This window comes from Pygocentrus nattereri, chromosome 2 (assembly GCF_015220715.1).
Source record: "Pygocentrus nattereri isolate fPygNat1 chromosome 2, fPygNat1.pri, whole genome shotgun sequence".
NCBI lineage: Eukaryota > Metazoa > Chordata > Actinopteri > Characiformes > Serrasalmidae > Pygocentrus > Pygocentrus nattereri.
Genome location: NC_051212.1, coordinates 26,151,683 through 26,223,771, shown reverse-complemented (window position 1 = coordinate 26,223,771; position 72,089 = coordinate 26,151,683). Strand labels below are relative to the sequence as shown.

The following is a 72,089-nucleotide window of genomic DNA, read 5'->3' as shown; positions in this document are numbered from 1 at the left end:
TTCAGAATTACTGTTTATGCTTCATGTCTGCTTCTCCCTGCACTACAACAGAAAGCTTCTTGTTGACTAATAAGAGAAAATATTTACATCAGCCACTTTAATTTCTTGGAGCAGTGTTCAACAGATTAACACAGGGAATAATTCATGTAAGGTCATAGTTCGTATTTTCTTTGCAAACACTCAGTTTTGAAAGTTTTTGTCTGAGTGATGTCCACACACACACATTTTCTAAGCTGCTTCTCCTTCTGGGTCTTGGGGTGGGGGGGTGCTGGAGCCTCTGAGTGATGTCCATTTTTTTAAAAAAGAAAGTATGGGTACGAATAAATGAGGCTGTATATCAACACTGTCTTATTTTGACGATTATACACAGTTCCTGGAATGACAGATAAAAGGCTCAGTATATTAAATGTCTGTACCAGATATGCAGCACTACAGATCTTGTGGGTTATGTTGTGATTGCACCAGAATTGATAAATTTTCCAGGTTGTTCACTTTGAAGTTTAATTTGAAGTAAAGTGTAAAATCAACCAAATGTTTTTAAGGTTAACATTTGCACAACTTGGAGCTTTGTGAGTTGCTTTTACCTTTTTCAGTTTTATGAAACTGCTGCTCTTTTCCAATAAATAAGATTTGATACCATTGACTTTATGTAATTTGGATGTTTTTGCAGTTGTAATATTAGTGCCACCTGAATTTAGAATATTTTGGGTATAAAACCAGTACGATGTGCATATTTTGATGAGTTTTTATAATAATTGCAATAAACTTACAAAAGCAAGTTAGATCAGTTGTGCAAACCTTCTACACCCGCTTCGAAACCTCCAGCACTAGCACCGGGAGGTTCACACACACACAGCCCACACAACCCCTGTCCCCCCCTCTGTCAGTATCAACAGGCCAGGTCTGCAGAGCTCTGAGAAAGATCAACCCCAGAGAACCAGGACCAGACAAGATTCCTGGGCGGGCCCTCAGAGCATGTGCGAACGAGCTGGCTAATGTACTGACCTCCATTTTCAATCTCTCTCTCAGCCAGAGCATTGTTCCCACCTGCTACAAAAGGACAGTCATTGTCCCCATTCCTAAGAAGAGCCCCCCCCCACCAGCCTGAATGACTACAGACCAGTAGCACTCACTCCAATCATTATGAAGTGCTTTGAGAGAGTGGTGCTGGCCCACATACAAGACAGTATACCAGACACGCTGGACCCCCTGCAGTACGCCTACCGTCACAACAGATCCACCTCGGACGCAGTCGCTGCTGCCCTTCGCTACTCCCTCTCCCACCTGGAAAACAAAGACTCCTACATCAGGATGCTCTTGTTGACTACAGCTCAGCGTTCAATACGGTCATCCCACACAAACTCACCCACAAACTCTCCACACTCGGCCTGCACCCCACCCTCTGTGACTGGCTTTTGGACTTCCTGACTGGAAGGCCCCAGTCTGTCAGGATCAGCAACAGGACTTCAGCCAGCATCACCACCTACATCGGCACTCCACAGGGCTGCGTCCTCAGCCCTATTCTCTACACCCTGTTCACCCATGACTGTGTCGCCTCCCACAAGGACAACATCATCCTGAAGTTTGCTGACGACACAGCAGTGATAGCTTTAAATACCTGGGTGTCCACACCAGTGAAGACCTCACATGGTCACTGAACACCAAGCAGCTAGTCAGAAAGGCTCAACAGCGGCTGTACTTCCTGAGGAGGCTGAGGAGGTTTGGGATGTCTCCGGTGATCCTCAGCAACTTCTACAACTGCGTCATTGAGAGCCTTCTGACCAGCTGCATCACCATGTGGTACGGCAGCTTGACCGTGATGGATCGTAAATGCCTACAGAGAGTGGTGAAGACTGCAGAGAAGATCACCAATTCTCCACTGCACTCTCTGCAGAACATTTACAACCATAGAGTCCAAAGGAAAGCTGCCTCCATCATCAAAGACCCCACCCACCCCCAGCATGGTCTGTTCAAACCTCTGCCCTCAGGCCGGAGGTATAGGAGCATGATGTGCAAGACCTCCAGACTAAAGAACTCCTTCTTCCCCACCGCAATCAGAGTTCTGAATCAGAAATAACTATTCACACTTCGGTCTGCCAGACTTAGGTACAGACGTGTGATGTGTATCCCACTGGTAAAGAACTCTTTCCTCAGGAATAACCTGCAACTACTGTCACTTTAACTGTAGCACATGTTTACAATTGCACTATTGCACTTTACTACTCATTTCTGCTGCAGATAATCACGTTCACGGCAAGGCACAGCACTATCCATCCATACCACTGCAATTTATACATTGCGTTATTTCTTGATTAATATATATGGTTGTATATATACTCTTTTGTATTTTTAATGTTATATCTGGCATTCTTAGCGAGGAGCAAAGTAAGCTTTTCATTGTATATAAGGAAACCTGCTTCCTCCGTACATATGACAATAAACACTTTGAACTTGACCTTGAATAGTTACTATGACTTAAAAAGTTAAGTTACAGGTCCAGTACATATTGAGTGTCAATTACTTAGGGTTTGTCTGTTGAACTTAAAGACATGCGTTTGTTCAACTCAATACAGTTTTACAAATTACAAAAAAAACTGAGTTTCGAAACTTAATTCAACGAATTACCTCAAATAATTTGAGTAAACTTAACTTGTTAGGGTTTACAGTGCAGGAGCTTTGTCCAAGTCAAAGGCCTGCGGCAGCAACTCTGACACTGCAGAGCTGGTGAGCGAGAACGTCTCCCCCTCTGGGACACCGACGATCCTGATGTTCTGGCGGCGAGACCTGGAATCCAGCTCATCACATTTAGCATCCAGTGCTAACACATCCCCTGAGTACGTGGTCAACGAGTGCTCCATATCCGACACCGTGGATTTCAGAGTTGAGACCTCAGTTTTTAGAGCAGTGAAATCGCGAATAATTTCAACCTTCATGTCGTGGAGCTCGGACTTTATCACTGCCCTCAGGTCTTCGGCCACAGCCTGCGCGATCTCAGATCTCAGCGTGGAGGTGTCCAGCGTCTCAACCGGAGTGAGGTACTTAGCCGTAGGGCGAGTAACGGCTCTCGACGGCGAGGCTGTGTGTTGGAGAGCTGGCCGTATAAGCAGCTGAGAGGGACCGGGATCTTTGGTAGCTTTAGCGGCTTTTGGAGGCATAATGTCCACCAAACAAGTCCACAAAGTTCAGAAAGACATTAAGTGCAGTGACAAACCAACCAAGAAGTGCAAACGAGCCTCAAAACATTAAAATAAAACTCCGATCGGCGGAGAGCTGCAAAAACACGGCTACACCATGCTGCGTCACACCGGAAGTCTCAGACTCAATGTTACATTAAGGATCTGTTTATTATTTTATATATATTTATATTTATTTATATATATTAGTCTTTTGCTAAGATTTTATATTACATCACTGTTGGTCACTGGAGTTGAGGTGGCCGTTTACCATAGATTGAGCGGATCCAGCGGCTGATACTGTCTGGGAAATCATTCATTTACAGTAAAAACCTGATGCTGCTCGACTGTTTTCATGTAACCATGGTGACGAAATGTGGGCGGGGCGTTCGGGCAGCGGTGACGTCACAGTCGCGGAGGCTATAAAAGGCGAGTGCTGTTTGAAAATCCTTGTTGCGTTTGCGTCGCAGATCCCAAAGCAGGAACGGTAAGTCGGAGCCGGAGTGTTCTGAGTGTATGTATGTATAAACATGTATACATCCGGGTCTGTGTCTCTCTCAAATAAAAAATGTATACATCCGGGTCTGTATCTCTCTCAAATAAAAAAAATGTATACATCCGTCTCTCTCTCTCTCTCATAAAAAATGCATACATCCGTGTCTGTGTCTCTCTCTCCCTCTCACATAAAAAAATGCATGCATCCGTGTAGGGCTGCACGATTTGGGCAAAATATCTTATTGCGATTGTTCCACAGAATATTGCGATTTAAATGGTGATTATTTTTAATCCATTAAATCCTAAACCTGTATTAGTGTTTCAAATATCAAATATAATTATAAACTTCTACATAAAAAAATATTCCCAGGGTTGTCAGATTAAATGCAGTTGTGTGTTTTATTTTTAAAACTCAACACCTTTAAAGAACAACAAAATATACAGAAATTCACATAAAGGTTTAACTGCAACATCAGTAACTGACTAGTCAGCAGTGGACAGTCATGCATTAGTAGAAAAGCTGAAATAAGCAAAATATCACAGCTATATGTTAAACTCTGAGCATTTTTACAAAATAAACTTGGCAGTAAATCACATTAAGGGCAAAAGTAGCATCATCAAATGTTTGCATGTACAGACAGAAACCAGTGATCACAGGTTTCTTCCCAAAAAGATGAGCATGTCCACCTTTTGTGGCTTAAGCCATGAACGCTGACATTTCACAATGTTGCCTCCTGCACTAAAGAGCCTTTCTGAGGGTGAACTTGTTGCTGGTGCACAAAGATATTTGCGGGCCTGCCTGCTCAATTTTGGAAAGTTTTGGTCCACTGGTTTATGTCGGCTGCCTTTATCATGTTAGACGTGTTATCTGTGGTTATGCACACTTGCCCCTCGTCATTTAAACCCCAGTTGGCCAACGCGTCTTTTAATCCATTCGCGATGTTCTCTCCCGTATGGTCAAGAGAAAAGTATGAAGTATGTAGAGAACATATCCTTCACATCTTTAATTCAAAATGTTAATTTATGAAGTGAACAGTGAGGCTTTGGTAAGGTTCAGCGGTTCGACATATCTGTCGTTGTTGCGTGATACGCCACACTTCTCAGCTCCGTTTCAACTTTGTTCCTACATGTAGTGTACAGTTCTGGAATGGCGACTTGGCTGAAGTATGTGCGGGATGGAAGCTGGTATCTTTTGTCAAGAGTCAAGAGAAAGTTTTGAAAGCTATTTTTGGACACCAAATCGGTACCATGTCTTTAGCCATGTACTTTGCGATAGCATCGGTTATCTTTTTTTCATATGGCGCAATGCGGTCGAAGGCCTGTGTAACAGAAGTTTGCCTGGCCGTGGGTACCAGATAAATGTGCCTGAGGTAGGGATTCATCACTGGACCTTTTTAACACGCACTCATCGTACAGCTGTCCATGATGTTTCTTCAGGTGTTGATAGAGGTTAGTGGTGTCATCTCGTGAGGTTAGCACCGATGCTCCACACGTCTTGCACAGTACCTGTTTTTGGCCAATGTCAGTTTTCCTGAAACCAAAATGCTCCCACACACACGATGTGCCATTTTTCTTTGGTACCAACTCGTCCACTGGACTTTGGGCCTCGCACGGTTGCTCAGATGAAAGGTTAATCTTTCGATTTCTGCCTTAGGGATGTGCATGACTAGTGGCTTCTGATTGGTCAACAGCAGGCCGTTCACGCGTTTTTTTTTTGTTGTTGGGTAGACTTTTTCCCTGGTCCTACTTACAGGCTATTGGCTCATTCAAATCGCAGCTCTTGCGATTGGAAAATCGCGTCCATTCAAATTGCGATTTCAATTAAAAAACGATTAATCGTTCAGCCCTACATCCGTGTCTCTCTTACATAAATTCATACATCCGTGTGTGTCCACACACACCTGAAAAAAATAAAGGGAACACTTAAACAACACAATATAACTCCATGTAAATCAAACTGTCCACTTAGGAAGCAACACTGATTGACAATCAATTTCACAGCTGTTGTGCAAATGGAATAGACAACAGGTGGAAATTATTGGCAATTAGCAAGACGCACTCAATAAAGGAGTGGTTCTGCATGTGGGGGCCACAGACCACTTCAGTACCTTTCTGCTTTCTGGCTGATGTTTTGGTCACTTTTGAATGTTGGTGGTTCTTTCACACTCGTGGTAGCATGAGACGGACTCTACAACCCACACAAGTGGCTCAGGTAGTGCAGCTCATCCAGGATGGAACATCAATGCGAGCTGTGGCAAGAAGGTTTGCTGTGTCTGTCAGCGTAGTGTCCAGAGGCTGGAGGCGCTACCAGGAGACATGGAGGAGGCTGTAGGAGGGCAACAACCCAACAGCAGGACCGCTACCTCTGCCTTTGTGCAAGGAGGAACAGGAGGGAGCCCTGCCAGAGCCCTGCAAAATGACCTCCAGCAGGCCACAAATGTGCATGTGCTAGAAACCGACTCCATGAGGTTGGTATGAGGCCCGACGTCCACAGATGGGGTTTGTGCACACAGCCCAACACCGTGCAGGACGCTTGGCATTTGCCAGAGAACACCAGGATTGGCAAATTGCCACTGGCGCCCTGTGCTCTTCACAGATGAAAGCAGGTTCACACTGAGCACATGTGACAGACGTGACTGAGTCTGGAGACGCCGTGGAGAGCGATCTGCTGCATGCAACATTCTTCAGCATGACCGGTTTGGCAGTGGGTCAGTAATGGTGTGGGGTGGCATTTCTTTGGAGGGCCACACAGCCCTCCATGTGCTCGCCAGAGGTAGCCTGACTGCCATTAGGTACCGAGATGAGATCCTCAGACCCCTTGTGAGACCATATGCTGGTGCGGTTGGCCCTGGATTCCTCCTAACGCAGGACAATGCTAGACCTCATGGGGCTGGAGTATGTCAGCAGTTCCTGCAAGATGAAGGCATTGATTATATTATAATAATAATAATAATAATAATAATACTACACACACACACACACACACACACAATATATATGCATGCATGCATTCATATACATATGTATGCATATATAAGTACATACATACACGTATATCCACACATACCAGCCCCCCTTCCAAGCCATTTATTATTGAACAGAGACCCCAAAGTACCACCACTGAATATAGATTATTTGGGTGGTGGCCCTTGGTCCTTGGACATGGTACTGACATTGTAGTGTGCATGCTGCTTTTTTTGTCTATTACAGTCTATTTAGTCTATTAGAGTGAAAGCACAGACTGTACATACCCCTGAGGATGACTGAAAATGGACGAGCCCAGCAAATATGCCTTTTGTAAAAGGTCAGCATTTCTCTCTCTCTCTCTCTTGCGGATCTCTTGTGAAATCAGCTTCAAGTCTGGTTCAAGTTTCCAATCTACAAAAAATGCAAACTTGAAGTGAGAAAAGAAATATGTGCAATCAGCAAAACTCTGGTTACTTCCAATATGTGAGTCCTAACCATGACTATCCAGACTGCCCCTGCCTCTGGCCTCTAAGACCAATCCACGGCGCTCTGAATTGTCGCTGCCACCATCTTCCAGGGCTGCACAATGTCTTCCTGGACTTCGTCTTCCACTGATGTCCAAAGACGAAACATGACTGTGCCTGCCTCGGTCATCTGAGGGTAGCCCTTGGCTATCTAATCTGCGTCTCACTTCCAACGGCTGTTGCTCCTGGTTAGTTTTTCTGTCTGCTGCTACTATATTCTTCAGATCTGAAATAGAAGTTTAATTTTTATGCAGGACCGTGTTTGTCAGACAGGAGGCCGGAGTCAAAAAGTGTCTTTTTTCAGAACTTCATAAAGTTATGAAAAATTGTTACTCTTCAAAAAACCTCTTATGAATTCTTATTTTATTTTCTTAACCATTTTCTTAAGAGATTCTAAGAAGAAATTGTATACTTGAAATCATTATAATCTTAAATGTTTTTTCAACCTTCTAACAGACCCATACTTTCTTAGGCTGTAAGAACTGACGAAGTCAGAGTCTAAATTTACAGACATAGTTTCTGCTCCTCTTGCCCATCCTCATCTGTCACCACTCAATTATCATAATTTCCAATGAGGCTTTTTCCCTGTTTTTTTCCACCATCACCTAGTTCTTGTTTACTAAATTTTTAAATGCCTGGTTTGATGATTTTCCTCTCTGTTGCTCCTCTGAGTGGATTAACTAAACAGAAATTAAGTTAATACACATTCAAAAATCTCTCATGCGTTGTTTATGATGTGTATAATAAACAATGAAGATTTTCTTAGGAAAACAAACACTTAGAAGTTCATAAGAGGGACTTTCATTCCCCAACATCTTCCTACTTTTTTCTTTTTTCGTTTTTGAAATAGATGCCAAGTAAAAGTTGACAGATTTATGATGCGTTCTTAACCCACAGAATTGTTTGCACTTTTGTACGAGTGTGTATTCTGTTCTTCCCTAAAAAGAAATCCCAAATAAGAAAACATTGGTGAATAGCAGAATCTTTGTCAAAGCTGCATAAGTGGATTTTAAGAAGAAATTTCTGCTAAAGAACAGTTGATGAATGAGGCCTTAAATGCAACTGTTAAATAAAAATAATAATCTCAAGTATTCTCTTAAGATAATCTTCATTATTTTCTCAATAAAAGAAAAATCTTCATTGTTTTCTTACGTGGGCTACATTGCATTTTACCATGTAAGGGGAGCAAAATGTAGGAAAAACATCAAACCAATAGTTGATGAATTTTTTTTTTTAGCAAACTACAACTAAAGGTAATGGTGGAAGAAACAGGATGGGCAGGAGTAGCAGAGGCAATGTCTGTGATAAATGTAGGCACTAACCTGAGGCTGTCATAATATTTAGAAAACATTCAAGAACATTTTCTAGAATACCACTTGCTCTTAGAATGACACTTAAGAAAATAGTTAAGAAAAGAAAATTCTTAAAAAGGTATGTCATTTTTTTTTTCTTAAGACACTTTGATAAATTTGGCCTCTGGACAAAAAGATACACACCTGGAGAACAAGAACACGTATATCAGAATGCTTTTCATTGACTACAGCTCAGCATTTAACATGGTCATCCTAAACCAACTTTTCTGAAAAGCTCCTCACCCTGTACCTGGGTGCTGAACTTCTAACAGGAAGACCCTAGTCAGTCAGAGCCAGCAGCCGCACATCCAGCACAAGAACAGTGAGCACAGGGGTCCCCCAGGTCTGTGTACCGAGCCCCATTCTGTACACACTTCACTTATGACTGTGTGGCTTAAGCTGCACACACCCATGTACATTGGTGAGACTGAGGTGCAGAGGGTGAAAACCTTCAAATTCCTCTGCATGCACATCAGTGAGGATCTCACCTGGTCTCGCAACACACACATCAGGAAGTCCCAGCAGCGACTGTACTTTCTGAGAAGACTGAGGAAATTTGGCACGCCAGCCAAAATTCTCAGCACCTTCTGCAGGAGTACGATCGCGAGGAGTGTTCTTACCAACTCCATCACGGTCTGGTATGGAAACTCTACTGCTCAGGACAGAAAGGCTCTGCACTTACATTACATTACATTTAGCAGACGCTTTTATCCAAAGCGACTTACAAATAATGTGGTACATAGAACAAACATAGTCAGGCCTTAAAGGAGGCCAAGGGGTAATAGTGGGGTAGAGACGGGAAGGAGGGCAAGAAGGAGATGAGGTTGGTAGTGGCTAGATTTGCAAGAGGCGATTAGAGCAAGTGCTCCCTGAAGAGCTCTGTCTTCAGGAGTTTCTTAAAAATAGCGAGGGACGCCCCTGCTCTGACAGCGGAAGGTAGCTTGTTCCACCATTGGGGAATCAAGTATGAGAACAGTCTCGATTGCTTTGTGTGAATGTTTGGCAAAGCTAAGCGACGTTCATTGGAGGATCGCAGCGGCCGGGCGGTGCTGTAAGCCTTTAGGAGCGAGTGCAGGTAGGAAGGAGCCTGCTCTGTTAACACCTTGTAGGCAATTGTAAGAGTTTTAAATTTGATACGAGCAGCAACCGGTAACCAGTGGAGCTCAATGAGCAGTGGGGTGACATGCGCCCGTTTTGGTTGGTTAAAGACCAGACGCGCTGCAGCATTCTGAACCATCTTCAGTGGTTTTACAACACAGGCCGGGAGGCCCATCAGTATGGCATTGCAGTAGTCGAGGCGTGAGATGACCACTGCTTGTACCAAGAGTTGGGTGGCTTGTTGTGTTAGAAACGGCCGTATCTGTCTGATGTTGTACAGCGCAAAGCGGCAGGACCGAGCCACCGAGGCAACATACACCCCCCCCCCTCCCATCCTGAACTGGTTTAACTTTGGCCAACCTTGCACTCAATAACTGCACCTTACCTATACTACTACTGCTGCTGCTCTTAGAACAATACTGTTTACATCTATACCTTACACAGAACATTACTGTTCACATCGGTTACTTGATGCACTTTATGAACAACTGCTCTACATATTTGCACATGCAACTAATTTTATTTCAACTTTGCACATACTGCACATTTTTACTATTGTTTTTATTAAACCTACTTATGCAAACTAGTTACAGGGTTTTTGCTCAATTCCCACACAACTAGTGTCAAAACACACTCAGAAAAGCCTGAACCTCAATAACTATCAAAAATCTTCACTTGTATAAACAATATGGCTGCCATATGCCAATGAACACATCTGAAATAATTCATAAGTTCAAAAATTCCATAACTCAATGCTTCATCAAAATTTGAAACTTAATAGGCTACCTCTGAATGTACTCCTCAATATGAATATCAATTGTGGGGCACTGTAACTTAAATACCGCAATCTGTAAATCCAATCAGGCTGAAATTTCTGCAACTAGTAACTACTTGACAAAGTAGATATCAAGTCACAATAATACAATCCTTTCATAATTATTCTTTTACAACTACTCTTTGGATTTTCATCTCAACTGGTCTAGAAATACTCAGGCCTCTCTAGGTAAATCATTTTGGGGAAAAAAATGCCTTCATTACTTAACATGGTGTTGCTCCATCAAATAATCACTGTAGCCATGACATTGCTAGCTTAAATTGCTTCAAATTTATCAGTCCTTGGTTCAATCATCTCAAAACTTCATAGGCTTGTCAAATAAATACATTCTGGTGGTGTCTGTCAAGTTTCTTCAGGTGGGGTGGCTTTAGCACAAAATCACAATATTATTACAAAGTCCACAGATAAACAATCAATACCATCAGATTCAGGCTACCTTGTCACCCACTTTCACTTGGCTGCTCTATGCCAAACGGGCCCCCCTATGGGTGGCACTGGGCCTCATTATGGCATACATACTAAAGAGGTTAAATATGGAGAACCAAACCACTTCGCAAACACAACCATGAGAAAATTTGCCATTAAATTTTGTAGTTTTGACATCTATGTCGATGTATTCCTACATCTTCTACAAACCTTTGACCAGCACAAATGAATGTAAACGTATTTAAATTGCACTGCCCACTGTTTGACAACACATGGCCTTTTGATAAGCTGACTTCCTTTCAGTTTCATTTTCCCTGCCTATAAATAAGGCCCAAACAGCGATTGTCCTTCTTAGGCCCAATTGGTTTAAACTGCAAAAGGGCTCATACTCCTCATACATACTTTAATCCACTTATTGCTGCTCACCGCTGTATTTCTTGTTATGATGATATTTCCCTACAATAACCTGGCCAAACCAAACTGTAGGTCATGAAACATGAAACTTCGTCAACAGATGGTACTCTTTCCCACTACTCATGTGCTGAAATAAGCCCAGTTGGCATAAAAGGGATGCAGTTGCACAGCACGTTCGACCTTTTAACTTCGAAAGTAAAATTTTTAGACACCGATCCCTTCAGTCAAAACAAAATAATCTGTAATTTGGGACTTTTTCCTGCGCTCAGTTAGATTATTCACAAAACTGAAAATGTGCAAAACATTTTTGCAAACTAGTCAGAGTTTTCGCTCAATTCTCACACCACTGGTGTCAAAAAACTCACAAGAGCCTGAACCTCAATAATAAGCAAATCATCTTGATTCACAAAATGGTTGCCATATGCCACTTAACACATTTGAAATTATGAATTAATTCCGAATGACACTGACAAATGAAGGCCTTTTGAGAAGCTCTTAATTACTTGCATTTTCTTCTTCTCTCTATAGGTTAGTCCCAAACTAAATCAGGCCTTGTTAGGCCTAGCTGGCTAAAACCGTATCACTGCCGTTTGCAGCTATATCGTTCTCTTCGGTTTCATATTAGGGCATCTGAATGAGCACTAAACTCAGGACAGCCAAATGATCTGAAATAAATAAAGCCAAAATTACAACAACTGCTGCTATCACTCCTTGTGCATTTAAGAAATTGACAAAGAAAAAACCTCCAGCCACATAAAACTCCAGAGATGCTCACCCGTTACTTTTGGTCCATGTCCATGAAATTCTCGAGCTGAGAGAGACCACACAAGTTGTGAGAAAACAAATTAAAAGCCTACATATTTTTCTTACACATCAAAAGATGCAATATTGTCATAAATCAAAAAGAAAACAAAACTTGCATAAAAACAAAAACCCACGAACAAAAGCCCAGAGGTTTTCTGCATGCATATTGTGTCAGATTGTGTACCAAACTACTCATCAAGATGAAGTCTCAAAAGGTACATGGGGAAAAAATAAAGACGATTTCAAAATTTGCTTTATAATAAAGACCTGGACATTATTACACTAAACAGCCCTTTTTTTAAACAACTAAAAATCCTCACACTGATACTAGCACATCGTTGCATGTCTTTTCTTTGACCAGTGAAATCAGGGGAGAGCGCGAACGCAGTCCCCCACTACCAGAAATTATGCAGTCGAGATTCCCACATTTGGGGAATTCGCAGGGGTCAGCACAACCGGAGTGCAATGGCTGAGCCTCACCCTGGGTGAACCACCTTCTTGATCATGGTATCTCCCCTGCCAGGTAAGTATGAGTTGTACACGCACTGCAGAGCATCACCACCACTGGCTGTACTATTCACAGTGACGGTGGACACTTCATTCACTACATAAACAAAACAAGGAAAACTATAAATGACAAAAAAAAAAAAAAAAAACACCAAAGCACACATACTGCATAGTGCATAAATGTACATACAAAAGTATATGTAGATGTTTTTCTTGTGAATAAGACCCAGAACACCACTTCCCATGATGCACTGCTTCTCAGATTGTCCTCTCAACTCTTTGGTCTTGTGGTTCTCTTTGGTTTGGCATCTAAATAAAATTAAAAAAAAAAAAAAAAAAAAAAAAAATCACTGCCAACCAAACTGAATAAATAGTCAGAAATTACAACCTCTGCTTTCACTGTTCTCACACACCAAAGAAAAAACAAAGAAAATGTCTCCTCCCACAACTACACACATCACACACTAGGGGCGCTCTCACCTTACTCTTTGTTAATTTGCATTAGTCACAGACAAAGAAACGAGCTGCAACAAAGCCAAAAAAAAAAAAAAACTTTTCTTACATATCAGAGTATTACACAGTCATAAAAATAACCAGAGACTTCAAAAAATTTAATACAAAAAGATATAAGCTCTCTACATATGCATTTCACAGCTCTTTTTTTGCCAGATTGTGGACAAAACTATTTATCAATATAAAAGTCGTGTCCCCCCGAAAAACTTGGTAGATAAAATAAACGGAGAAAGCCATGAACATGATCCCATAACCCATACAGTTATACTAAATAACTGTAACAAAAGAGCACATGCCATTCTAATAATTCCTCCACCACCATATAAACAGAGTCTTCTTTGACCAGTGAAATCAGGGGAGAGCGCGAACGCAGTCCCCCACTACCAGAAATTATGCAGTCGAGATTCCCACATTTGGGGAATTCGCAGGGGTCAGCACAACCGGAGTGCAATGGCTGAGCCTCACCCTGGGTGAACCACCTTCTTGATCATGGTATCTCCCCTGCCAGGTAAGTATGAGTTGTACACGCACTGGTGAGCATCACCACCACTGGCTGTACTATTCACAGTGACGGTGGACAATTCAGTCATTACACAACCAAATGATGAAACCAAGAAAAAACAACAAAAACAAAAAAAGCCACATACTGCATGGTGCTTTATCCATGGATATCACACGCACAACAGAACATTGGGCTGTTTCACTTGTGAATAAAAGTCAGAACACCACTTCCCATGATGCACTGCTTCTGAACATATCAACGTTCTACTCAAGTGTTTGTTTCCTTTGCTTTTATATATTATGGCATTTAAATGAGCTCTAAACTCATGGAAGCCAGCTGATCTGGGAAAAAAGGGAGAAATAACGGCTGCTTTTCATCTTATGCACCACAGAAATCGACAGACAGAAAATGTCTCCACCCACTACTACAGACATCAGACACTAGGGGCGCTCTCCCCTTACTCTGTATTCATTAAATCCACAAGAGTCAACACAGACAAAGCAATACGCTGACGCAAAGCAAAACAGGGGGAAAAAAAAGCCTTCATTCATTTTCTTACACATCAAAAGATTCAAGTGTCATAAAAAGGGACCAGCCACAAGCTTTCCATATGACCGAGCTTTTCTGTCAAATTGTGGACCAAAACATTATTTCTCATCATAAAACACTAAAAACCAGTAAAAAAATAAAAATAAACAAAAAATACAGAAGACCTCGAACACAATTCCACAGTTCACTTAATGGTAGAGACTTCCCTATGAATCTTATTTTCACTAAACATTCATCATCACAAACATGCAAAAACATCACCACATGAGCAAAGTCTTCTTTTAAACAGTGAAGTCTGGGGGATTCCAGGGGTCAGCATGACCATAAGAGCAATGGCTGAGCCTGCGTGAACCACCTTCTTCTTAATCACAGCATCTCCTCTGCCAGGTATGCGAGTTCTACGCACCCTGGGGAGTGAAATCACTACTGGCTAAACTATTCACTACGATGGAGCGCGGTCAATTAATTTCAAATTAGACCAAAAACTTGTGTAAACACTATTTCAAGTTACTAGCTGCATGTTTATATCATATTGCTGCATGTTCGCAGATAACTACCGTGTGTATATAATTTATGTATGTGTATATAATTTATATAACTAACATTTAATTATAAATATACAAATATGTAAAATATTTTATAGATGTTTTATATACACAAGAACAAACACATAGACTTGTTTCTTTTTGTTATTAAATATTGTTCTTTTTATGGACACAGTTCTCTTTTAAAGTATCTACATTCACAACAGTCAAAACACACACAGGAACATGTCTGACTTTTCCTAGCACTACTCCTACGATATTAAGGCAGGGTTTTTTACCATTTCTTGTTCTTTTAGTTTTTCTTGTTCTTTGGACCATGAAAACCACACAAAGGAAAAAGCCTGGACAAATTCTGATTCCAATGTTCTTACAGAAGCATTTACACACAATGAGATCAACAAAACAGCCAAGTAAACAAAAAAGCAAAGCAACTGCATAGAGAGAACTACTTCAGCCCCTCACTGCCACATAGTCAACTCTTACCGTCTATATCATTATATCAAATAGCCCTACCTCGGCATGCAGCTTAGACGTGATATTTGCGAAAAAACATGAAACATCAGGAACGATTTTGTGTATTAACGTACACACATAACACGTTTAAAAGCGCTTGACATTAATACCGAGTCTTATTTTCACCAACAGAGGGGGGTGCACCGTTCCCGGAGGTACTGCAATACCGGGTCGATGCGTGGAGTGGACGGAGCAAGCCCCTATTCCATCTCCCTGCTCCAAAAATCAATTTAATATATGGTCCCCGGGTAGGGGACGTATCAGATATTAAACTGATAAGAACAGATTTTTTTTTTTTTTTTTTTTTTTTTTTTTTTTTTTTTATCGTCTGGATCAGAAAAAGGATTTACAATTTTGCTGTGACGCATACCTTTTCATCATCTCCAGGTTTAAAACAATTTTATTTTAATTTAAAAACAAACATTTTTAAAAGAAAAAACATTTAAAACCATTTAAACCACGCAAATTTTGAATAAAATAAAATAAAATAGTCTAAAAATCACTCCTCACAGCACGGAACAAAAGTCAAGTCAAGCCGCTTGTTTCAAACTCAGAGAGGCAGAAAAGGCACTTTAAACGTGTATCTACGTCAACACCTTGATGACAGCGCGTATGTTAATCAGCTCACCAGCTGGCCAATCAGAAACGAGGAAACCCAGTTTTGCGCTCACAGAGCTTAAAGCTCGGTTTTTATAAAGTCACGTTTACACAAGAAAAACTTTCAGTCCACAGAGTCAACATATATCTGACTAAATAAGCTGAAGGGCGATTTTTAATGGTCCGTTTTGTGCAAGTGGTCCAATCAGAATCGTCGAAGCACATTTAAGCTTGTTTAAATGTAAGTTTAGAAATAAGATATCGCAAACTTGGGACAAAACAAACGAGAATGCGTACTTCTCGCTAATAAAGGCACGTGCCTTAAAGGAGCCGTTTTAAAGGACGACAAACGTTGGCTCTGATAGCACCGCTTGCCTGTCAGTGGCCAAATGCGGTATTGCAGGCGAAATGTCGCCATGGAGCCTCTCAGAAATGGGAAGGCCAAGCTGTCGATTTGCAGATCTCATCATTGCTTCGGTAACACCATTTAAACCATACACCACTGCACACGCACCATTTAACAGTTTCATTTTCAGTTGAACGAAGAATATTCACATGGAAACCAGGGTTTATGATCACAAAATATTACAGCGTTATCTGGCCGTTTTAAAGCGTTCAACGTTCCTCGACTCAAACACGCAACGGCCGACGTTAAACTGCCGAATCCCGCTCGTTCATTTTGAACGGCAACATTTGCTGTTAGCCAGATTTTTTAACGCCATTTGCTCAGCATGTATCGTTTTACAACATCATGCGTAAAATATTAAGAACACTTCGTTAGCTTGACATTAATACAGCAACAGGTGTACATGTCTTACCTGAACGAGGTGCAGAAGCCTCTTCCTCCCAGTTTAGCCAAGTTAACTTCTCCTCGCTAGCTAGGTTAGCGAGCTAATTGGCTAGCATAATCAACGCAGGCCGACCAAGTCCCGACAGGAAAAAAACATAAAAACAGAGCTCCCGAGGGCAAATTATCTGTGGGAAGCGGTTAAACCACCGAAGCTGCAACGGGGAAAGTCGTGGCTTAAAGTCTAACAGAATGTATTTTATCGATGTATTCTTGCTTCGTTTAACCACTTCGAGTGGGCCTGATAGCGGCGCCGCTAAAGTAGTTAGCTTAGCCTAGAGCAGCTCGTTAGCTACGCTGATTACTTTAGCGCTGACGCCGCGTTATTAGCGCTGGGCGTTTAAAATTTGTACAACATTGTTTTACACGCATTAATAAAAGATATTATTACTTACTTGTGCCAATATTAACATTTCAGGAAATCATCATCTTTAGAAGACGGAGAAGACGCGTCTCTCTCCTCGCCCGAACAAACTCAAAGTCAACTCCCCCAACACCGCCCCTCAGCTCATCAGCTCACACCCTGTCCAGTCATGATAAAACAACAGTCAAAAGTAAGTGACATGGACCTGATTGTCATTAGGAAACGAATCATTTTGGGTTGTCTTTTTATTAGTGCAACTATTCTTTTTTTTTTTTTTACAGGCACATGGATATTACAGCCAGCTGTTTTGGATCTCTGCTCTCCAGGGTTGTATATCTCCAGGACTGGGTCCTGCAATAAACCAAACAGTGCCTGTATGTACTATGTGTGTAAACTTTAGTAGTTTTAATTAAATCATAGCTTCATTAATAGCTTTTTTGATTGTCTGAAAATGATTCACAGTTGGCTAGTGTCCTGACTGGACTCGACTCTAATATGACAAACATGATATAAATCAATTGGTGCTCTCTAAGATTAAGTCTTTATATTACTACAGTCTATTTTTATAGAGCAAGGCCTATTGATTCAGTCTTCCTCAAGGAAACCTTGTTCTTACGCACCTTAGAGCAGGGGTCACCAACATGGTCTGTCAATTTGTCGTTCCTTTTGGTTTATGTGTGTATAAAAACATGACATGTCAAAATGAAAGAAGCACAGAGCAAGAACACCAATCAGGGCCCAGCACACACTTTGTATTGAGTTTGTTTTGACCTGATGGTCATACCGACCCAGTGCAAGCACACGGTTCAACGTCAGCGCAGCAGCGTAAAATTTTGGGAGAGTCTATTCAACATAAATGATGGAACTAACCTAAATTTGTGTAAATAGACCACAATATAGAAATATATACATATATGAGTGACACTGGAGTATTTTCGCCTAAAATAAGTTAATGAAGCAAGAGTCTTGTTACAAAAACAGTAATAGGACATTAGAGTCATAATTAATCTTTTAGTAGTTTTACTTTCGATACTTAAGTACATCTGAAGGCAAATACTGTTGTACTTTTACTCAAGTGGAAGTCTAGAGGGAGGAACTTCTACTTTTACTGGAATAATATTTTACCTTGGGTATCTCTGCTTTAATTCAAGTACCTGGTTTGCGTACTTCGTTCACTACTGTCAATAATAACGTATAATTAAAGGTAAATTGTTATTTCAAAAGTGTGTATCAAACTGGTAGCCCTTCGCATTAATCGGTACCCAAGAAGTAGCTCTCAGTTTCAAAAAGGTTGGTGACCCCTGCCTTAGAGCGATCAGCTCTATATCACTTAGCATTAACCTCAACTGAATCCCTCCCATTACAGACACCCACGCTGTCTTGTGTTAAAAACCATAAATGGCACTGATAGTAGAGCAGTAAATATGAACAGGTTTCAAAGGGCATCCAGCAGTTTCAGTCAGATCCCCTTAATGTGCCTGTCAATAGCTGGCACAGTAACAGCAGCACAATCGGTCTTAGAAACTCTGCTTGATTTTATTTGGGCACAGCATCAAGTTTAGCTGTGAGTTTTGTTCTACAGCCGTTTTTGGTCTTGATGTATACACTGTAAACACTAACAAGTTAAGTTTACTCAAATTATCAGGATAATGTTCCACAAAATGGTATTTTGGCTGCAAGTGAAACTTGGGGAAAGTAGCTTGCAGCACCTCTCTGTGCTCTAACAATTTACTTTCCAAGAAATTAACTGATATCCTCATTGTGTCTTGGTGCTACAGACAATTCCACAATATCTTTGCGAAGCATTAAAATTTCCCAGGCATTGTCTCCTTCTGGGATACTGTGACCAATGAGATGTGGTAGTAGCCTAAGTAGTGTCCAATTTCCATGGCCATTTCCACCAATTGTCCTTTTGCTAGAAAAGTTTTGACAATTTGCTGAGGTTGGTCAGTTTTGTCAGTGAATGAATATGCAAATGACTTTATTGTCTGGTTAAGGAAATCTAAAGTGAAATACTTCTTGGCAATGAAGTCAGAAATGCACAGACAAAGCTCAGTGGGAACAATCCCTTCCAAAAGATCATGTAATATGTCAGGAGGATAGCCAGTGACACAGTGAAAATGTTCCAAATTTTCTGTCAGTGGGCGTCCACCTTTCCACCCATAGTGTGGACTCAAAGCACGGTCTAGCCTCACCTCCTGTTCATGTTTATTGTGATTTTCTATAGTGCGAGGTTCAAAGTCTCTGGTACTCACCTCTCTGTTCTGGGCTTCACTTCTTGTTGCCATACAGAACCTACAGACTCGCTGTACTGTGAAGCTCTCTTGAAATCCTGCAGTTTATCAGCTGAAACATACAAAACTGTGCCCCTGACACTTTTCCCCAAAGGCTCAACATATACACCATGCTGCTCTAATGAAACAAGGTCTTTGATAAGTGCTTGCAAAACTTGTGCATAGCCGTGTTCTTTCATGCTAACTGTATTGCACTGGAGAGCGAGCTGGATTGTATGAAGTGTGGACCTGTACTTTGATGGTACATTTGAAGGTTTGCAATCACCCAGTACACTGCACACATTTTGTGCTTTTTCTTTGAAGTTCCTAGGGGGTTTGAAACTTCAAAAATCATCAATGTAAAGACCAAGAGCAACTCTTAATTCGTCAGTTTTGAAAAAGTCATTTCCCTTGAAATTAGAACCATCCTTGTAAGATTGGCATTCATATTGGGAATTAGTCTGAGTTGATAGGACATTGTCCAGAATATCATGCTTGTTTAACAGCTTCTGCAGCACTGACTGGACTGGTACAAACACAACAGATTTCTTGCCCTTATCAACCATATATTCCACTGGCATTACTAACAGAAACTCTCTCAACACATATAATGCTCGTCTTTTTGAGGTAGATAAAGGACCATTTGTGCCACAGAATTTCAAAAGGACATTGCTTTCCGATACTGTGTTTACCACAGCTTTATGACTGAATCATTTATACCGTCACAGTATCTTGTAAGAATACCCTTAACGGAGTCATGTACTAAGGGCTGTGACAACTGATGTATTTAGGGAAGCTGTGCCCTCTCGAAACATGCGAGTAGAGAGTGTGTTGGTCTGTTTTTTTCGCCGTGAAAGCGCTACTTTCACGCACTCCCCGTGCGCGCCGCGGCGATGCAGCATGGCCGCTTTGTTTACACCTGAGATCAGCTGATCGCGCTGCAGCCGGTCGGCATGGCGACCAGGACAAAGAACATCCCCGAAGAGCTTTGGAGACGGACGCACAGGGGTTGCAGAGGGGGAATTAACCAGCGCACGGGGAAAGCGAGGGAGAGACGGCGGAGGCTTATGGAGAAGAAGGGATATAAGCCGCGTCTCCCCTCCGTCATCATGGGCAACATGAGGTCGCTGGCGAATAAGATGGACGAGCTGACAGCACTAGCCAGGAGTCAGAGGGAGTACCGGGAGTGTAGTTTAATGTGCTTTTCGGAGACATGGCTACACCAGGACATCCCGGATGACCATGTTTCCATCGATGGCTTCCAGACTGTTCGGGCTGACCGGGGCTGCACCGAGAGCGGTAAGCGCAAAGGAGGTGGTGTCGCTGTGCTAGTTAATAACCGCTGGTGTAACCCTGGTCACATTACCATCAAGGAACGTACCTGTTGCCCGGATATTGAGCTGTTGGCTGTCGGACTCAGGCCATATTATTTACCACGCGAGTATTCGCATGCCATCATTGTGACTGTCTACATTCCCCCCTCTGCCAACCCGACGTCGGCAAGTGACGTCATTTATTCAACAACAGCACGTCTCCAGACGCAACACCCCGAGTGCCTTCATCGCCATATCGGGTGACTTTAACCATGTCACTATGGCCAAGGCACTACCACACTTCACGCAGTATGTGGACTGTCCCACCAGAGAGGAAAGAACACTGGACCTGCTGTATGCTAATGTTAAGGTCGCATACAGCTGCTCCCCCCTTCCCCCGCTGGGTGGGTCAGACCACAACTTGGTTCACCTCAGCTCCTGTTATGTGCCGCTGGTGAAGAGTCAGCCTGTGACCAAGCGGATAGTGAGTAGATGGTCTGTGGAGACTTACGAGGCACTGCAGGATTGCTTCGAGGCTACTGATTGGTCTGCACTCTGTGAGCCGCACGGAGAGGACATCGACGGGCTCACAGAGTGCATCACAGACAACATTAACTTCTGTGTGGACTCCACTGTCCCAACCAGGACTGTTAAATGTTACCCAAACAACAAGCCGTGGGTAACGAAGGACATTAAGGCTCTCCTCAACAGGAAGAAGAGGGCCTTCAGAGCTGGAGATAGGGAGGAGGTGAGAACGATCCAGAGGGAACTGAGGACAGCTATCAAGGAGGCAAAGAACAAGTACAGGAGGAAGCTGGAGTGGAAACTCCAGCAGAACAACATGAGGGAGGTCTGGAATGGGATGAGGACCATCACCAGCTTCAGGTCCAACAACAACAGAGGAGTAGAGGTCAGTGTGGACAGGGCCAATATGCTAAATCTGTTCTTTAACAGATTTGACACGGCAGGCTCTGTCCCCCCCCAGCCTGACTCCTCTGCTGCCAGTCCTCAGCAGACCATACCACTCATCCCCCCTCCCCCTCCTGATAGCCTGCCCCCCTCGTGTGATAGCCCATCTCACACCTCCATCCCTCCTCCACCCACCTCCTCTACAGTGTGTCTCACTGCTGACCAGGTGAGAAGACAACTGAAGAGACTCCACACAAACAAGGCTGCAGGCCCTGATGGGGTTCCACCCAGGGTGCTTAAAGTCTCCAGAGGGTCCCCATGATGTGGAAGACATCTTGCATTGTTCCTGTCCCAAAGACGCCACGACCCAGTGACGCCAAGGACTACAGGCCAGTGGCACTGACGTCTCATGTCATGAAGACCATGGAGAGGCTCGTCTTGGATCAGCTCCGACCCATAGTCCAGCCTTTTCTAGATCCCCTCCAGTTTGCCTATCAGCCCCGCCTGGGAGTTGAAGACGCCATCATCTACCTACTCAACAGAGTTTATGCTCACCTGGATAAGCCAGCCAGCTCTGTGAGGGTCATGTTTTTTGACTTCTCCAGCGCATTTAACACCGTCTGGCCCGCTCTTCTGGGCGATAAGCTCACAGTGATGCAGGTAGATGCCCCCCTTGTGTCCTGGATTGTTGACTATCTGACCGGCAGACCACAGTATGTACGCCTGCAGCACTGTGTGTCAGACAGAGTGGTCAGCAACACTGGAGTTCCACAAGGTACTGTCCTCTCTCCCTTCCTCTTCACCCTCTACACCACGGACTTCAGCTACTGCACAGAGACTTGCCACCTTCAGAAGTTTTCTGATGACTCTGCAATAGTTGGATGTATCAGCAAGGGAGTGGAGGATGAGTACAGGGCAACGGTGAAGGACTTTGTCGCATGGTGCGAGCGGAACCACCTGCAGCTCAATATGACAAAGACAAAGGAACTGGTGGTGGACCTGAGGAGGGACAAGGCACTGGTGACCCCTGTGTCCATCAGCGGGGTCAGTGTGGACACTGTGGAGGATTACAAATATCTGGGTGTGTATATTGACAATAAACTGGACTGGGCTAAGAACACTGACGCCCTCTACAGGAAGGGCCAAAGCCGTCTCTATTTCTGAGGCGCCTGAGGTCCTTCAACATCTGCCGGACTATGCTCAGGATCTTCTATGAGTCTGTGGTGGCGAGTGCTATCCTCTATGCTGTTGCATGCTGGGGAAGCAGGCTGAGGGTGGCAGATGCCAACAGACTCAACAAATTGATCCGCAAGGCCGGTGATGTTGTGGGTGTGGAGCTGGACTCGCTGACGGCAGTGTCGGAGAGGAGGACGCTGTCTAAGCTGCGGGCCATTATGAACAATGGCTCCCACCCACTCTACGATACGGTGATGAGATACAAGAGCTCATTCAGCTCAAGACTCATCATACCAAAATGCACCACAGAGCGCCACAGGAAGTCATTCTTACCAGTGGCCATCAAACTCCATAACTCCTCCCTCAGTGTGTGATTCAAAAAACTGTTCATATGTGCAATAACAACAATTGTGTGTGTAGAGTACTTAAATCTGGTGCACATACATACGGTAAATTCTATATATTGTTTTAAATTATACATACTGTAAATTCTATATATTGTTTTAAATTATACATACTGTAAATTCTATATATTGTTTTAAATTATTAGTAAAGTGTTTATTTTTACATAAATGGCTGCAACTGTAACAACTGCAATTTCCCCCTGGGATCAATAAAGGAATCTGAATCTGAATCTGAATTTGATTAAGCTGTTGAATTATTTCCTGCACAGCTTTCTCTGGTACATGAAGAATCGTTTGCATTTTAAAAAAGAGATGCTAAATTATGCTCCGACTGACTTGTTAGATCCTGGAGGTCTGTGACTGTGGATTCTTCAGTGTCCTCTAGCTCAAGGGTGTCTACATCTGTCATGCTCTCTTGTGCAATATCACATACACGATTGCGACAAATTTCCCAAATTATTTCTGACTTAAACATTTTCCAAGTGTGTGTGTCCTGTGTTGTTTAATTTGATGAGCATTGAATGTTGAGTACACACTAGTTTGGAAGCTGCAGTCTGCATAAGGGCACTGTACTCTTTGATTAACTCTTAGATGAAAAATGCGAAGGTGAGAAAAAAAATCTGCCCCACTACAAGGTTCAGTAAATTCACACAGCTGACAGCTGAAAGTTAACTTGACATTTCAGTTTGTCCATAATGAGTATTGAGTGGACTCTTGATAAATGAGCCCTAAGTGCATTCACAGATTTAAATGTGCACAAACATTTATCATGCAGACATGGAAAGGGGACAGTTCTTGTGTAGCCTCCATGTTTTAAGCGATAATGCCTTAGTAGTTGTGCTCTTTCTTCAGTGTTGAATGGGCAGTATTTACATTTCCACAACATGCTTTCTCAGGATAGACAAACACGAATTAGCTAATTGTTTAAACTGCCTTGCTATAAATCCATGTGGGAGCCCCGTAATATTATAAAGCAAACTACACAAGAATAGTTGAAAAAAATGGTTGAAGGCACCCGAATAAAACTGCTGCACCAATTAAGGTGGAACTTATCTGCAAAATGTAACTGCAACACCGGTTAAGATGGAACGGGTCGTCGAGTTTTGCATAACGTTTTGTTGGTCGTTAAAACTGGATTAAAATGACTGGACCAACGCATTTCTACAGTCAATGTCTAACAGTCATGCTAAATAAACACAACGCTCACTTTTCTTTGTGCGTTCTTGGCTGCGCGCCTAAACTCGGGAGCGAGGCAACGAATGAATCAGTTGGATGAATCGATTGAATTAGATGGAACAGAGCACACAGTTTATGAAACGGACAAACACGAACAAACCGACTCCGAAAAATGAACTAAACTCCTCAAGTAATCGCGAGCGCTACAGGTTTAATGAACTACATGTAAAATGATATGTTACTAAAACACAACCATTCAAGCTAACGAGACAGCTGGCTAAATATCGGCCTGTTAAAACAAGTTAACAGCTAACCGAGCCAGCAAAAAAGCAATACGTAAAAGAAACGAGGTTGAGAAACCTTAACCATTTCAGTCAAACCTCAGCAACATACAGAAAACCAGCTAACGCTCGCTATTTGAACAGTTAATCCAGCTCCGAGCTACATTCTCTGCCTAGCTATCTGTTTAAACTGTATGCGAACACCTTCCCGATCAGTTTTGGATATGATCTCACCAAATGAACTGAAATACAACTTTAAATGGCAATACTTCCTACAAATGTGAAAGGAAGTGAGGAAAATTCTACACCTCCATCAGCCGACACGTCTTCACATCTCCAACACGAACAGTCTTCTTGGAATCAATCCCAGCTCTTTGGAAATGTTCTAGAACTGTGTGTTCACGTGACAGGCAGGAAAGCTCAAACCTGGATTTCTGAGTTAGTTTCTCTTAAAACACCAAGTACACATGATCAATCAAAGAGAGAGTACAAACTACTGATCAAGATTAAGTGATGTCTACTACATGTAAGCAATGAAGTAATTTCAACTTAATTTTTTAAACGCATACAATGTTTTCCACCTCATATCCACCTCATATAAATTTGTGAGGATGGTGTGACAGCATATATTTCATCCAACTGGGCATTACAGTGTGTCAGCTCAGATAGCTTACTGTTTAAGTTTATTCATATATGCAGTATATGAAATGATTTCACCTCTTATACATGCTTTTATGCTTTCCCAGAGTATAGAGGTAGAGATGTTTGGAGTTTTATTCATCCACGCATTCAGGTTAGGTGGTGGCTTATCAGTCTTAAATCATTTGTGTTTTAGCCATAATGTGAGAGACTGGATATGAGGTGGAATTAGTAGTTGGGATATTATCTGGCACTATGTATATTAGGAGAGACTTAGTTTAGCTGACCTGTAGACTCAATGTTTTTTTGTTTTTTTTTATTGAGGGAATAAGTCAAGATATCAGAAAAACTAAGATACAGGACAAATCCAATGAAGGAAAAGAAAAGGCCTGAACAGTATCTGGTATTTGGTCACAGCAATACAAACACAAATAAATGAATGAATTAAAGGACCAATTTGGATTATAATGTTATCATTTTTCCTGACTCTTCCCCTTCTTTTGCCTTTTTCTCTTCCCCCCTCCCACACAACCTTCCACTCCCTCTCTACCCTCCCTCCATTAAGTTTTCCCTTTCACCTTACCCTTACCCCTAGTGGCACCCAACCAATAACCACAATCGCCAAAGTAAATTTAACATTATTAAACAAACAACCCAAATAACCCAACTGATAATTGGGATAAAGAGGATAAAAAATCTAAATAAAAATACATGAATAAATAAGTACAAAAAAATTACATAATAAAAGATACATTAATAATTAAATAAGAAAAAAAAGGGGGAGGGGGTCAGTCATCTGGCATTATGTGTGAGAGAGAGAGAGAGACGCAGACACAGACACGGATGTATGAATTTTTTATTTGTGTGTGTGAGAGAGAGAGAGAGAGAGAGAGAGAGAGAGAGAGAGAGAGAGAGAGAGAGACACAGACACGGATGTATGAATTTTTTATTTGTGTGTGAGAGAGAGAGAGAGAGAGAGAGAGAGAGAGAGAGAGAGAGACACAGACAGGGATGTATGCATTTTTTATGTGAGAGAGTGAGAGAGAGAGAGAGAGAGAGAGAGACAGACAGGGATGTATGCATTTTTTATGTGAGAGAGAGAGAGAGAGAGAGAGAGAGAGACACAGACACGGATGTATGAATTTTTTATTTGTGTGTGTGAGAGAGAGAGAGAGAGAGAGAGAGAGGAGAGAGAGAGAGAGAGAGAGAGACAGAGACAGAGAGAGACACACATGAATGTATGCATTTTTTTTGTGAGAGAGAGAGAGGGAGAGAGAGAGAGAGAGAGAGACAGACACGGATGTATGCATTTTTCATGGGAGAGAGAGAGAGAGAGAGAGAGAGAGAGAGACAGACACGGATGTATGCATTTTTCATTGGAGAGAGAGAGAGAGAGAGAGACACAGACACGGATGTATGCATTTTTTATTTGTGTGTGAGAGAGAGAGAGAGAGAGAGAGAGAGAGACCCAGATGTATACATTTTTTATTTGAGAGAGAGAGAGAGAGAGAGAGAGAGAGAGAGAGACACAGACACGGATGTATGCATTTTTTATTTGTGAGAGAGAGAGAGAGAGTGAGAGAGAGAGAGAGAGAGAGAGACACGGATGTATGCATTTTTTATTTGAGAGAGAGAGAGAGAGAGAGAGAGAGACACAGACACGGATGTATGCATTTTTTATGGGAGAGAGAGAGAGAGAGAGAGAGAGAGAGAGAGAGAGAGACCCGGATGTACACATTTTTTATTTGAGAGAGAGAGGGAGGGAGAGAGAGACAGACACTGATGTAAGCATTTTTCATGGGAGAGAGAGAGAGAGAGAGAGAGAGAGAGAGAGACAGAGACAGAGAGAGACACACATGAATGTATGCATTTTTTATGTGAGAGAGAGAGAGGGAGAGAGAGAGAGAGAGAGAGACAGACACGGATGTATGCATTTTTCATGGGAGAGAGAGAGAGAGAGAGAGAGAGAGAGACAGACACGGATGTATGCATTTTTCATTGGAGAGAGAGAGAGAGAGAGAGACACAGACACGGATGTATGCATTTTTTATTTGTGTGTAAGACAGAGAGAGAGAGAGAGAGAGAGAGAGAAACCCGGATGTATACATTTTTTATGGAAGAGAGAGAGAGAGAGAAATAGACCCGGATGTATGCATTTTTTATTTGTGTGTGAGAGAGAGAGAGAGAGAGAGAGAGAGAGAGAGAGAGAGAGAGAGAGAGAGAGAGAGAGAGAGACCCGGATGTATACATTTTTTATTTGAGAGAGAGAGAGAGAGAGAGAGAGAGACACAGACACGGATGTATGCATTTTTTATTTGTGAGAGAGAGAGAGAGTGAGAGAGAGAGAGAGAGAGAGAGACACGGATGTATGCATTTTTTATTTGAGAGAGAGAGAGAGAGAGAGAGAGACACAGACACGGATGTATGCATTTTTTATTTGTGAGAGAGAGAGAGAGTGAGAGAGAGAGAGAGAGAGACACGGATGTATGCATTTTTTATTTGAGAGAGAGAGAGAGAGAGAGAGAGAGAGAGAGAGACACAGACACGGATGTATGCATTTTTTATGGGAGAGAGAGAGAGAGAGAGAGAGAGCGACCCGGATGTACACATTTTTTATTTGAGAGAGAGAGGGAGGGAGAGAGAGACAGACACTGATGTAAGCATTTTTCATGGGAGAGAGAGAGAGAGAGAGAGACGGATGTATATTTTTTTTATTTGAGGGAGACACACAGACACGGATGTATATATTTTTTATTTGTGTGTGAGAGAGAGAGAGAGAGAGAGAGAGAGAGCGAGACAGACACGGATGAATGCATTTTTTATGGGAGAGAGAGAGAGAGAGAGAGAGAGACACAGACACGGATGTATATATTTTTATTTGAGAGAGACACACAGACAGGGATGTATACATATATATACCTACATACACTCAGAACACTCCGGCTCCGACTTACCGTTCCTGCTTTGGGATCTGCGACGCAAACGCAACAAGGATTTTCAAGCAGCACTCGCCTTTTATAGCCTCCGCGACTGTGATGTCACCGCTGCCCGAACGCCCCGCCCACATTTTGTCACCATGGTTACATGTAAACAGTCGAGCAGCATCAGGTTTTTACTGTAAATGAATGATTTCCCAGACAGTATCAGCCGCTGGATCCGCTCAATCTATGGTAAACGGCCATCTCAACTCCAGTGACCAACAGTGATGTAATATATAATCTTAGCTAAAGACTAAATATATATATTTATATATATATAGAGTCTGAGACTTCCGGTGTGGCGCAGCATGGTGTAGCCGTGTTTTTGCAGCTCTCCGCCGATCGGAGTTTTATTTTAATGTTTTGAGGCTCGTTTTCACTTCTTGGTTGGTTTGTCACTGCACTTAATTTCTTTGTGAACTTTGTGGACTTGTTTGGTGGACATTATGCCTCCAAAAGCCGCTAAAGCTACCAAAGATCCCGGTCCCTCTCAGCTGCTTATACGGCCAGCTCTCCAACACACAGCCTCGCCGTCGAGAGCCGTTACTCACCCTACGGCTAAGTACCTCACTCCGGTTGAGACGCTGGTGTGATGAGCTGGAGTCCAGGTCTCGCCGCCAGAACATCAGGATCGTCGGTGTCCCAGAGGGGGAGACGATCTCGCTCACCAGCTCTGCAGTATCAGAGTTGCTGCGGCAGGCCTTTGACTTGGACAAAGCTCCTGCACTGTAAACCCTAACAAGTTAAGTTTACTCAAATTATTTGAGGTAATTCGTTGAATTAAGTTTCGAAACTCAGTTTTTTTTGTAATTTGTAAAACTATTGAGTTGAACAAACGCATGTCTTTAAATTCAACAGACAAACCCTAAGTAATTGACACTCAATATGTACTGGACCTGTAACTTAACTTTTTAAGTCATAGTAACTATTGCACAACTGATCTAACTTGCTTGTGTAAGTTTATTGCAATTATTATAAAAACTCATCAAAATATGCACATAGTACTGGTTTTATACCCAAATATTCTAAATTCAGGTGGCACTAATATTACAACTGCAAAAACATCCAAATTACTTAAAGTCAATGGTATCAAATCTTATTTATTGGAAAAGAGCAACAGTTTCATAAAACTGAAAAAGGTAAAAGCAACTCACAAAGCTCCAAGTTGTGCAAATGTTAACCTTAAAAACATTTGGTTGATTTTACACTTTACTTCAAATTAAACTTCAAAGTGAACAACCTGGAAAATTAATCAATTCTGGTGCAATCACAACATAACCCACAAGATCTGTAGTGCTGCATATCTGGTACAGACATTTAATATACTGAGCCTTTTATCTGTCATTCCAGGAACTGTGTATAATCATCAAAATAAGACAGTGTTGATATACAGCCTCATTTATTCGTACCCGTACTTTCTTTTTAAAAAAAATGGACATCACTCAGAGGCTCCAGCACCCCTCATTTTTGGAGCATTTCTATTGGTCTGTTCATCCTAAATTATTTATGTAGTATAAAGACCAATTGCTTTGTGATACAAAAAATACAAAAGACAAAATTAAAACATGTTTTTCATTGTACAGCAGTGCTAAATTAGAACATATTTACTATTTTTCATAGATCAAAGATCAGTTGTTTCCTAACACTCAATCAAAAAAAAAAAAACAGATTATCATTGATGATCAGTTTGCTGACCCAAAAACTAGCAACTGGTAACTAATCAACTGTTTTACAGAAGAAGCTGGTTTAACAGGGACTGCAATTTTGGTTTTAGTTTATTTTGGCCTAAATTGAGTATTACCCGCTGGATGAACTCAAATGTGTAGCTCATACACTTTGGGTAGTCAAGGTGTAATGCATAAGTGAGCCCAAAGAATAGGCACATAGCTTGTGGGAGGTCGTGAAGATTGTCCATGACAACTTTACCCTCCAGGATGATTCCCACGGACAATGAATTCAAGCACAGGGAGTTTGGTGGGTGCCCTCCTTCATCACGTAGCAATACTGCTGAACGTCTGCTCTTCATCAGCATCCTAAACAAAAATATGTCATAACAGTCATTCAAACACAATGCATTAAGTTACAATCCCAAATGTGAAAAAGCTGGAGCAGTATGGAAAATGCAAATAAAAAAGAAAGCTTTCTAAAACTTACTTAGACTTCTATTATTGCAAACAGAATAAAATGTTATGGCTTCTCTGGCCAACATAATATACATCCATTTCTGACATTCAGGCCTGTGGCATATGAAAGTTGACATAGGGCCACTTAGGGCTAGTAAAAAGGTACAAATATAATAATGAGGTGATTTGAAAGAGGTGACCAATCATGATTTGGGACACATGCGACATCCAGGAAAGGTCTAGTCCTTCACAAAGCAAAGATAGGCCGATAATTGCCAGTTTTCTAAAAAGTACATGAGAAAATGTTTAAAAACAATATTCCTCAAAGAAAGCTAGGAGGGGACTTTGGTAATTTCACCCTCTATGGTACATAACATAATTAAAAGATTGCAAATGATGATTACAATCACCTTTTCAGATCAAAAGTTTATTTCACCTCACTACTAGCCCTAAATTGCCCCCATGCCAACTTCTTTGAAATGTATTACAGTCTTAAATGGCAGGAAAGGAAAGTTGACTAGAGAAAAAACTTGACATATCTACTGTCTGCAATAAAATACAAGTCAAAGTAAATTTCACAAATCACTGCTTTCTTTTCTATTTGTAGTTGTATTACAAATCATTTTATTGCTATTAATCCCATACAACATGCCAATTAAAATGACTATAAATGTCATCAATCTTGTGGAAAGGTTTTCCCTGAGGCCCAAATGAACCTTTATATCACAAAGATCAAATGATTTTACAAAAAAACTAAATAAAATGACTGTCAAATTGTAGTAATCACACATGAAAGCTAGAATGAAACAAAAGCAAAGATTTTACACTGTCATTTAAACCATTAACATTCCAGGCTTATTACATGCAAAGGCTTACTATTTACTAACTACAGGGACTTCAGTTCAAGCTAATAGAGCTTTTCTTAGGTTACTGAAGTGTGTAGTAACACTTGGCTAGTCCCACACTGCACAGAAGTACACTAGACACACAAGCATATGAATCATGTGTTAAAAACAGAGCTCCAATGTCAGAAGTGCACACATTAGTGTAGTACGTAAAGTACACTGATGTGTAGTTTGAGACACAGATTAGATGAGTAAACCAGAAGTGCGTGAAGGGAACTACTGTACCATTCAAGTTAGAACAGAAAATTTAAATACAGAGCGGGCGAATAAGAAATCAACTTCAATTTCACATCAATAAAAGTTTTTAATATCTAACAGCTTTGGCGATGTGGGTAGCCATTTTATCCAATTTTTCTAACATCTCAACTTTTTCAAACACAGTTTATGAAACGGACAAACACGAACAAACCGACTCCGAAAAATGAACTAAACTCCTCAAGTAATCGCCGAGCGCTACAGATTTAATTAACTACTGTGCTCTAATTTATCGTCTCTTTTTTTAAAAATGCAAACGATTCTTCATGTAAATCTGTGAATGCACTAAGGGCTCATTTATCAAGAGTCCACTCAAATACTCATTATGGACAAACTGAAAATGTCAAGTTAACTTTCAGCTGTCAGCTGTGTGAATTTACTGAACCTTGTAGTGGGGCAGATTTTTTTTCTCACCTTCGCATTTTTCATCTAAGAGTTAATCAAAGAGTACAGTGCCCTTATGCAGACTGCAGCTTCCAAACTAGTGTGTACTCAACATTCAATGCTCATCAAAGTAAACAACACAGGACACACACACTTGGAAAAAGTTTAAGTCAGAAATAATTTTGGAAATTTGTCACAATCGTGTGTGTGATATTGCACAAGAGAGCATGACAGATGTAGACACCCTTGAGCTAGAGGACACTGAAGAATCCACAGTCACAGACCTCCAGGATCTAACAAGTCAGTCGGAGCATAATTTAGCATCTCTTTTTTTAAAAATGCAAACAATTCTTCATGTACCAGAGAAAGCTGTGCAGGAAATAATTCAACAGCTTAATCAAATACATCAGTTGTCACAGCCCTTAGTACATGACTCCGTTAAGGGTATTCTTACAAGATACTGTGACGGTATAAATGATTCAGTCATAAAAGCTGTGGTAAACACAGTATCGGAAAGCAATGTCCTTTTGAAATTCTGTGGCACAAATGGTCCTTTATCTACCTCAAAAAGACGAGCATTATATGTGTTGAGAGAGTTTCTGTTAGTAATGCCAGTGGAATATATGGTTGATAAGGGCAAGAAATCTGTTGTGTTTGTACCAGTCCAGTCAGTGCTGCAGAAGCTGTTAAACAAGCATGATATTCTGGACAATGTCCTATCAACTCAGACTAATTCCCAATATGAATGCCAATCTTACAAGGATGGTTCTAATTTCAAGGGAAATTACTTTTTCAAAACTGACGAATTAAGAGTTGCTCTTGGTCTTTACATTGATGATTTTGAAGTTTCAAACCCCCTAGGAACTTCAAAGAAAAAGCACAAAATGTGTGCAGTGTACTGGGTGATTGCAAACCTTCCATCAAAGTACAGGTCCACACTTCATACAATCCAGCTCGCTCTCCTGTGCAATACAGTTAGCATGAAAGAACACGGCTATGCAAAAGTTTTGCAACCACTTATCAAAGACCTTGTTTCATTAGAGCAGCATGGTGTATATGTTGAGCCTTTGGGGAAAAGTGTCAGGGGCACAGTTTTGTATGTTTCAGCTGATAAACTGCAGGATTTCAAGAGAGCTTCACAGTACAGCGAGTCTGTAGGTTCTGTATGGCAACAAGAAGTGAAGCCCAGAACAGAGAGGTGAGTACCAGAGACTTTGAACCTCGCACTATAGAAAATCACAATAAACATGAACAGGAGGTGAGGCTAGACCGTGCTTTGAGTCCACACTATGGGGTGAAAGGTGGACGCCCACTGACAGAAAATTTGGAACATTTTCACTGAGTCACTGGCTATCCTCCTGACATATTACATGATCTTTTGGAAGGGATTGTTCCCACTGAGCTTTGTCTGTGCATTTCTGACTTCATTGCCAAGAAGTATTTCACTTTAGATTTCCTTAACCAGACAATAAAGTCATTTGCATATTCATTCACTGACAAAACTGACCAACCTCAGCAAATTGTCAAAAACCTTTCTAGCAAAAGGACAATTGGTGGAAATGGCCATGAAAATTGGACACCACTTAGGCTACTACCACATCTCATTGGTCACAGTATCCCAGAAGGAGACAATGCCTGGGAAATTTTAATGCTTCTCAAAGATATTGTGGAATTGTCTGTAGCACAAAGACACACTGAGGATATCAGTTAATTTCTTGGAAAGTAAATTGTCAGAGCACAGAGAGGTGCTGCAAGCTACTTTCTCCAATTTTCACTTGCAGCCAAAACACCATTTTGTGGAACATTATCCTGAGTTGATTAGTGTTTGGTCCTCTTTCAGATGTTTGGACAATGCGTTTTGAGGGTCAGCATAAGGTATTCAAAAAGATCATTTGTGACTCTCAAAATTATAGAAATGTTGCTCTTACGCTGGCCATCAAACACCAAAAAATGCTGGCATTCCATTTGGATTCCAGCTCATTTTTGTGTTGAGATGGACAAGGTTAGATCTGCGTTGGTCTCCTCGTACCCTGAGAATATACAGAATATATTTGATGAGAGCTCCACAGACACATTCAGTTCTTGTTGCAAATTCTGTCTTTATTGATGGAATTAAATACAGTGCAGATATGATACTCTGCTGGTTCATGTTCAGGTCTCCCTGAATTCAAACAGGTAATGCAGGTTGTTGCCATCAACACAGAGATCCTTTTTGTATGCAAGGTAATGACAGCATGGTACAGTGAACATTTCAGATCGTATGAACTACTATTAATTTTCTGTTATTGTTTCTAGATGGCTACGAACTCAAAGATGCTCATGAGAGTCATTGTTTCAGAAGCTGACATAAGGAGAGTTGTTCTGCCTGCAAAACCAGCATCAGTTGAAGATTTAATATGTCAAGTTCAAGAAACTTTGGGATTTAACTTTAATTTCACAGTACAATGTGAGGATCCAGATTTCAATAACTCTTTGTGCAACTTAACTGACATGTCAGAACTTCCTGAACAACCTACACTGAAACTTCCCCTACACTACTGATGATACCTGTAGATGCACTCAGTGAGCAATTGAGTGATACACCCAGCAAGGCTGACACTGAGATACTTTCTAATTCTTCATCTCTCGAAAGAGTAGGACAATGGCCAGAAGATTTTGACATCCCCCTTTTTAGTGTTGATGTAGAATATAGGCGTCGACAAGGAAATCTGGCTCACCTCAAAGATGGAGCTCTTCTGAAAATCACTAAAGAGCTGAAACACGAAATCCTGGAGAGACTAGCAGAAAGAATGTACACATTCAGAGCATATCCAGATAATGCAGAATATGATGAGGTTGCTGCTGCACTTGTAAAGAAACACCCAGGTCTCTCAGAGAGAGGTTCACGAAATGGTTGGAGTGGGTGGAAAAACAGCCTCAAATTTAAGATTAATTTAAGAAACTACAGAACCAAACGGGGGAAATCGGGAAGCCATGATGTTGCAGTCAATGGTGGAAAATGTGGAATGAATTTGCCTGATGGAGAACCGCCAAGAAAGAATATAAAAAAGGCAAAAAAATGCGAGATAAAGAAGTGCAGAAAAGAGCTCCAAGTTTGATTACCATAAAGCAAAACATGGATCTCTCCTTTGCCCTTCAACGAAAAGAAGTGGTGGAGAAAAAACCTGCAATCTGCTAACTGGTGGAACGATGGCCTGTTCTTTTCCTAGAAAATCAGGTATGCTTTGGTGACTGAATGTTATCTGAAAGGTAAAGATGTCTTTTGGACACATTTTTTTTTTTTTCCTCTTCTCTCTGTAAGGTTTACATGGAATGCATTTACATGGAATTCACTAGAATTGTTGGGATTGATTTAAAGCAGTACTTTTATGAAGGCTTTGATCAACACAACTCTCGACTCGTTGAGGTTTTCAGAACCAAGAGGGGACTTACTGGACAGATTCTGTCAAAGTTTTTACAGAAAGCCAAGGTTTGTGTATATATTATTCGCACTTGGATATTGTTTTCTATTCTATAGTTTGTTATACACTTATTAGCCACTATTAAGAACACACAGCTTACAGTTACTGTCTGCATTATTAGGTACTCTCATGCACAATATGTCAACCATTGTTTTCACTGTTGACCACCAGTCAAGTCTCTTACCACATCATGCATAACACTGATATCCAAAGTGATTTCCAGGAGAAGGCAAAAAATGTCTTCAATTTGAATGAAATTTAATGCAAAAAATTATTCCAAGTACTGTTAGAGCATTTCTAGTAGTCTGTTTATTCTAAACTATTTACACAGTGAAATGACCATCTGCTTTGTTCAAATTGTGCAACAATAAAAATGTAAATGGAGCTACATGATTTTCTTTGGACAGCATCGATAGGCTCCATTCAAAAATAGCAAACCAGTATGATCCTGCAATCAGAAACTGCAAAATGTGTACCAAAACTGATTTTGCAAGTGGGATATATACTGATGTCCATCATTGTTTTATTTTCCCTCAAGACCTCAGAGCCAACAGTCCTACGAACCCTAGCATTAAGAGGACTCCCCGTCATCCTTGGGGATAATCCACAAGATTTCTTCAAGACATGCTTTGTAAGTTGAGCTTCATATTTTTGTTTATGTCGCTGAAAGATTCTGTGAAAGTTTAAGCAATAGTACATGAGAAGAAGTGCTATAAGGTTGATTTTTTTGTTTGTTTGTTTACTAACTTTCCACGAGGTAAAAGATTTCCATTCTGTCAGGCATCCTGCTGCTAACCCACACTATTCTATCAACAGAGTGTCCTTAAGTGATATTAATGCTTATATGCTTATAATAATTAAGGATCAGTTTCTAATGTCACAACTGATAAGAGTTACGAGCAATGGACAGAACATTTGGGTATGTTGTAGATTATTAGTCCCATACAAACTGTCTTGTGAAACATGCCATCAGTCCTGTGGAAAAGTGTCTCCCCAAAAGACTCAGATTAAGCTTGATATCTGTCAAGTTTGAAAAAGTTGAGATTTTAGAAAAATTGGATAAAATGGCTACCCACATCGCCAAAGCTGTTAGATATTAAAAACTTTTATTGATGTGAAATTGAAGTTGATTTCTTATTCGCCCGCTCTGTATTTAAATTTTCTGTTCTAACTTGAATGGTACAGTAGTTCCCTTCACGCACTTCTGGTTTACTCATCTAATCTGTGTCTCAAACTACACATTAGTGTACTTTACGTACTACACTAATGTGTGCACTTCTGACATTGGAGCTCTGTTTTTAACACATGATTCATATGCTTGTGTGTCTAGTGTACTTCTGTGCAGTGTGGGACTAGCCAAGTGTTACTACACACTTCAGTAACCTAAGAAAAGCTCTATTAGCTTGAACTGAAGTCCCTGTAGTTAGTAAATAGTAAGCCTTTGCATGTAATAAGCCTGGAATGTTAATGGTTTAAATGACAGTGTAAAATCTTTGCTTTTGTTTCATTCTAGCTTTCATGTGTGATTACTACAATTTGACAGTCATTTTATTTAGTTTTTTTTGTAAAATCATTTGATCTTTGTGATATAAAGGTTCATTTGGGCCTCAGGGAAAACCTTTCCACAAGATTGATGACATTTATAGTCATTTTAATTGGCATGTTGTGTGGGATTAATAGCAATAAAATGATTTGTAATACAACTACAAATAGAAAAGAAAGCAGTGATTTGTGAAATTTACTTTGACTTGTATTTTATTGCAGACAGTAGATATGTCAAGTTTTTTCTCTAGTCAACTTTCCTTTCCTGCCATTTAAGACTGTAATACATTTCAAAGAAGTTGGCATGGGGGCAATTTAGGGCTAGTAGTGAGGTGAAATAAACTTTTGATCTGAAAAGGTGATTGTAATCATCATTTGCAATCTTTTAATTATGTTATGTACCATAGAGGGTGAAATTACCAAAGTCCCCTCCTAGCTTTCTTTGAGGAATATTGTTTTTAAACATTTTCTCATGTACTTTTTAGAAAACTGGCAATTATCGGCCTATCTTTGCTTTGTGAAGGACTAGACCTTTCCTGGATGTCGCATGTGTCCCAAATCATGATTGGTCACCTCTTTCAAATCACCTCATTATTATATTTGTACCTTTTTACTAGCCCCAAGTGGCCCTGTGTCAACTTTTATATGCTGCAGGCCTGAATGTCAGAAATGGATGTATATTATGTTGGCCAGAGAAGCCATAACATTTTATTCTGTTTGCAATAATAGAAGTCTAAGTAAGTTTTAGAAAGCTTTCTTTTTTATTTGCATTTTCCATACTGCTCCAGCTTTTTCACATTTGGGATTGTAACTTAATGCATTGTGTTTGAATGACTGTTATGACATATTTTTGTTTAGGATGCTGATGAAGAGCAGACGTTCAGCAGTATTGCTACGTGATGAAGGAGGGCACCCACCAAACTCCCTGTGCTTGAATTCATTGTCCGTGGGAATCATCCTGGAGGGTAAAGTTGTCATGGACAATCTTCACGACCTCCCACAAGCTATGTGCCTATTCTTTGGGCTCACTTATGCATTACACCTTGACTACCCAAAGTGTATGAGCTACACATTTGAGTTCATCCAGCGGGTAATACTCAATTTAGGCCAAAATAAACTAAAACCAAAATTGCAGTCCCTGTTAAACCAGCTTCTTCTGTAAAACAGTTGATTAGTTACCAGTTGCTAGTTTTTGGGTCAGCAAACTGATCATCAATGATAATCTGTTTTTTTTTTTGATTGAGTGTTAGGAAACAACAAAATGAAACAATGAAAAATAGTAAATATGTTCTAATTTAGCACTGCTGTACAATGAAAAACATGTTTTAATTTTTGTCTTTTGTATTTTTTGTATCACAAAGCAATTGGTCTTTATACTACATAAATAATTTAGGATGAACAGACCAATAGAAATGCTCCAAAAATATTTGGAGTAAAACATTTTTTCTTTACATTCAAATTTAATATCTTGGAACTTTTGAGATACATGTTTTCATTGGGCAGTGCCAATTTATATGGTCAATTTCTTTCTTGAATATTTATGTTCAGTTAATTTTCAGAATTACTGTTTATGCTTCATGTCTGCTTCTCCCTGCACTACAACAGAAAGCTTCTTGTTGACTAATAAGAGAAAATATTTACATCAGCCACTTTAATTTCTTGGAGCAGTGTTCAACAGATTAACACAGGGAATAATTCATGTAAGGTCATAGTTCGTATTTTCTTTGCAAACACTCAGTTTTGAAAGTTTTTGTCTGAGTGATGTCCACACACACACATTTTCTAAGCTGCTTCTCCTTCTGGGTCTTGGGGTGGGGGGGTGCTGGAGCCTCTGAGTGATGTCCATTTTTTTAAAAAAGAAAGTATGGGTACGAATAAATGAGGCTGTATATCAACACTGTCTTATTTTGACGATTATACACAGTTCCTGGAATGACAGATAAAAGGCTCAGTATATTAAATGTCTGTACCAGATATGCAGCACTACAGATCTTGTGGGTTATGTTGTGATTGCACCAGAATTGATAAATTTTCCAGGTTGTTCACTTGAAGTTTAATTTGAAGTAAAGTGTAAAATCAACCAAATGTTTTTAAGGTTAACATTTGCACAACTTGGAGCTTTGTGAGTTGCTTTTACCTTTTTCAGTTTTATGAAACTGCTGCTCTTTTCCAATAAATAAGATTTGATACCATTGACTTTATGTAATTTGGATGTTTTTGCAGTTGTAATATTAGTGCCACCTGAATTTAGAATATTTTGGGTATAAAACCAGTACGATGTGCATATTTTGATGAGTTTTTATAATAATTGCAATAAACTTACAAAAGCAAGTTAGATCAGTTGTGCAAACCTTCTACACCCGCTTCGAAACCTCCAGCACTAGCACCGGGAGGTTCACACACACACAGCCCACACAACCCCTGTCCCCCCCTCTGTCAGTATCAACAGGCCAGGTCTGCAGAGCTCTGAGAAAGATCAACCCCAGAGAACCAGGACCAGACAAGATTCCTGGGCGGGCCCTCAGAGCATGTGCGAACGAGCTGGCTAATGTACTGACCTCCATTTTCAATCTCTCTCTCAGCCAGAGCATTGTTCCACCTGCTACAAAAGGACAGTCATTGTCCCCATTCCTAAGAAGAGCCCCCCCCACCAGCCTGAATGACTACAGACCAGTAGCACTCACTCCAATCATTATGAAGTGCTTTGAGAGAGTGGTGCTGGCCCACATACAAGACAGTATACCAGACACGCTGGACCCCCTGCAGTACGCCTACCGTCACAACAGATCCACCTCGGACGCAGTCGCTGCTGCCCTTCGCTACTCCCTCTCCCACCTGGAAAACAAAGACTCCTACATCAGGATGCTCTTTGTTGACTACAGCTCAGCGTTCAATACGGTCATCCCACACAAACTCACCCACAAACTCTCCACACTCGGCCTGCACCCCACCCTCTGTGACTGGCTTTTGGACTTCCTGACTGGAAGGCCCCAGTCTGTCAGGATCAGCAACAGGACTTCAGCCAGCATCACCACCTACATCGGCACTCCACAGGGCTGCGTCCTCAGCCCTATTCTCTACACCCTGTTCACCCATGACTGTGTCGCCTCCCACAAGGACAACATCATCCTGAAGTTTGCTGACGACACAGCAGTGATAGCTTTAAATACCTGGGTGTCCACACCAGTGAAGACCTCACATGGTCACTGAACACCAAGCAGCTAGTCAGAAAGGCTCAACAGCGGCTGTACTTCCTGAGGAGGCTGAGGAGGTTTGGGATGTCTCCGGTGATCCTCAGCAACTTCTACAACTGCGTCATTGAGAGCCTTCTGACCAGCTGCATCACCATGTGGTACGGCAGCTTGACCGTGATGGATCGTAAATGCCTACAGAGAGTGGTGAAGACTGCAGAGAAGATCACCAATTCTCCACTGCACTCTCTGCAGAACATTTACAACCATAGAGTCCAAAGGAAAGCTGCCTCCATCATCAAAGACCCCACCCACCCCCAGCATGGTCTGTTCAAACCTCTGCCCTCAGGCCGGAGGTATAGGAGCATGATGTGCAAGACCTCCAGACTAAAGAACTCCTTCTTCCCCACCGCAATCAGAGTTCTGAATCAGAAATAACTATTCACACTTCGGTCTGCCAGACTTAGGTACAGACGTGTGATGTGTATCCCACTGGTAAAGAACTCTTTCCTCAGGAATAACCTGCAACTACTGTCACTTTAACTGTAGCACATGTTTACAATTGCACTATTGCACTTTACTACTCATTTCTGCTGCAGATAATCACGTTCACGGCAAGGCACAGCACTATCCATCCATACCACTGCAATTTATACATTGCGTTATTTCTTGATTAATATATATGGTTGTATATATACTCTTTGTATTTTTAATGTTATATCTGGCATTCTTAGCGAGGAGCAAAGTAAGCTTTTCATTGTATATAAGGAAACCTGCTTCCTCCGTACATATGACAATAAACACTTTGAACTTGACCTTGAATAGTTACTATGACTTAAAAAGTTAAGTTACAGGTCCAGTACATATTGAGTGTCAATTACTTAGGGTTGTCTGTTGAACTTAAAGACATGCGTTTGTTCAACTCAATACAGTTTTACAAATTACAAAAAAAACTGAGTTTCGAAACTTAATTCAACGAATTACCTCAAATAATTTGAGTAAACTTAACTTGTTAGGGTTTACAGTGCAGGAGCTTTGTCCAAGTCAAAGGCCTGCGGCAGCAACTCTGACACTGCAGAGCTGGTGAGCGAGAACGTCTCCCCCTCTGGGACACCGACGATCCTGATGTTCTGGCGGCGAGACCTGGAATCCAGCTCATCACATTTAGCATCCAGTGCTAACACATCCCCTGAGTACGTGGTCAACGAGTGCTCCATATCCGACACCGTGGATTTCAGAGTTGAGACCTCAGTTTTTAGAGCAGTGAAATCGCGAATAATTTCAACCTTCATGTCGTGGAGCTCGGACTTTATCACTGCCCTCAGGTCTTCGGCCACAGCCTGCGCGATCTCAGATCTCAGCGTGGAGGTGTCCAGCGTCTCAACCGGAGTGAGGTACTTAGCCGTAGGGCGAGTAACGGCTCTCGACGGCGAGGCTGTGTGTTGGAGAGCTGGCCGTATAAGCAGCTGAGAGGGACCGGGATCTTTGGTAGCTTTAGCGGCTTTTGGAGGCATAATGTCCACCAAACAAGTCCACAAAGTTCAGAAAGACATTAAGTGCAGTGACAAACCAACCAAGAAGTGCAAACGAGCCTCAAAACATTAAAATAAAACTCCGATCGGCGGAGAGCTGCAAAAACACGGCTACACCATGCTGCGTCACACCGGAAGTCTCAGACTCAATGTTACATTAAGGATCTGTTTATTATTTTATATATATTTATATTTATTTATATATATTAGTCTTTTGCTAAGATTTTATATTACATCACTGTTGGTCACTGGAGTTGAGGTGGCCGTTTACCATAGATTGAGCGGATCCAGCGGCTGATACTGTCTGGGAAATCATTCATTTACAGTAAAAACCTGATGCTGCTCGACTGTTTTCATGTAACCATGGTGACGAAATGTGGGCGGGGCGTTCGGGCAGCGGTGACGTCACAGTCGCGGAGGCTATAAAAGGCGAGTGCTGTTTGAAAATCCTTGTTGCGTTTGCGTCGCAGATCCCAAAGCAGGAACGGTAAGTCGGAGCCGGAGTGTTCTGAGTGTATGTAGGTATATATATGTATACATCCCTGTCTGTGTGTCTCTCTCAAATAAAAAATATATACATCCGGGTCTGTGTCTCTCTCAAATAAAAAATGTATACATCCGGGTCTGTATCTCTCTCAAATAAAAAAAATGTATACATCCGTCTCTCTCTCTCTCTCATAAAAAATGCATACATCCGTGTCTGTGTCTCTCTCTCCCTCTCACATAAAAAAATGCATGCATCCGTGTAGGGCTGCACGATTTGGGCAAAATATCTTATTGCGATTGTTCCACAGAATATTGCGATTTAAATGGTGATTATTTTTAATCCATTAAATCCTAAACCTGTATTAGTGTTTCAAATATCAAATATAATTATAAACTTCTACATAAAAAAATATTCCCAGGGTTGTCAGATTAAATGCAGTTGTGTGTTTTATTTTTAAAACTCAACACCTTTAAAGAACAACAAAATATACAGAAATTCACATAAAGGTTTAACTGCAACATCAGTAACTGACTAGTCAGCAGTGGACAGTCATGCATTAGTAGAAAAGCTGAAATAAGCAAAATATCACAGCTATATGTTAAACTCTGAGCATTTTTACAAAATAAACTTGGCAGTAAATCACATTAAGGGCAAAAGTAGCATCATCAAATGTTTGCATGTACAGACAGAAACCAGTGATCACAGGTTTCTTCCCAAAAAGATGAGCATGTCCACCTTTTGTGGCTTAAGCCATGAACGCTGACATTTCACAATGTTGCCTCCTGCACTAAAGAGCCTTTCTGAGGGTGAACTTGTTGCTGGTGCACAAAGATATTTGCGGGCCTGCCTGCTCAATTTTGGAAAGTTTTGGTCCACTGGTTTATGTCGGCTGCCTTTATCATGTTAGACGTGTTATCTGTGGTTATGCACACTTGCCCCTCGTCATTTAAACCCCAGTTGGCCAACGCGTCTTTTAATCCATTCGCGATGTTCTCTCCCGTATGGTCAAGAGAAAAGTATGAAGTATGTAGAGAACATATCCTTCACATCTTTAATTCAAAATGTTAATTTATGAAGTGAACAGTGAGGCTTTGGTAAGGTTCAGCGGTTCGACATATCTGTCGTTGTTGCGTGATACGCCACACTTCTCAGCTCCGTTTCAACTTTGTTCCTACATGTAGTGTACAGTTCTGGAATGGCGACTTGGCTGAAGTATGTGCGGGATGGAAGCTGGTATCTTTTGTCAAGAGTCAAGAGAAAGTTTTGAAAGCTATTTTTGGACACCAAATCGGTACCATGTCTTTAGCCATGTACTTTGCGATAGCATCGGTTATCTTTTTTCATATGGCGCAATGCGGTCGAAGGCCTGTGTAACAGAAGTTTGCCTGGCCGTGGTACCAGATAAATGTGCCTGAGGTAGGGATTCATCACTGGACCTTTTTAACACGCACTCATCGTACAGCTGTCCATGATGTTTCTTCAGGTGTTGATAGAGGTTAGTGGTGTCATCTCGTGAGGTTAGCACCGATGCTCCACACGTCTTGCACAGTACCTGTTTTTGGCCAATGTCAGTTTTCCTGAAACCAAAATGCTCCCACACACACGATGTGCCATTTTCTTTGGTACCAACTCGTCCACTGGACTTTGGGCCTCGCACGGTTGCTCAGATGAAAGGTTAATCTTTCGATTTCTGCCTTAGGGATGTGCATGACTAGTGGCTTCTGATTGGTCAACAGCAGGCCGTTCACGCGTTTTTTTTTGTTGTTGGGTAGACTTTTTCCCTGGTCCTACTTACAGGCTATTGGCTCATTCAAATCGCAGCTCTTGCGATTGGAAAATCGCGTCCATTCAAATTGCGATTTCAATTAAAAAACGATTAATCGTTCAGCCCTACATCCGTGTCTCTCTTACATAAATTCATACATCCGTGTGTGTCCACACACACCTGAAAAAAATAAAGGGAACACTTAAACAACACAATATAACTCCATGTAAATCAAACTGTCCACTTAGGAAGCAACACTGATTGACAATCAATTTCACAGCTGTTGTGCAAATGGAATAGACAACAGGTGGAAATTATTGGCAATTAGCAAGACGCACTCAATAAAGGAGTGGTTCTGCATGTGGGGGCCACAGACCACTTCAGTACCTTTCTGCTTTCTGGCTGATGTTTTGGTCACTTTTGAATGTTGGTGGTTCTTTCACACTCGTGGTAGCATGAGACGGACTCTACAACCCACACAAGTGGCTCAGGTAGTGCAGCTCATCCAGGATGGAACATCAATGCGAGCTGTGGCAAGAAGGTTTGCTGTGTCTGTCAGCGTAGTGTCCAGAGGCTGGAGGCGCTACCAGGAGACATGGAGGAGGCTGTAGGAGGGCAACAACCCAACAGCAGGACCGCTACCTCTGCCTTTGTGCAAGGAGGAACAGGAGGGAGCCCTGCCAGAGCCCTGCAAAATGACCTCCAGCAGGCCACAAATGTGCATGTGCTAGAAACCGACTCCATGAGGTTGGTATGAGGGCCCGACGTCCACAGATGGGGTTTGTGCACACAGCCCAACACCGTGCAGGACGCTTGGCATTTGCCAGAGAACACCAGGATTGGCAAATTTGCCACTGGCGCCCTGTGCTCTTCACAGATGAAAGCAGGTTCACACTGAGCACATGTGACAGACGTGACTGAGTCTGGAGACGCCGTGGAGAGCGATCTGCTGCATGCAACATTCTTCAGCATGACCGGTTTGGCAGTGGGTCAGTAATGGTGTGGGGTGGCATTTCTTTGGAGGGCCACACAGCCCTCCATGTGCTCGCCAGAGGTAGCCTGACTGCCATTAGGTACCGAGATGAGATCCTCAGACCCCTTGTGAGACCATATGCTGGTGCGGTTGGCCCTGGATTCCTCCTAACGCAGGACAATGCTAGACCTCATGGGGCTGGAGTATGTCAGCAGTTCCTGCAAGATGAAGGCATTGATTATATTATAATAATAATAATAATAATAATAATAATAATAATAATACTACACACACACACACACACACACACACACAATATATATGCATGCATGCATTCATATACATATGTATGCATATATAAGTACATACATACACGTATATCCACACATACCAGCCCCCCTTCCAAGCCATTTATTATTGAACAGAGACCCCAAAGTACCACCACTGAATATAGATTATTTGGGTGGTGGCCCTTGGTCCTTGGACATGGTACTGACATTGTAGTGTGCATGCTGCTTTTTTTGTCTATTACAGTCTATTTAGTCTATTAGAGTGAAAGCACAGACTGTACATACCCCTGAGGATGACTGAAAATGGACGAGCCCAGCAAATATGCCTTTTGTAAAAGGTCAGCATTTCTCTCTCTCTCTCTCTTGCGGATCTCTTGTGAAATCAGCTTCAAGTCTGGTTCAAGTTTCCAATCTACAAAAAATGCAAACTTGAAGTGAGAAAAGAAATATGTGCAATCAGCAAAACTCTGGTTACTTCCAATATGTGAGTCCTAACCATGACTATCCAGACTGCCCCTGCCTCTGGCCTCTAAGACCAATCCACGGCGCTCTGAATTGTCGCTGCCACCATCTTCCAGGGCTGCACAATGTCTTCCTGGACTTCGTCTTCCACTGATGTCCAAAGACGAAACATGACTGTGCCTGCCTCGGTCATCTGAGGGTAGCCCTTGGCTATCTAATCTGCGTCTCACTTCCAACGGCTGTGTGCTCCTGGTTAGTTTTTCTGTCTGCTGCTACTATATTCTTCAGATCTGAAATAGAAGTTTAATTTTTATGCAGGACCGTGTTTGTCAGACAGGAGGCCGGAGTCAAAAAGTGTCTTTTTTCAGAACTTCATAAAGTTATGAAAAATTGTTACTCTTCAAAAAACCTCTTATGAATTCTTATTTTATTTTCTTAACCATTTTCTTAAGAGATTCTAAGAAGAAATTGTATACTTGAAATCATTATAATCTTAAATGTTTTTTCAACCTTCTAACAGACCCATACTTTCTTAGGCTGTAAGAACTGACGAAGTCAGAGTCTAAATTTACAGACATAGTTTCTGCTCCTCTTGCCCATCCTCATCTGTCACCACTCAATTATCATAATTTCCAATGAGGCTTTTTCCCTGTTTTTTTCCACCATCACCTAGTTCTTGTTTACTAAATTTTAAATGCCTGGTTTGATGATTTTCCTCTCTGTTGCTCCTCTGAGTGGATTAACTAAACAGAAATTAAGTTAATACACATTCAAAAATCTCTCATGCGTTGTTTATGATGTGTATAATAAACAATGAAGATTTTCTTAGGAAAACAAACACTTAGAAGTTCATAAGAGGGACTTTCATTCCCCAACATCTTCCTACTTTTTTTCTTTTTTCGTTTTTGAAATAGATGCCAAGTAAAAGTTGACAGATTTATGATGCGTTCTTAACCCACAGAATTGTTTGCACTTTTGTACGAGTGTGTATTCTGTTCTTCCCTAAAAAGAAATCCCAAATAAGAAAACATTGGTGAATAGCAGAATCTTTGTCAAAGCTGCATAAGTGGATTTTAAGAAGAAATTTCTGCTAAAGAACAGTTGATGAATGAGGCCTTAAATGCAACTGTTAAATAAAAATAATAATCTCAAGTATTCTCTTAAGATAATCTTCATTATTTTCTCAATAAAAGAAAAATCTTCATTGTTTTCTTACGTGGGCTACATTGCATTTTACCATGTAAGGGGAGCAAAATGTAGGAAAAACATCAAACCAATAGTTGATGAATTTTTTTTTTTAGCAAACTACAACTAAAGGTAATGGTGGAAGAAACAGGATGGGCAGGAGTAGCAGAGGCAATGTCTGTGATAAATGTAGGCACTAACCTGAGGCTGTCATAATATTTAGAAAACATTCAAGAACATTTTCTAGAATACCACTTGCTCTTAGAATGACACTTAAGAAAATAGTTAAGAAAAGAAAATTCTTAAAAAGGTATGTCATTTTTTTTTTCTTAAGACACTTTGATAAATTTGGCCTCTGGACAAAAGATACACACCTGGAGAACAAGAACACGTATATCAGAATGCTTTTCATTGACTACAGCTCAGCATTTAACATGGTCATCCTAAACCAACTTTTCTGAAAAGCTCCTCACCCTGTACCTGGGTGCTGAACTTCTAACAGGAAGACCCTAGTCAGTCAGAGCCAGCAGCCGCACATCCAGCACAAGAACAGTGAGCACAGGGGTCCCCCAGGTCTGTGTACCGAGCCCCATTCTGTACACACTTCACTTATGACTGTGTGGCTTAAGCTGCACACACCCATGTACATTGGTGAGACTGAGGTGCAGAGGGTGAAAACCTTCAAATTCCTCTGCATGCACATCAGTGAGGATCTCACCTGGTCTCGCAACACACACATCAGGAAGTCCCAGCAGCGACTGTACTTTCTGAGAAGACTGAGGAAATTTGGCACGCCAGCCAAAATTCTCAGCACCTTCTGCAGGAGTACGATCGCGAGGAGTGTTCTTACCAACTCCATCACGGTCTGGTATGGAAACTCTACTGCTCAGGACAGAAAGGCTCTGCACTTACATTACATTACATTTAGCAGACGCTTTTATCCAAAGCGACTTACAAATAATGTGGTACATAGAACAAACATAGTCAGGCCTTAAAGGAGGCCAAGGGGTAATAGTGGGGTAGAGACGGGAAGGAGGGCAAGAAGGAGATGAGGTTGGTAGTGGCTAGATTTGCAAGAGGCGATTAGAGCAAGTGCTCCCTGAAGAGCTCTGTCTTCAGGAGTTTCTTAAAAATAGCGAGGGACGCCCCTGCTCTGACAGCGGAAGGTAGCTTGTTCCACCATTGGGGAATCAAGTATGAGAACAGTCTCGATTGCTTTGTGTGAATGTTTGGCAAAGCTAAGCGACGTTCATTGGAGGATCGCAGCGGCCGGGCGGTGCTGTAAGCCTTTAGGAGCGAGTGCAGGTAGGAAGGAGCCTGCTCTGTTAACACCTTGTAGGCAATTGTAAGAGTTTTAAATTTGATACGAGCAGCAACCGGTAACCAGTGGAGCTCAATGAGCAGTGGGGTGACATGCGCCCGTTTTGGTTGGTTAAAGACCAGACGCGCTGCAGCATTCTGAACCATCTTCAGTGGTTTTACAACACAGGCCGGGAGGCCCATCAGTATGGCATTGCAGTAGTCGAGGCGTGAGATGACCACTGCTTGTACCAAGAGTTGGGTGGCTTGTTGTGTTAGAAACGGCCGTATCTGTCTGATGTTGTACAGCGCAAAGCGGCAGGACCGAGCCACCGAGGCAACATACACCCCCCCCCTCCCATCCTGAACTGGTTTAACTTTGGCCAACCTTGCACTCAATAACTGCACCTTACCTATACTACTACTGCTGCTGCTCTTAGAACAATACTGTTTACATCTATACCTTACACAGAACATTACTGTTCACATCGGTTACTTGATGCACTTTATGAACAACTGCTCTACATATTTGCACATGCAACTAATTTTATTTCAACTTTGCACATACTGCACATTTTTACTATTGTTTTTATTAAACCTACTTATGCAAACTAGTTACAGGGTTTTTGCTCAATTCCCACACAACTAGTGTCAAAACACACTCAGAAAAGCCTGAACCTCAATAACTATCAAAAATCTTCACTTGTATAAACAATATGGCTGCCATATGCCAATGAACACATCTGAAATAATTCATAAGTTCAAAAATTCCATAACTCAATGCTTCATCAAAATTTGAAACTTAATAGGCTACCTCTGAATGTACTCCTCAATATGAATATCAATTGTGGGGCACTGTAACTTAAATACCGCAATCTGTAAATCCAATCAGGCTGAAATTTCTGCAACTAGTAACTACTTGACAAAGTAGATATCAAGTCACAATAATACAATCCTTTCATAATTATTCTTTTACAACTACTCTTTGGATTTTCATCTCAACTGGTCTAGAAATACTCAGGCCTCTCTAGGTAAATCATTTTGGGGAAAAAAATGCCTTCATTACTTAACATGGTGTTGCTCCATCAAATAATCACTGTAGCCATGACATTGCTAGCTTAAATTGCTTCAAATTTATCAGTCCTTGGTTCAATCATCTCAAAACTTCATAGGCTTGTCAAATAAATACATTCTGGTGGTGTCTGTCAAGTTTCTTCAGGTGGGGTGGCTTTAGCACAAAATCACAATATTATTACAAAGTCCACAGATAAACAATCAATACCATCAGATTCAGGCTACCTTGTCACCCACTTTCACTTGGCTGCTCTATGCCAAACGGGCCCCCCTATGGGTGGCACTGGGCCTCATTATGGCATACATACTAAAGAGGTTAAATATGGAGAACCAAACCACTTCGCAAACACAACCATGAGAAAATTTGCCATTAAATTTTGTAGTTTTGACATCTATGTCGATGTATTCCTACATCTTCTACAAACCTTTGACCAGCACAAATGAATGTAAACGTATTTAAATTGCACTGCCCACTGTTTGACAACACATGGCCTTTTGATAAGCTGACTTCCTTTCAGTTTCATTTTCCCTGCCTATAAATAAGGCCCAAACAGCGATTGTCCTTCTTAGGCCCAATTGGTTTAAACTGCAAAAGGGCTCATACTCCTCATACATACTTTAATCCACTTATTGCTGCTCACCGCTGTATTTCTTGTTATGATGATATTTCCCTACAATAACCTGGCCAAACCAAACTGTAGGTCATGAAACATGAAACTTCGTCAACAGATGGTACTCTTTCCACTACTCATGTGCTGAAATAAGCCCAGTTGGCATAAAAGGGATGCAGTTGCACAGCACGTTCGACCTTTTAACTTCGAAAGTAAAATTTTTAGACACCGATCCCTTCAGTCAAAACAAAATAATCTGTAATTTGGGACTTTTTCCTGCGCTCAGTTAGATTATTCACAAAACTGAAAATGTGCAAAACATTTTTGCAAACTAGTCAGAGTTTTCGCTCAATTCTCACACCACTGGTGTCAAAAAACTCACAAGAGCCTGAACCTCAATAATAAGCAAATCATCTTGATTCACAAAATGGTTGCCATATGCCACTTAACACATTTGAAATTATGAATTAATTCCGAATGACACTGACAAATGAAGGCCTTTTGAGAAGCTCTTAATTACTTGCATTTTTCTTCTTCTCTCTATAGGTTAGTCCCAAACTAAATCAGGCCTTGTTAGGCCTAGCTGGCTAAAACCGTATCACTGCCGTTTGCAGCTATATCGTTCTCTTCGGTTTCATATTAGGGCATCTGAATGAGCACTAAACTCAGGACAGCCAAATGATCTGAAATAAATAAAGCCAAAATTACAACAACTGCTGCTATCACTCCTTGTGCATTTAAGAAATTGACAAAGAAAAAACCTCCAGCCACATAAAACTCCAGAGATGCTCACCCGTTACTTTTGGTCCATGTCCATGAAATTCTCGAGCTGAGAGAGACCACACAAGTTGTGAGAAAACAAATTAAAAGCCTACATATTTTTCTTACACATCAAAAGATGCAATATTGTCATAAATCAAAAAGAAAACAAAACTTGCATAAAAACAAAAACCCACGAACAAAAGCCCAGAGGTTTTCTGCATGCATATTGTGTCAGATTGTGTACCAAACTACTCATCAAGATGAAGTCTCAAAAGGTACATGGGGAAAAAATAAAGACGATTTCAAAATTTGCTTTATAATAAAGACCTGGACATTATTACACTAAACAGCCCTTTTTTTAAACAACTAAAAATCCTCACACTGATACTAGCACATCGTTGCATGTCTTTTCTTTGACCAGTGAAATCAGGGGAGAGCGCGAACGCAGTCCCCCACTACCAGAAATTATGCAGTCGAGATTCCCACATTTGGGGAATTCGCAGGGGTCAGCACAACCGGAGTGCAATGGCTGAGCCTCACCCTGGGTGAACCACCTTCTTGATCATGGTATCTCCCCTGCCAGGTAAGTATGAGTTGTACACGCACTGCAGAGCATCACCACCACTGGCTGTACTATTCACAGTGACGGTGGACACTTCATTCACTACATAAACAAAACAAGGAAAACTATAAATGACAAAAAAAAAAAAAAAAAACACCAAAGCACACATACTGCATAGTGCATAAATGTACATACAAAAGTATATGTAGATGTTTTTCTTGTGAATAAGACCCAGAACACCACTTCCCATGATGCACTGCTTCTCAGATTGTCCTCTCAACTCTTTGGTCTTGTGGTTCTCTTTGGTTTGGCATCTAAATAAAATTAAAAAAAAAAAAAAAAAAAAAAAAATCACTGCCAACCAAACTGAATAAATAGTCAGAAATTACAACCTCTGCTTTCACTGTTCTCACACACCAAAGAAAAAACAAAGAAAATGTCTCCTCCCACAACTACACACATCACACACTAGGGGCGCTCTCACCTTACTCTTTGTTAATTTGCATTAGTCACAGACAAAGAAACGAGCTGCAACAAAGCCAAAAAAAAAAAAAAAAACTTTTCTTACATATCAGAGTATTACACAGTCATAAAAATAACCAGAGACTTCAAAAAATTTAATACAAAAAGATATAAGCTCTCTACATATGCATTTCACAGCTCTTTTTTTGCCAGATTGTGGACAAAACTATTTATCAATATAAAAGTCGTGTCCCCCGAAAAACTTGGTAGATAAAATAAACGGAGAAAGCCATGAACATGATCCCATAACCCATACAGTTATACTAAATAACTGTAACAAAAGAGCACATGCCATTCTAATAATTCCTCCACCACCATATAAACAGAGTCTTCTTTTGACCAGTGAAATCAGGGGAGAGCGCGAACGCAGTCCCCCACTACCAGAAATTATGCAGTCGAGATTCCCACATTTGGGGAATTCGCAGGGTCAGCACAACCGGAGTGCAATGGCTGAGCCTCACCCTGGGTGAACCACCTTCTTGATCATGGTATCTCCCCTGCCAGGTAAGTATGAGTTGTACACGCACTGGTGAGCATCACCACCACTGGCTGTACTATTCACAGTGACGGTGGACAATTCAGTCATTACACAACCAAATGATGAAACCAAGAAAAAACAACAAAAACAAAAAAAGCCACATACTGCATGGTGCTTTATCCATGGATATCACACGCACAACAGAACATTGGGCTGTTTCACTTGTGAATAAAAGTCAGAACACCACTTCCCATGATGCACTGCTTCTGAACATATCAACGTTCTACTCAAGTGTTTGTTTCCTTTGCTTTTATATATTATGGCATTTAAATGAGCTCTAAACTCATGGAAGCCAGCTGATCTGGGAAAAAAAGGGAGAAATAACGGCTGCTTTTCATCTTATGCACCACAGAAATCGACAGACAGAAAATGTCTCCACCCACTACTACAGACATCAGACACTAGGGGCGCTCTCCCCTTACTCTGTATTCATTAAATCCACAAGAGTCAACACAGACAAAGCAATACGCTGACGCAAAGCAAAACAGGGGGAAAAAAAAGCCTTCATTCATTTTCTTACACATCAAAAGATTCAAGTGTCATAAAAAGGGACCAGCCACAAGCTTTCCATATGACCGAGCTTTTCTGTCAAATTGTGGACCAAAACATTATTTCTCATCATAAAACACTAAAAACCAGTAAAAAAATAAAAATAAACAAAAAATACAGAAGACCTCGAACACAATTCCACAGTTCACTTAATGGTAGAGACTTCCCTATGAATCTTATTTTCACTAAACATTCATCATCACAAACATGCAAAAACATCACCACATGAGCAAAGTCTTCTTTTAAACAGTGAAGTCTGGGGGATTCCAGGGGTCAGCATGACCATAAGAGCAATGGCTGAGCCTGCGTGAACCACCTTCTTCTTAATCACAGCATCTCCTCTGCCAGGTATGCGAGTTCTACGCACCCTGGGGAGTGAAATCACTACTGGCTAAACTATTCACTACGATGGAGCGCGGTCAATTAATTTCAAATTAGACCAAAAACTTGTGTAAACACTATTTCAAGTTACTAGCTGCATGTTTATATCATATTGCTGCATGTTCGCAGATAACTACCGTGTGTATATAATTTATGTATGTGTATATAATTTATATAACTAACATTTAATTATAAATATACAAATATGTAAAATATTTTATAGATGTTTTATATACACAAGAACAAACACATAGACTTGTTTCTTTTTGTTATTAAATATTGTTCTTTTTATGGACACAGTTCTCTTTTAAAGTATCTACATTCACAACAGTCAAAACACACACAGGAACATGTCTGACTTTTCCTAGCACTACTCCTACGATATTAAGGCAGGGTTTTTTACCATTTCTTGTTCTTTTAGTTTTTCTTGTTCTTTGGACCATGAAAACCACACAAAGGAAAAAGCCTGGACAAATTCTGATTCCAATGTTCTTACAGAAGCATTTACACACAATGAGATCAACAAAACAGCCAAGTAAACAAAAAAGCAAAGCAACTGCATAGAGAGAACTACTTCAGCCCCTCACTGCCACATAGTCAACTCTTACCGTCTATATCATTATATCAAATAGCCCTACCTCGGCATGCAGCTTAGACGTGATATTTGCGAAAAAACATGAAACATCAGGAACGATTTTGTGTATTAACGTACACACATAACACGTTAAAAGCGCTTGACATTAATACCGAGTCTTATTTTCACCAACAGAGGGGGGTGCACCGTTCCCGGAGGTACTGCAATACCGGGTCGATGCGTGGAGTGGACGGAGCAAGCCCCTATTCCATCTCCCTGCTCCAAAAATCAATTTAATATATGGTCCCCGGGTAGGGGACGTATCAGATATTAAACTGATAAGAACAGATTTTTTTTTTTTTTTTTTTTTTTTTTTTTTTTTTTTATCGTCTGGATCAGAAAAAGGATTTACAATTTTGCTGTGACGCATACCTTTTCATCATCTCCAGGTTTAAAACAATTTTATTTTAATTTTAAAAACAAACATTTTTAAAAAGAAAAAACATTTAAAACCATTTAAACCACGCAAATTTTGAATAAAATAAAATAAAATAGTCTAAAAATCACTCCTCACAGCACGGAACAAAAGTCAAGTCAAGCCGCTTGTTTCAAACTCAGAGAGGCAGAAAAGGCACTTTAAACGTGTATCTACGTCAACACCTTGATGACAGCGCGTATGTTAATCAGCTCACCAGCTGGCCAATCAGAAACGAGGAAACCCAGTTTTGCGCTCACAGAGCTTAAAGCTCGGTTTTTATAAAGTCACGTTTACACAAGAAAAACTTTCAGTCCACAGAGTCAACATATATCTGACTAAATAAGCTGAAGGGCGATTTTTAATGGTCCGTTTTGTGCAAGTGGTCCAATCAGAATCGTCGAAGCACATTTAAGCTTGTTTAAATGTAAGTTTAGAAATAAGATATCGCAAACTTGGGACAAAACAAACGAGAATGCGTACTTCTCGCTAATAAAGGCACGTGCCTTAAAGGAGCCGTTTTAAAGGACGACAAACGTTGGCTCTGATAGCACCGCTTGCCTGTCAGTGGCCAAATGCGGTATTGCAGGCGAAATGTCGCCATGGAGCCTCTCAGAAATGGGAAGGCCAAGCTGTCGATTTGCAGATCTCATCATTGCTTCGGTAACACCATTTAAACCATACACCACTGCACACGCACCATTTAACAGTTTCATTTTCAGTTGAACGAAGAATATTCACATGGAAACCAGGGTTTATGATCACAAAATATTACAGCGTTATCTGGCCGTTTTAAAGCGTTCAACGTTCCTCGACTCAAACACGCAACGGCCGACGTTAAACTGCCGAATCCCGCTCGTTCATTTTGAACGGCAACATTTGCTGTTAGCCAGATTTTTTAACGCCATTTGCTCAGCATGTATCGTTTTACAACATCATGCGTAAAATATTAAGAACACTTCGTTAGCTTGACATTAATACAGCAACAGGTGTACATGTCTTACCTGAACGAGGTGCAGAAGCCTCTTCCTCCCAGTTTAGCCAAGTTAACTTCTCCTCGCTAGCTAGGTTAGCGAGCTAATTGGCTAGCATAATCAACGCAGGCCGACCAAGTCCCGACAGGAAAAAAACATAAAAACAGAGCTCCCGAGGGCAAATTATCTGTGGGAAGCGGTTAAACCACCGAAGCTGCAACGGGGAAAGTCGTGGCTTAAAGTCTAACAGAATGTATTTTATCGATGTATTCTTGCTTCGTTTAACCACTTCGAGTGGGCCTGATAGCGGCGCCGCTAAAGTAGTTAGCTTAGCCTAGAGCAGCTCGTTAGCTACGCTGATTACTTTAGCGCTGACGCCGCGTTATTAGCGCTGGGCGTTTAAAATTTGTACAACATTGTTTTACACGCATTAATAAAAGATATTATTACTTACTTGTGCCAATATTAACATTTCAGGAAATCATCATCTTTAGAAGACGGAGAAGACGCGTCTCTCTCCTCGCCCGAACAAACTCAAAGTCAACTCCCCCAACACCGCCCCTCAGCTCATCAGCTCACACCCTGTCCAGTCATGATAAAACAACAGTCAAAAGTAAGTGACATGGACCTGATTGTCATTAGGAAACGAATCATTTTGGGTTGTCTTTTTATTAGTGCAACTATTCTTTTTTTTTTTTTTTACAGGCACATGGATATTACAGCCAGCTGTTTTGGATCTCTGCTCTCCAGGGTTGTATATCTCCAGGACTGGGTCCTGCAATAAACCAAACAGTGCCTGTATGTACTATGTGTGTAAACTTTAGTAGTTTTAATTAAATCATAGCTTCATTAATAGCTTTTTTGATTGTCTGAAAATGATTCACAGTTGGCTAGTGTCCTGACTGGACTCGACTCTAATATGACAAACATGATATAAATCAATTGGTGCTCTCTAAGATTAAGTCTTTATATTACTACAGTCTATTTTTATAGAGCAAGGCCTATTGATTCAGTCTTCCTCAAGGAAACCTTGTTCTTACGCACCTTAGAGCAGGGGTCACCAACATGGTCTGTCAATTTGTCGTTCCTTTTGGTTTATGTGTGTATAAAAACATGACATGTCAAAATGAAAGAAGCACAGAGCAAGAACACCAATCAGGGCCCAGCACACACTTTGTATTGAGTTTGTTTTGACCTGATGGTCATACCGACCCAGTGCAAGCACACGGTTCAACGTCAGCGCAGCAGCGTAAAATTTTGGGAGAGTCTATTCAACATAAATGATGGAACTAACCTAAATTTGTGTAAATAGACCACAATATAGAAATATATACATATATGAGTGACACTGGAGTATTTTCGCCTAAAATAAGTTAATGAAGCAAGAGTCTTGTTACAAAAACAGTAATAGGACATTAGAGTCATAATTAATCTTTTAGTAGTTTTACTTTCGATACTTAAGTACATCTGAAGGCAAATACTGTTGTACTTTTACTCAAGTGGAAGTCTAGAGGGAGGAACTTCTACTTTTACTGGAATAATATTTTACCTTGGGTATCTCTGCTTTAATTCAAGTACCTGGTTTGCGTACTTCGTTCACTACTGTCAATAATAACGTATAATTAAAGGTAAATTGTTATTTCAAAAGTGTGTATCAAACTGGTAGCCCTTCGCATTAATCGGTACCCAAGAAGTAGCTCTCAGTTTCAAAAAGGTTGGTGACCCCTGCCTTAGAGCGATCAGCTCTATATCACTTAGCATTAACCTCAACTGAATCCCTCCCATTACAGACACCCACGCTGTCTTGTGTTAAAAAACCATAAATGGCACTGATAGTAGAGCAGTAAATATGAACAGGTTTCAAAGGGCATCCAGCAGTTTCAGTCAGATCCCCTTAATGTGCCTGTCAATAGCTGGCACAGTAACAGCAGCACAATCGGTCTTAGAAACTCTGCTTGATTTTATTTGGGCACAGCATCAAGTTTAGCTGTGAGTTTTGTTCTACAGCCGTTTTTGGTCTTGATGTATACACTGTAAACACTAACAAGTTAAGTTTACTCAAATTATCAGGATAATGTTCCACAAAATGGTATTTTGGCTGCAAGTGAAACTTGGGGAAAGTAGCTTGCAGCACCTCTCTGTGCTCTAACAATTTACTTTCCAAGAAATTAACTGATATCCTCATTGTGTCTTGGTGCTACAGACAATTCCACAATATCTTTGCGAAGCATTAAAATTTCCCAGGCATTGTCTCCTTCTGGGATACTGTGACCAATGAGATGTGGTAGTAGCCTAAGTAGTGTCCAATTTCCATGGCCATTTCCACCAATTGTCCTTTTGCTAGAAAAGTTTTTGACAATTTGCTGAGGTTGGTCAGTTTTGTCAGTGAATGAATATGCAAATGACTTTATTGTCTGGTTAAGGAAATCTAAAGTGAAATACTTCTTGGCAATGAAGTCAGAAATGCACAGACAAAGCTCAGTGGGAACAATCCCTTCCAAAAGATCATGTAATATGTCAGGAGGATAGCCAGTGACACAGTGAAAATGTTCCAAATTTTCTGTCAGTGGGCGTCCACCTTTCACCCCATAGTGTGGACTCAAAGCACGGTCTAGCCTCACCTCCTGTTCATGTTTATTGTGATTTTCTATAGTGCGAGGTTCAAAGTCTCTGGTACTCACCTCTCTGTTCTGGGCTTCACTTCTTGTTGCCATACAGAACCTACAGACTCGCTGTACTGTGAAGCTCTCTTGAAATCCTGCAGTTTATCAGCTGAAACATACAAAACTGTGCCCCTGACACTTTTCCCCAAAGGCTCAACATATACACCATGCTGCTCTAATGAAACAAGGTCTTTGATAAGTGCTTGCAAAACTTGTGCATAGCCGTGTTCTTTCATGCTAACTGTATTGCACTGGAGAGCGAGCTGGATTGTATGAAGTGTGGACCTGTACTTTGATGGTACATTTGAAGGTTTGCAATCACCCAGTACACTGCACACATTTTGTGCTTTTTCTTTGAAGTTCCTAGGGGGTTTGAAACTTCAAAATCATCAATGTAAAGACCAAGAGCAACTCTTAATTCGTCAGTTTTGAAAAAGTCATTTCCCTTGAAATTAGAACCATCCTTGTAAGATTGGCATTCATATTGGGAATTAGTCTGAGTTGATAGGACATTGTCCAGAATATCATGCTTGTTTAACAGCTTCTGCAGCACTGACTGGACTGGTACAAACACAACAGATTTCTTGCCCTTATCAACCATATATTCCACTGGCATTACTAACAGAAACTCTCTCAACACATATTATGCTCGTCTTTTTGAGGTAGATAAAGGACCATTTGTGCCACAGAATTTCAAAAGGACATTGCTTTCCGATACTGTGTTTACCACAGCTTTTATGACTGAATCATTTATACCGTCACAGTATCTTGTAAGAATACCCTTAACGGAGTCATGTACTAAGGGCTGTGACAACTGATGTATTTAGGGAAGCTGTGCCCTCTCGAAACATGCGAGTAGAGAGTGTGTTGGTCTGTTTTTTTCGCCGTGAAAGCGCTACTTTCACGCACTCCCCGTGCGCGCCGCGGCGATGCAGCATGGCCGCTTTGTTTACACCTGAGATCAGCTGATCGCGCTGCAGCCGGTCGGCATGGCGACCAGGACAAAGAACATCCCCGAAGAGCTTTGGAGACGGACGCACAGGGGTTGCAGAGGGGGAATTAACCAGCGCACGGGGAAAGCGAGGGAGAGACGGCGGAGGCTTATGGAGAAGAAGGGATATAAGCCGCGTCTCCCCTCCGTCATCATGGGCAACATGAGGTCGCTGGCGAATAAGATGGACGAGCTGACAGCACTAGCCAGGAGTCAGAGGGAGTACCGGGAGTGTAGTTTAATGTGCTTTTCGGAGACATGGCTACACCAGGACATCCCGGATGACCATGTTTCCATCGATGGCTTCCAGACTGTTCGGGCTGACCGGGGCTGCACCGAGAGCGGTAAGCGCAAAGGAGGTGGTGTCGCTGTGCTAGTTAATAACCGCTGGTGTAACCCTGGTCACATTACCATCAAGGAACGTACCTGTTGCCCGGATATTGAGCTGTTGGCTGTCGGACTCAGGCCATATTATTTACCACGCGAGTATTCGCATGCCATCATTGTGACTGTCTACATTCCCCCCTCTGCCAACCCGACGTCGGCAAGTGACGTCATTTATTCAACAACAGCACGTCTCCAGACGCAACACCCCGAGTGCCTTCATCGCCATATCGGGTGACTTTAACCATGTCACTATGGCCAAGGCACTACCACACTTCACGCAGTATGTGGACTGTCCCACCAGAGAGGAAAGAACACTGGACCTGCTGTATGCTAATGTTAAGGTCGCATACAGCTGCTCCCCCCTTCCCCCGCTGGGTGGGTCAGACCACAACTTGGTTCACCTCAGCTCCTGTTATGTGCCGCTGGTGAAGAGTCAGCCTGTGACCAAGCGGATAGTGAGTAGATGGTCTGTGGAGACTTACGAGGCACTGCAGGATTGCTTCGAGGCTACTGATTGGTCTGCACTCTGTGAGCCGCACGGAGAGGACATCGACGGGCTCACAGAGTGCATCACAGACAACATTAACTTCTGTGTGGACTCCACTGTCCCAACCAGGACTGTTAAATGTTACCCAAACAACAAGCCGTGGGTAACGAAGGACATTAAGGCTCTCCTCAACAGGAAGAAGAGGGCCTTCAGAGCTGGAGATAGGGAGGAGGTGAGAACGATCCAGAGGGAACTGAGGACAGCTATCAAGGAGGCAAAGAACAAGTACAGGAGGAAGCTGGAGTGGAAACTCCAGCAGAACAACATGAGGGAGGTCTGGAATGGGATGAGGACCATCACCAGCTTCAGGTCCAACAACAACAGAGGAGTAGAGGTCAGTGTGGACAGGGCCAATATGCTAAATCTGTTCTTTAACAGATTTGACACGGCAGGCTCTGTCCCCCCCCAGCCTGACTCCTCTGCTGCCAGTCCTCAGCAGACCATACCACTCATCCCCCCTCCCCCGCCGGATAGCCTGCCCCCCTCGTGTGATAGCCCATCTCACACCTCCATCCCTCCTCCACCCACCTCCTCTACAGTGTGTCTCACTGCTGACCAGGTGAGAAGACAACTGAAGAGACTCCACACAAACAAGGCTGCAGGCCCTGATGGGGTTCCACCCAGGGTGCTTAAAGTCTCCAGAGGGTCCCCATGATGTGGAAGACATCTTGCATTGTTCCTGTCCCAAAGACGCCACGACCCAGTGACGCCAAGGACTACAGGCCAGTGGCACTGACGTCTCATGTCATGAAGACCATGGAGAGGCTCGTCTTGGATCAGCTCCGACCCATAGTCCAGCCTTTTCTAGATCCCCTCCAGTTTGCCTATCAGCCCCGCCTGGGAGTTGAAGACGCCATCATCTACCTACTCAACAGAGTTTATGCTCACCTGGATAAGCCAGCCAGCTCTGTGAGGGTCATGTTTTTTGACTTCTCCAGCGCATTTAACACCGTCTGGCCCGCTCTTCTGGGCGATAAGCTCACAGTGATGCAGGTAGATGCCCCCCTTGTGTCCTGGATTGTTGACTATCTGACCGGCAGACCACAGTATGTACGCCTGCAGCACTGTGTGTCAGACAGAGTGGTCAGCAACACTGGAGTTCCACAAGGTACTGTCCTCTCTCCCTTCCTCTTCACCCTCTACACCACGGACTTCAGCTACTGCACAGAGACTTGCCACCTTCAGAAGTTTTCTGATGACTCTGCAATAGTTGGATGTATCAGCAAGGGAGTGGAGGATGAGTACAGGGCAACGGTGAAGGACTTTGTCGCATGGTGCGAGCGGAACCACCTGCAGCTCAATATGACAAAGACAAAGGAACTGGTGGTGGACCTGAGGAGGGACAAGGCACTGGTGACCCCTGTGTCCATCAGCGGGGTCAGTGTGGACACTGTGGAGGATTACAAATATCTGGGTGTGTATATTGACAATAAACTGGACTGGGCTAAGAACACTGACGCCCTCTACAGGAAGGGCCAAAGCCGTCTCTATTTTCTGAGGCGCCTGAGGTCCTTCAACATCTGCCGGACTATGCTCAGGATCTTCTATGAGTCTGTGGTGGCGAGTGCTATCCTCTATGCTGTTGCATGCTGGGGAAGCAGGCTGAGGGTGGCAGATGCCAACAGACTCAACAAATTGATCCGCAAGGCCGGTGATGTTGTGGGTGTGGAGCTGGACTCGCTGACGGCAGTGTCGGAGAGGAGGACGCTGTCTAAGCTGCGGGCCATTATGAACAATGGCTCCCACCCACTCTACGATACGGTGATGAGATACAAGAGCTCATTCAGCTCAAGACTCATCATACCAAAATGCACCACAGAGCGCCACAGGAAGTCATTCTTACCAGTGGCCATCAAACTCCATAACTCCTCCCTCAGTGTGTGATTCAAAAAACTGTTCATATGTGCAATAACAACAATTGTGTGTGTAGAGTACTTAAATCTGGTGCACATACATACGGTAAATTCTATATATTGTTTTAAATTATACATACTGTAAATTCTATATATTGTTTTAAATTATACATACTGTAAATTCTATATATTGTTTTAAATTATTAGTAAAGTGTTTATTTTTACATAAATGGCTGCAACTGTAACAACTGCAATTTCCCCCTGGGATCAATAAAGGAATCTGAATCTGAATCTGAATTTGATTAAGCTGTTGAATTATTTCCTGCACAGCTTTCTCTGGTACATGAAGAATCGTTTGCATTTTTAAAAAAAGAGATGCTAAATTATGCTCCGACTGACTTGTTAGATCCTGGAGGTCTGTGACTGTGGATTCTTCAGTGTCCTCTAGCTCAAGGGTGTCTACATCTGTCATGCTCTCTTGTGCAATATCACATACACGATTGTGACAAATTTCCCAAATTATTTCTGACTTAAACATTTTCCAAGTGTGTGTGTCCTGTGTTGTTTACTTTGATGAGCATTGAATGTTGAGTACACACTAGTTTGGAAGCTGCAGTCTGCATAAGGGCACTGTACTCTTTGATTAACTCTTAGATGAAAAATGCGAAGGTGAGAAAAAAAATCTGCCCCACTACAAGGTTCAGTAAATTCACACAGCTGACAGCTGAAAGTTAACTTGACATTTTCAGTTTGTCCATAATGAGTATTTGAGTGGACTCTTGATAAATGAGCCCTAAGTGCATTCACAGATTTAAATGTGCACAAACATTTATCATGCAGACATGGAAAGGGGACAGTTCTTGTGTAGCCTCCATGTTTTAAGCGATAATGCCTTAGTAGTTGTGCTTTCTTCAGTGTTGAATGGGCAGTATTTACATTTCCACAACATGCTTTCTCAGGATAGACAAACACGAATTAGCTAATTGTTTAAACTGCCTTGCTATAAATCCATGTGGGAACCCCATAATATTATAAAGCAAACTACACAAGAATAGTTGAAAAAATGGTTGAAGGCACCCGAATAAAACTGCTGCACCAATTAAGGTGGAACTTATCTGCAAAATGTAACTGCAACACCGGTTAAGATGGAACGGGTCATCGAGTTTTGCATAACGTTTTGTTGGTCGTTAAAACTGGATTAAAATGACTGGACCAACGCATTTCTACAGTCAATGTCTAACAGTCATGCTAAATAAACACAACGCTCACTTTTCTTTGTGCGTTCTTGGCTGCGCGCCTAAACTCGGGAGCGAGGCAACGAATGAATCAGTTGGATGAATCGATTGAATTAGATGGAACAGAGCACACAGTTTATGAAACGGACAAACACGAACAAACCGACTCCGAAAAATGAACTAAACTCCTCAAGTAATCGCGAGCGCTACAGGTTTAATGAACTACATGTAAAATGATATGTTACTAAAACACAACCATTCAAGCTAACGAGACAGCTGGCTAAATATCGGCCTGTTAAAACAAGTTAACAGCTAACCGAGCCAGCAAAAAAGCAATACGTAAAAGAAACGAGGTTGAGAAACCTTAACCATTTCAGTCAAACCTCAGCAACATACAGAAAACCAGCTAACGCTCGCTATTTGAACAGTTAATCCAGCTCCGAGCTACATTCTCTGCCTAGCTATCTGTTTAAACTGTATGCGAACACCTTCCCGATCAGTTTTGGATATGATCTCACCAAATGAACTGAAATACAACTTTAAATGGCAATACTTCCTACAAATGTGAAAGGAAGTGAGGAAAATTCTACACCTCCATCAGCCGACACGTCTTCACATCTCCAACACGAACAGTCTTCTTGGAATCAATCCCAGCTCTTTGGAAATGTTCTAGAACTGTGTGTTCACGTGACAGGCAGGAAAGCTCAAACCTGGATTTCTGAGTTAGTTTCTCTTAAAACACCAAGTACACATGATCAATCAAAGAGAGAGTACAAACTACTGATCAAGATTAAGTGATGTCTACTACATGTAAGCAATGAAGTAATTTCAACTTAATTTTTTAAACGCATACAATGTTTTCCACCTCATATCCACCTCATATAAATTTGTGAGGATGGTGTGACAGCATATATTTCATCCAACTGGGCATTACAGTGTGTCAGCTCAGATAGCTTACTGTTTAAGTTTATTCATATATGCAGTATATGAAATGATTTCACCTCTTATACATGCTTTTATGCTTTCCCAGAGTATAGAGGTAGAGATGTTTGGAGTTTTATTCATCCACGCATTCAGGTTAGGTGGTGGCTTATCAGTCTTAAATCATTTGTGTTTTAGCCATAATGTGAGAGACTGGATATGAGGTGGAATTAGTAGTTGGGATATTATCTGGCACTATGTATATTAGGAGAGACTTAGTTTAGCTGACCTGTAGACTCAATGTTTTTTTGTTTTTTTTATTGAGGGAATAAGTCAAGATATCAGAAAAACTAAGATACAGGACAAATCCAATGAAGGAAAAGAAAAGGCCTGAACAGTATCTGGTATTTGGTCACAGCAATACAAACACAAATAAATGAATGAATTAAAGGACCAATTTGGATTATAATGTTATCATTTTTCCTGACTCTTCCCCTTCTTTTGCCTTTTTCTCTTCCCCCCTCCCACACAACCTTCCACTCCCTCTCTACCCTCCCTCCATTAAGTTTTCCCTTTCACCTTACCCTTACCCCTAGTGGCACCCAACCAATAACCACAATCGCCAAAGTAAATTTAACATTATTAAACAAACAACCCAAATAACCCAACTGATAATTGGGATAAAGAGGATAAAAAATCTAAATAAAAATACATGAATAAATAAGTACAAAAAAATTACATAATAAAAGATACATTAATAATTAAATAAGAAAAAAAAAGGGGGAGGGGGTCAGTCATCTGGCATTATGTGTGAGAGAGAGAGAGAGACGCAGACACAGACACGGATGTATGAATTTTTTATTTGTGTGTGTGAGAGAGAGAGAGAGAGAGAGAGAGAGAGAGAGAGAGAGAGAGAGAGAGAGAGACACAGACACGGATGTATGAATTTTTTATTTGTGTGTGAGAGAGAGAGAGAGAGAGAGAGAGAGAGAGAGAGAGAGAGAGAGACACAGACAGGGATGTATGCATTTTTTATGTGAGAGAGTGAGAGAGAGAGAGAGAGAGAGAGAGACAGACAGGGATGTATGCATTTTTTATGTGAGAGAGAGAGAGAGAGAGAGAGAGAGAGACACAGACACGGATGTATGAATTTTTTATTTGTGTGTGTGAGAGAGAGAGAGAGAGAGAGAGAGAGAGAGAGAGAGAGAGAGAGAGACAGAGACAGAGAGAGACACACATGAATGTATGCATTTTTTATGTGAGAGAGAGAGAGGGAGAGAGAGAGAGAGAGAGAGACAGACACGGATGTATGCATTTTTCATGGGAGAGAGAGAGAGAGAGAGAGAGAGAGAGAGACAGACACGGATGTATGCATTTTTCATTGGAGAGAGAGAGAGAGAGAGAGACACAGACACGGATGTATGCATTTTTTATTTGTGTGTGAGAGAGAGAGAGAGAGAGAGAGAGAGAGACCCAGATGTATACATTTTTTATTTGAGAGAGAGAGAGAGAGAGAGAGAGAGAGAGAGAGACACAGACACGGATGTATGCATTTTTTATTTGTGAGAGAGAGAGAGAGAGTGAGAGAGAGAGAGAGAGAGAGAGACACGGATGTATGCATTTTTTATTTGAGAGAGAGAGAGAGAGAGAGAGAGAGACACAGACACGGATGTATGCATTTTTTATGGGAGAGAGAGAGAGAGAGAGAGAGAGAGAGAGAGAGCGACCCGGATGTACACATTTTTTATTTGAGAGAGAGAGGGAGGGAGAGAGAGACAGACACTGATGTAAGCATTTTTCATGAGAGAGAGAGAGAGAGAGAGAGAGAGAGAGAGAGACAGAGACAGAGAGAGACACACATGAATGTATGCATTTTTTATGTGAGAGAGAGAGAGGGAGAGAGAGAGAGAGAGAGAGACAGACACGGATGTATGCATTTTTCATGGGAGAGAGAGAGAGAGAGAGAGAGAGAGAGACAGACACGGATGTATGCATTTTTCATTGGAGAGAGAGAGAGAGAGAGAGACACAGACACGGATGTATGCATTTTTTATTTGTGTGTAAGACAGAGAGAGAGAGAGAGAGAGAGAGAGAAACCCGGATGTATACATTTTTTATGGAAGAGAGAGAGAGAGAGAAATAGACCCGGATGTATGCATTTTTTATTTGTGTGTGAGAGAGAGAGAGAGAGAGAGAGAGAGAGAGAGAGAGAGAGAGAGAGAGAGAGAGAGAGAGACCCGGATGTATACATTTTTTATTTGAGAGAGAGAGAGAGAGAGAGAGAGAGACACAGACACGGATGTATGCATTTTTTATTTGTGAGAGAGAGAGAGAGTGAGAGAGAGAGAGAGAGAGAGAGACACGGATGTATGCATTTTTTATTTGAGAGAGAGAGAGAGAGAGAGAGAGACACAGACACGGATGTATGCATTTTTTATTTGTGAGAGAGAGAGAGAGTGAGAGAGAGAGAGAGAGAGACACGGATGTATGCATTTTTTATTTGAGAGAGAGAGAGAGAGAGAGAGAGAGAGAGAGAGAGACACAGACACGGATGTATGCATTTTTTATGGGAGAGAGAGAGAGAGAGAGAGAGAGCGACCCGGATGTACACATTTTTTATTTGAGAGAGAGAGGGAGGGAGAGAGAGACAGACACTGATGTAAGCATTTTTCATGGGAGAGAGAGAGAGAGAGAGAGACGGATGTATATTTTTTTTATTTGAGGGAGACACACAGACACGGATGTATATATTTTTTATTTGTGTGTGAGAGAGAGAGAGAGAGAGAGAGAGAGAAGGAGACAGACACGGATGAATGCATTTTTTATGGGAGAGAGAGAGAGAGAGAGAGAGAGACACAGACACGGATGTATATATTTTTTATTTGAGAGAGACACACAGACAGGGATGTATACATATATATACCTACATACACTCAGAACACTCCGGCTCCGACTTACCGTTCCTGCTTTGGGATCTGCGACGCAAACGCAACAAGGATTTTCAAGCAGCACTCGCCTTTTATAGCCTCCGCGACTGTGATGTCACCGCTGCCCGAACGCCCCGCCCACATTTTGTCACCATGGTTACATGTAAACAGTCGAGCAGCATCAGGTTTTTACTGTAAATGAATGATTTCCCAGACAGTATCAGCCGCTGGATCCGCTCAATCTATGGTAAACGGCCATCTCAACTCCAGTGACCAACAGTGATGTAATATATAATCTTAGCTAAAGACTAAATATATATATTTATATATATATAGAGTCTGAGACTTCCGGTGTGGCGCAGCATGGTGTAGCCGTGTTTTTGCAGCTCTCCGCCGATCGGAGTTTTATTTTAATGTTTTGAGGCTCGTTTTCACTTCTTGGTTGGTTTGTCACTGCACTTAATTTCTTTGTGAACTTTGTGGACTTGTTTGGTGGACATTATGCCTCCAAAAGCCGCTAAAGCTACCAAAGATCCCGGTCCCTCTCAGCTGCTTATACGGCCAGCTCTCCAACACACAGCCTCGCCGTCGAGAGCCGTTACTCACCCTACGGCTAAGTACCTCACTCCGGTTGAGACGCTGGTGTGATGAGCTGGAGTCCAGGTCTCGCCGCCAGAACATCAGGATCGTCGGTGTCCCAGAGGGGGAGACGATCTCGCTCACCAGCTCTGCAGTATCAGAGTTGCTGCGGCAGGCCTTTGACTTGGACAAAGCTCCTGCACTGTAAACCCTAACAAGTTAAGTTTACTCAAATTATTTGAGGTAATTCGTTGAATTAAGTTTCGAAACTCAGTTTTTTTTGTAATTTGTAAAACTATTGAGTTGAACAAACGCATGTCTTTAAATTCAACAGACAAACCCTAAGTAATTGACACTCAATATGTACTGGACCTGTAACTTAACTTTTTAAGTCATAGTAACTATTGCACAACTGATCTAACTTGCTTGTGTAAGTTTATTGCAATTATTATAAAAACTCATCAAAATATGCACATAGTACTGGTTTTATACCCAAAATATTCTAAATTCAGGTGGCACTAATATTACAACTGCAAAAACATCCAAATTACTTAAAGTCAATGGTATCAAATCTTATTTATTGGAAAAGAGCAACAGTTTCATAAAACTGAAAAAGGTAAAAGCAACTCACAAAGCTCCAAGTTGTGCAAATGTTAACCTTAAAAACATTTGGTTGATTTTACACTTTACTTCAAATTAAACTTCAAAGTGAACAACCTGGAAAATTAATCAATTCTGGTGCAATCACAACATAACCCACAAGATCTGTAGTGCTGCATATCTGGTACAGACATTTAATATACTGAGCCTTTTATCTGTCATTCCAGGAACTGTGTATAATCATCAAAATAAGACAGTGTTGATATACAGCCTCATTTATTCGTACCCGTACTTTCTTTTTTAAAAAAAATGGACATCACTCAGAGGCTCCAGCACCCCTCATTTTTGGAGCATTTCTATTGGTCTGTTCATCCTAAATTATTTATGTAGTATAAAGACCAATTGCTTTGTGATACAAAAAATACAAAAGACAAAAATTAAAACATGTTTTTCATTGTACAGCAGTGCTAAATTAGAACATATTTACTATTTTTCATAGATCAAAGATCAGTTGTTTCCTAACACTCAATCAAAAAAAAAAAACAGATTATCATTGATGATCAGTTTGCTGACCCAAAAACTAGCAACTGGTAACTAATCAACTGTTTTACAGAAGAAGCTGGTTTAACAGGGACTGCAATTTTGGTTTTAGTTTATTTTGGCCTAAATTGAGTATTACCCGCTGGATGAACTCAAATGTGTAGCTCATACACTTTGGGTAGTCAAGGTGTAATGCATAAGTGAGCCCAAAGAATAGGCACATAGCTTGTGGGAGGTCGTGAAGATTGTCCATGACAACTTTACCCTCCAGGATGATTCCCACGGACAATGAATTCAAGCACAGGGAGTTTGGTGGGTGCCCTCCTTCATCACGTAGCAATACTGCTGAACGTCTGCTCTTCATCAGCATCCTAAACAAAAATATGTCATAACAGTCATTCAAACACAATGCATTAAGTTACAATCCCAAATGTGAAAAAGCTGGAGCAGTATGGAAAATGCAAATAAAAAAGAAAGCTTTCTAAAACTTACTTAGACTTCTATTATTGCAAACAGAATAAAATGTTATGGCTTCTCTGGCCAACATAATATACATCCATTTCTGACATTCAGGCCTGTGGCATATGAAAGTTGACATAGGGCCACTTAGGGCTAGTAAAAAGGTACAAATATAATAATGAGGTGATTTGAAAGAGGTGACCAATCATGATTTGGGACACATGCGACATCCAGGAAAGGTCTAGTCCTTCACAAAGCAAAGATAGGCCGATAATTGCCAGTTTTCTAAAAAGTACATGAGAAAATGTTTAAAAACAATATTCCTCAAAGAAAGCTAGGAGGGGACTTTGGTAATTTCACCCTCTATGGTACATAACATAATTAAAAGATTGCAAATGATGATTACAATCACCTTTTCAGATCAAAAGTTTATTTCACCTCACTACTAGCCCTAAATTGCCCCCATGCCAACTTCTTTGAAATGTATTACAGTCTTAAATGGCAGGAAAGGAAAGTTGACTAGAGAAAAAACTTGACATATCTACTGTCTGCAATAAAATACAAGTCAAAGTAAATTTCACAAATCACTGCTTTCTTTTCTATTTGTAGTTGTATTACAAATCATTTTATTGCTATTAATCCCATACAACATGCCAATTAAAATGACTATAAATGTCATCAATCTTGTGGAAAGGTTTTCCCTGAGGCCCAAATGAACCTTTATATCACAAAGATCAAATGATTTTACAAAAAAACTAAATAAAATGACTGTCAAATTGTAGTAATCACACATGAAAGCTAGAATGAAACAAAAGCAAAGATTTACACTGTCATTTAAACCATTAACATTCCAGGCTTATTACATGCAAAGGCTTACTATTTACTAACTACAGGGACTTCAGTTCAAGCTAATAGAGCTTTTCTTAGGTTACTGAAGTGTGTAGTAACACTTGGCTAGTCCCACACTGCACAGAAGTACACTAGACACACAAGCATATGAATCATGTGTTAAAAACAGAGCTCCAATGTCAGAAGTGCACACATTAGTGTAGTACGTAAAGTACACTGATGTGTAGTTTGAGACACAGATTAGATGAGTAAACCAGAAGTGCGTGAAGGGAACTACTGTACCATTCAAGTTAGAACAGAAAATTTAAATACAGAGCGGGCGAATAAGAAATCAACTTCAATTTCACATCAATAAAAGTTTTTAATATCTAACAGCTTTGGCGATGTGGGTAGCCATTTTATCCAATTTTTCTAACATCTCAACTTTTTCAAACACAGTTTATGAAACGGACAAACACGAACAAACCGACTCCGAAAAATGAACTAAACTCCTCAAGTAATCGCCGAGCGCTACAGATTTAATTAACTACTGTGCTCTAATTTATCGTCTCTTTTTTTAAAAATGCAAACGATTCTTCATGTAAATCTGTGAATGCACTAAGGGCTCATTTATCAAGAGTCCACTCAAATACTCATTATGGACAAACTGAAAATGTCAAGTTAACTTTCAGCTGTCAGCTGTGTGAATTTACTGAACCTTGTAGTGGGGCAGATTTTTTTTCTCACCTTCGCATTTTTCATCTAAGAGTTAATCAAAGAGTACAGTGCCCTTATGCAGACTGCAGCTTCCAAACTAGTGTGTACTCAACATTCAATGCTCATCAAAGTAAACAACACAGGACACACACACTTGGAAAAAGTTAAGTCAGAAATAATTTTGGAAATTTGTCACAATCGTGTGTGTGATATTGCACAAGAGAGCATGACAGATGTAGACACCCTTGAGCTAGAGGACACTGAAGAATCCACAGTCACAGACCTCCAGGATCTAACAAGTCAGTCGGAGCATAATTTAGCATCTCTTTTTTTAAAAATGCAAACGATTCTTCATGTACCAGAGAAAGCTGTGCAGGAAATAATTCAACAGCTTAATCAAATACATCAGTTGTCACAGCCCTTAGTACATGACTCCGTTAAGGGTATTCTTACAAGATACTGTGACGGTATAAATGATTCAGTCATAAAAGCTGTGGTAAACACAGTATCGGAAAGCAATGTCCTTTTGAAATTCTGTGGCACAAATGGTCCTTTATCTACCTCAAAAAGACGAGCATAATATGTGTTGAGAGAGTTTCTGTTAGTAATGCCAGTGGAATATATGGTTGATAAGGGCAAGAAATCTGTTGTGTTTGTACCAGTCCAGTCAGTGCTGCAGAAGCTGTTAAACAAGCATGATATTCTGGACAATGTCCTATCAACTCAGACTAATTCCCAATATGAATACCAATCTTACAAGGATGGTTCTAATTTCAAGGGAAATTACTTTTTCAAAACTGACGAATTAAGAGTTGCTCTTGGTCTTTACATTGATGATTTTGAAGTTTCAAACCCCCTAGGAACTTCAAAGAAAAAGCACAAAATGTGTGCAGTGTACTGGGTGATTGCAAACCTTCCATCAAAGTACAGGTCCACACTTCATACAATCCAGCTCGCTCTCCTGTGCAATACAGTTAGCATGAAAGAACACGGCTATGCAAAAGTTTTGCAACCACTTATCAAAGACCTTGTTTCATTAGAGCAGCATGGTGTATATGTTGAGCCTTTGGGGAAAAGTGTCAGGGGCACAGTTTTGTATGTTTCAGCTGATAACTGCAGGATTTCAAGAGAGCTTCACAGTACAGCGAGTCTGTAGGTTCTGTATGGCAACAAGAAGTGAAGCCCAGAACAGAGAGGTGAGTACCAGAGACTTTGAACCTCGCACTATAGAAAATCACAATAAACATGAACAGGAGGTGAGGCTAGACCGTGCTTTGAGTCCACACTATGGGGTGAAAGGTGGACGCCCACTGACAGAAAATTTGGAACATTTTCACTGAGTCACTGGCTATCCTCCTGACATATTACATGATCTTTTGGAAGGGATTGTTCCCACTGAGCTTTGTCTGTGCATTTCTGACTTCATTGCCAAGAAGTATTTCACTTTAGATTTCCTTAACCAGACAATAAAGTCATTTGCATATTCATTCACTGACAAAACTGACCAACCTCAGCAAATTGTCAAAAACCTTTCTAGCAAAAGGACAATTGGTGGAAATGGCCATGAAAATTGGACACCACCTTAGGCTACTACCACATCTCATTGGTCACAGTATCCCAGAAGGAGACAATGCCTGGGAAATTTTAATGCTTCTCAAAGATATTGTGGAATTGTCTGTAGCACAAAGACACACTGAGGATATCAGTTAATTTCTTGGAAAGTAAATTGTCAGAGCACAGAGAGGTGCTGCAAGCTACTTTCTCCAATTTTCACTTGCAGCCAAAACACCAT

The 72,089-nt window shown here is 41.2% G+C and overlaps 2 long non-coding RNA genes, 4 other non-coding genes and 2 pseudogenes across 6 annotated transcripts; 1 reads left to right on the top strand and 7 right to left on the bottom strand.

The window, feature by feature from the left end:
- Nucleotides 1-12,455: 12,455 nt before the first annotated feature.
- On the bottom strand, nt 12,456-12,619 carry LOC119262687. The gene has a single exon (XR_005129828.1). It is a non-coding gene; the product is annotated as a U1 spliceosomal RNA (small nuclear RNA).
- Nucleotides 12,620-13,460: 841 nt separating this feature from the next.
- Nucleotides 13,461-13,624, bottom strand: LOC119262686. Its single transcript, XR_005129827.1, has one exon. It is a non-coding gene; the product is annotated as a U1 spliceosomal RNA (small nuclear RNA).
- A 1,726-nt stretch (nt 13,625-15,350) lies between these two features.
- On the bottom strand, nt 15,351-15,563 carry LOC119262720 (annotated as a pseudogene).
- A 29,388-nt stretch (nt 15,564-44,951) lies between these two features.
- Nucleotides 44,952-45,780, bottom strand: LOC119265246. Its single transcript, XR_005131526.1, has 3 exons — nt 45,579-45,780; nt 45,368-45,494; nt 44,952-45,010 (listed from the first exon to the last, which is right to left on the bottom strand). It is a non-coding gene; the product is annotated as an uncharacterized LOC119265246 (long non-coding RNA).
- A 5,122-nt stretch (nt 45,781-50,902) lies between these two features.
- LOC119262676 lies at nt 50,903-51,066 on the bottom strand. The gene has a single exon (XR_005129816.1). It is a non-coding gene; the product is annotated as a U1 spliceosomal RNA (small nuclear RNA).
- Nucleotides 51,067-51,908: 842 nt separating this feature from the next.
- On the bottom strand, nt 51,909-52,071 carry LOC119262689. The gene has a single exon (XR_005129831.1). It is a non-coding gene; the product is annotated as a U1 spliceosomal RNA (small nuclear RNA).
- Nucleotides 52,072-53,797: 1,726 nt separating this feature from the next.
- On the bottom strand, nt 53,798-54,009 carry LOC119262719 (annotated as a pseudogene).
- Nucleotides 54,010-54,504: 495 nt separating this feature from the next.
- LOC108417005 lies at nt 54,505-55,905 on the top strand. The gene is made up of 3 exons (XR_005131525.1): nt 54,505-54,739; nt 55,528-55,663; nt 55,756-55,905. It is a non-coding gene; the product is annotated as an uncharacterized LOC108417005 (long non-coding RNA).
- Nucleotides 55,906-72,089: the final 16,184 nt, after the last annotated feature.